Source organism: Podarcis raffonei, chromosome 2, assembly GCF_027172205.1.
Source record: "Podarcis raffonei isolate rPodRaf1 chromosome 2, rPodRaf1.pri, whole genome shotgun sequence".
Classification (NCBI taxonomy): Eukaryota; Metazoa; Chordata; class Lepidosauria; order Squamata; family Lacertidae; genus Podarcis; species Podarcis raffonei.
This window is the reverse complement of record NC_070603.1, coordinates 105,722,798-105,782,905: the sequence shown is the minus strand read 5'-3', so window position 1 is coordinate 105,782,905 and position 60,108 is coordinate 105,722,798. Positions and strand designations below refer to the sequence as shown.

General features: G+C 46.9%; 1 protein-coding gene across 2 annotated transcripts; it reads left to right on the top strand.

Moving 5' to 3' along the window:
* The first annotated feature begins 31,665 nt into the window (after positions 1–31,665).
* Positions 31,666–59,904, top strand: LOC128408544 (serine/threonine-protein kinase pim-3-like). Of its 2 annotated transcripts, none has more exons than XM_053378431.1 (6): positions 31,666–31,870; positions 36,888–36,988; positions 53,383–53,433; positions 53,556–53,922; positions 56,223–56,399; positions 59,530–59,904. In XM_053378431.1, exons 1-6 carry the CDS (start codon positions 31,780–31,782, stop codon positions 59,685–59,687), a joined length of 945 nt encoding a protein of 314 aa, XP_053234406.1. In that variant the 5' UTR covers positions 31,666–31,779; the 3' UTR covers positions 59,688–59,904. The 2 variants fall into 2 exon arrangements, with proteins under 2 accessions (XP_053234406.1, XP_053234408.1); XM_053378433.1 differs by lacking the exon at positions 31,666–31,870 and adding an exon at positions 36,438–36,715.
* The last annotated feature ends 204 nt before the right edge of the window (positions 59,905–60,108 follow it).

Below are 60,108 nucleotides of genomic sequence, written 5' to 3'. Positions count from 1 at the left end.
TTAAATAAATAGATACACCTGCATACATGCAGCTGTGATGATCAGGCACACACCTCACCTGTCTCTTTGCCAGGGGTAGGCAACCTAAGGCCCATGGGCTGGATGCGGCCCAATCGCCTTCCCAATCCGGCCTGCAGACGGTCCAGGAATCAGCGTGTTTTTACATGAGTAGAATGTGCCCTTTTATTTAAAACGCATCTCTGGTTTATTTGTGGGGCCCGCCTGGTGTTTTTACATGAGCAGAACGTGTGCTTTTATTGAAAATGCATCTCTGGGTTATTTGTGGGGCATAGGAATTGGTTCATATTTTTTTTTCAAAATATAGTCCGGCCCACCACATGGTCTGAGGTACGGTGGACCGGCCCACGGCTGGAAAAGGTTGCTGACCCCTGCTCTTTGCCAAAGAACCAGCTTGGAGGTGTGTCCTGTTCATTATTACCTGCCAACAAACCCGATTATTCCCTCTGCTGGGCCTACTGCAGAGCTATACAAATTCCAAAGAGGGGTGAGTCATGTCTGCTAGCCACTACCAGTCCAGGGCCTGGTTTGTTATTCCTTAAAAGAATTATAACACATCACAGTGCAGTGAGGTGCTAGCGGGTGGGTCAGTATATGTGTTACACAGCACACCAAGCGCTCCCAACAGCTTCACTTAAAGGATGTTACGACTGAAGGGCATAGAGAAATGAGACGCAGCTTTTAAAAGAAACATGCAGTTGGCTGTCTGCTAGTGCTTACATAACAGAAATCCTGGGTTTCTGTTGGTGGAAGAGGACAGGCAGAGTTTATGTGGACCATCAATTAAAAAACTATTTCCAAAACCATGTTAGTTTCAGAGCAGGCAAGAGTACTTCATAAAAGATTTTGTGGAACCCATGAAGGGTGATGATGGCTTTACAAAGGAACTGGACAATTAGCTATATAGGAATGTCTCTGACCTTCTCCTTGAGGGCAAAACAGAAGGGTGCAGGGATGTCAAGCCTTTCAGTAGCACTCTGGTCAGTGACCAAAATAAATCGATTTTTTAAGCCTTTCACTGTCCAGTGTTGTGGTCAGGAAAACAACTTCTTGGCCAACTTGTGTGTACCAAAGCATCTACTTGTTTGCAGTTAGGAATTTGTCGCTGGACTCCTGGCACCTTTGATCTAGCTGTTGCTTCAAAGGAAAAATGGGTATAAAAAGGAGTGCTGGATGCCCAGATCCAAGTTTGGGGCAAGTACTCTTTGGTGAGAGAACCCCAGGAGAGACTTAAAATCACAAAAGATGCAGCAACGTAAAGAGTGGAAATAGAGGCTGCTAGACCTTGTGAGCTGCAAAGTTTCCTTCTTCCCCCAGCATAGGAAAAAGCCCACATGTTTGGTAAGTTAAAAAAATGATTTACTTACAAACTCTCCAAAGGTCAGGTTCATGTGCTTCAGAAAAGGTTGCTTGGCTTAGTTACAAAATGGTGAAATATTGGTATAGAAACTCAAGAGTGGCTTGTGAGAGCCATGTGGTCTGAGCTGGAGCAACCACCTCAAACCTCTTTACACACTAAGCTTTCAGGCGGACTGGAGGTTGACCAATAGGCTTGATTACTCATTTCCTTTGAGGTAAAGGGAAGTACAGTGGTACCTCGGGTTGCATACGCTTCAGGGTACATATGCTTCAGGTTACAGACTCCACTAACCCAGAAACAGTACCTTGGGTTAAGAACTTTGCTTCAGGATGAGAACAGAAATCATGCTCTGGCGGCGCGGCAGCAGCAGGAGGCCCCATTAGCTAAAGTGGTGCTTCAGGTTAAAAACAGTTTCAGGTTAAGAACAGACCTCCGGAACGAATTAAGTACCCCAAGTAACCCATGGTACTATTTCTGGGTTAGCGGAGTCTGTAACCTGAAGCGTCTGTAACCCGAGGTACCACTGTACTTAAATTAAAGCAATTATTTTTACATTTGCATATGCATGTGTAAATTAGCATGTGCACATTTATTCAAATCTATCTCCTCTTTTGTCCTTTCTCCTGGGGCTGCATAAATGGTCATCTAACCGCCCGCCCCTCCTGCAAATTGCACACACAGGGAGCCCAATCCAGATTAGGCAAAAGCCCCCCAACCTGCGTTCCCCTCTAGGGTCCCAAGCTTAAACTAGAGGTCCCAGGCCCTGCCCTGGCAACGTGTGTAAAATAACCCCAGCCCTGCCCTTAACGTGTAGCTTGACCCTCAGTTCCTTGCATTTCATGCTCTGGCAGAGGCTTGGCTGCTCCAGGGCCCCACCCGCCCTGGAAGCAGGTGCCTTGGTCAGCTGTCAGCTGTATAAGCAAAAGCCCAGGCACACCGCAGGCAGCACAAGATAGGCTGCAGAGAGCTGCCCCCTCCCGCTGCCCCGCACCGGCAATGCTTGGCCCAAGCTGCAGCTGTCAGTTCCTATCTTTAGTAGGCCGGGTGTCCCCTTACAACCCCACACATATGTGCTTCTCCTGCATGCTGGCCACCTGCCTGCTGGCAAGCTCTGCCCCATCCTCTCTCCCTCCTCCTTCCCCAAGCCTCAAGGGAAACAACAACATCAGCACTGGGCGCCCTGGCCTCAAAGCACCTACCATGCACCTGCCTCTGTCAGGGGTGGCGTACTGAACCCTGCATGGAGTGGCTGGACTCAGTCCCTGCCCTTCCCGTGCCTTCCTTTTTGGCCCACGTTGATTGGGTGTCCCTGGTTAAAGAGATTTCTATGGCCCTTGAAAAGCAATGACAAACCTAGACAGCATCTTAAAAAGCAGAGAAACCTTGCCGACAAAAGTCTGTATAGTAAAAGCTATGGTTTTCCCCGTAGTGATGTATGGAAGTGAGAGCTGGACCATAAAGAAAGCTGATCGCCGAAGAATTGATGCTTTTGAATTATGGTGCTGGAGGAGACTCTTGAGAGTCCCATGGGCTGCAAGAAGATCAAACAGATCCATTCTTAAGGAAATCAGCCCTGAGTGCTCACTGGAAGGACAGATCCTGAAGCTGAGGCTCCAATACTTTGGCCATCTCATGAGAAGAGAAGACTCCCTGGAAAAGACCCTGATGCTGGGAAAGATGGAAGGCACAAGGCGAAGAGGACGACAGAGGACGACATGGTTGGACAGTGTTCTCGAAGCTACCAGCATGAGTTTGACCAAACTGGAGGAGGCAGTGGAAGACAGGAGTGCCTGGCGTGCTCTGGTCCATGGGGTCACGAAGAGTCGGACACGACTAAACAACTAAACAAATGGCCCTTGAAGGACTGGCAGGTTCACAATCCAGCCCTCCAGGGTTGCACTGGCACCATAGGTAGTACAACTGCACACCGCCAGGAGAAAAGCTAGGCTGGGTTTAAAATCCAGGCAACACCAACATACATTCTGCTCCAAAGTAGAAAGTGCCCCGTCGTCACCAGGCCTCTATTTGTCAGTATGTGGCTGACAAAAAAAAAACCCACCATTTACACCAGCACATGCCATGGTGCAAGTTAAATGAGCTATGGAATGCTGATGACCATTTTTAGGCCTTTTGCAGGAGGATCAGTTGGTTTATTTTTAATCAGTGACAGATAATGGTTAGGAGATGAGATTCCTGAAAGCTGGGAAACCTCCCTGTGTTTCCAAATGAGATATCCACCAGGGCTTGGAAAAGTTGATACACCTCTAGCTGAGGGAGCAGCTGTATGTATGGGTGAGAAATAACTGGCTGTTTTGGAAGAGGCAAATGTTGATTGATTGGTTGGTTGGTTGGTTGGTTGGTTGGTTGGTTGGTTGATTGACTACTTGGAGTCTGCTGAAATTGGGCATGCACTCTGCAAGGAGTTGACCAGGCTGCTCTCTGGAGAACCCTGGAGTGCCACTCACTGGCCTCCCCTTAAGTTCTGCTTGTATACCGTATTTTTCGCTCTATAGGACGCACCAGACCATAAGACGCACCTAGTTTTTGGAGGAGGAAAACAAGAAAATATATATTCTGAATCTCAGAAGCCAGAACAACAAGAGGGATCGCTACGCAGCGAAAGCAGCGATCCCTCTTGCTGTTCTGGCTTCTGGGATAGCTGGGCAGCCTGCATTCGCTCCATAAGACGCACACACATTTCCCCTTACTTTTTAGGAGGGAAAGAGTCTTATAGAGCAAAAAATACGGTATTTGTAAATAAGGGGAAATATAACTAAGACAATTTAGCAGTGCAGTCCTATGCCTCCCTGCTCAAAGATTGGCTGCATTGAGTCCAGCCATGTAAACTTGAAAAACAGAAACACAAAACACAACATAACGGAAGCAACCTTGAAGATCTCCCTGGAGAAACAGCTGGACCACATCCAGCCTTGTGCAGACCCTAACAGAAGACCACCACCTCCATGCCCGCCTGCCCTTTTCAGATTAAATCCACTTTCTGTTCCCCCCAGTCTAAGGACTAGGCTTTACCCCAGTAACTTCTGCTTGGCATTTCAATGGCATCAGGTGCCTCTCTTGCTTCTCGCTATTTGATCCAGTAATGGATGGGAGGAGGAGGGGGGAGCCTGTTAGAAAAAGAGAGGTCAGAGCTGGCAAGGCTGGGAGGTGCTGCATTGCCTGTGAATGTATGTGCTGAGTGAACAGGGCTGGGGGGGGAATGGAGGGGGGCAGTGCCTCCTGCTGCCGCCTCCCTCCACCCCACCACCAGTGCTGTTCTATTCTTAGCTTCCGAGCTGTGTGAGCCTCACCTAGTGCTTGTTCTCTCCATTTTCAGATATGATCCTGCACGATTCCCTGCTATGCATCCTTCCTGAGAAGCTGATGACATCACAGAAGCCGGGGCTGGAATGCTGGGCCTGTCCCATCCATCTAGCCTCCAATTCTAGGGAGCTCTACTGGGGAATTGGGGGTGGGAAAGGGAGATGGGTTTTCTCCCTGCTGGGCTTTTTAATCCAGTCCCTGCGAAGAGGAATAGAGCTCCGGAATCATTTAGAAAAACGAGTAGCCTTCAGGCAGAAGTACGGAAAGCTCTGTTGCAGGTTTGGGGGCTCTGTCGTAAAGGGAATGGGAAAAGTCAACTGGGGGGGGGCTTATCCCAGAGTGAGTCCCAAATGTAAATATGAATTACAGCTTGAGAATTATTATTTTTTGGGGGGGGGAGAGACATTAGCAGTACAACCCCAGCCATGTCTACTCAGAAGCAATGCCTATTACCGTATTTTTTTGCTCTATAAGACTCACTTTTTCCCTCCTAAAAAGTAAGGGGAAATGTGTGTGTGCGTCTTATGGAGCGAATGCAGGCCTCGCAGCTATCCCAGAAGCCAGAACAACAAAAGGGATTGCTGATTTCGCTGCGCAGCGATCCCTCTTGCTGTTCTGGCTTCTGAGATTCAGAATATTTTTTTTCTTGTTTTCCTCCGCCAAAAACTAGGTGCGTCTTGTGGTCTGGTGCGTCCTATAGAGCGAAAAATACGGTAATTTCATGGGTCTTGCTCCCAGGTAAATGGGATTAGCATTACAATCTATATTGTCATATATTAGTCCATGTAATTTCCAAGGAAAAGGCAGAACAAAACACAGGGATCCTGCAATACAGTGGTACCTCAGGTTACATACGCTTCAGATTACATACGCTTCAGGTTACAGACTCCGTTAACCCAGAAATAGTACCTCAGGTTAAGAACTTTCCTTCAGGATGAGAACAGAAATCGTGCTCCAGCGGCACGGCAGCAGCATAACTAAAGTGGTGCTTCAGGTTAAGAACAGTTTCAAGTTAAGAATGGACCTCCGGAACGAAATAAGTACTTAACCCAAGGTACTACTGTACTTCAATGTCAACAGTTCTTCATTATTAAAAAAAATAAAAAAAATAAGGCACATCGTAAGCACAATATTTTCTCTGAAATCGTGAGGAATAAATGTGTAAACTATTGTTTTTGTGGTTGTACATTGCAGCAACACCCTTTTGCCCTAGGTTGGAATAATTGCCATCTTCTACAAGTTTCCTACTCACAACTGCTCTGTTTTCAAATCTCAGCTCTTTTCACCAACGTGAATTGAACCGTTTACCACTTTTTAATTGAGCTGTTTGTGAGCCTGAACAGTTTCCATAGTTAAAAGGATCTTAAAGGTTTCCACACCTCCTTGCTTTCTCCACAAACAAGGTAAGGGAGGGGGATAGGAACATAACATTGCTCAAAGTTCACATCCTGCTTATGTCAATGGTGAAATTCCTATTGATTTTATCGGCTTTCAGTTGCATCTTTGACTTGTTTTGCTAGATCACGGAAGATCCTTTCAGATACCCTTTTGACCTTGCCCAGCACTGATGCAAAACATTACATCCCACTTTACTGGTACTATGACTAAGCAAAGTGCTTGAAAACAAATTTCTAGTGTTCAGGCAACTTTGTACCGTTTCCTAGACATGTCAGCGACTGTATGGGAGAGGCGAGTTCACGTCAGTAAGCTCCGTCTCTACATGCCCCCTTGACTAAAAACCCCTCAAATGACGTAGCCTTTCCTCGTAGGAGAGTTGTTCCAGCCCCATGAATAAAGGAACAAAGGGACATAAAAGAATACAGTGGTACCTCGGGTTACAGACGCTTCAGGTTACAGACTCCGCTAACCCAGAGATAGTACCTCGGGTTAAGAACTTTGCTTCAGGATGAGAACAGAAATCGTGCTCCAGCGGCACGGCAGCAGCATAACTAAAGTGGTGCTTCAGGTTAAGAACAGTTTCAAGTTAAGAATGGACCTCCGGAACGAAATAAGTACTTAACCCAAGGTACTACTGTACTTCAATGTCAACAGTTCTTCATTATTAAAAAAAATAAAAAAAATAAGGCACATCGTAAGCACAATATTTTCTCTGAAATCGTGAGGAATAAATGTGTAAACTATTGTTTTTGTGGTTGTACATTGCAGCAACACCCTTTTGCCCTAGGTTGGAATAATTGCCATCTTCTACAAGTTTCCTACTCACAACTGCTCTGTTTTCAAATCTCAGCTCTTTTCACCAACGTGAATTGAACCGTTTACCACTTTTTAATTGAGCTGTTTGTGAGCCTGAACAGTTTCCATAGTTAAAAGGATCTTAAAGGTTTCCACACCTCCTTGCTTTCTCCACAAACAAGGTAAGGGAGGGGGATAGGAACATAACATTGCTCAAAGTTCACATCCTGCTTATGTCAATGGTGAAATTCCTATTGATTTTATCGGCTTTCAGTTGCATCTTTGACTTGTTTTGCTAGATCACGGAAGATCCTTTCAGATACCCTTTTGACCTTGCCCAGCACTGATGCAAAACATTACATCCCACTTTACTGGTACTATGACTAAGCAAAGTGCTTGAAAACAAATTTCTAGTGTTCAGGCAACTTTGTACCGTTTCCTAGACATGTCAGCGACTGTATGGGAGAGGCGAGTTCACGTCAGTAAGCTCCGTCTCTACATGCCCCCTTGACTAAAAACCCCTCAAATGACGTAGCCTTTCCTCGTAGGAGAGTTGTTCCAGCCCCATGAATAAAGGAACAAAGGGACATAAAAGAATACAGTGGTACCTCGGGTTACAGACGCTTCAGGTTACAGACTCCGCTAACCCAGAGATAGTACCTCGGGTTAAGAACTTTGCTTCAGGATGAGAACAGAAATCGGGCAGCGGCAGCGGGAGGCCCCATTAGCTAAAGTGGTACCTCAGGTTAAGAACAGTTTCAGGTTAAGAACGGACCTCCGGAACGAATTAAGTTCTTAACCCGAGGTACCACTGTACAAGATGAAACAGCTGGATTACAATTCATGAAGGAGTTCAATACCATTGCTTGTGGGTTCAAGAGAGATTTTTTTTTAAAAAAAATATCGCGCTACATGTGTTAATTAGTTTATCAATACCAGGATATCTGCGCTATCTATGACTGGTTTTTTTAATGGTTCTCTAGAGGTGTTGCTATAATAATAATAATAATAATAATAATAATAATAATAATAATAATATCATTTTAATGTATTTTTAATCTTTGTTGGAAGCTGCCCAGAGTGGCTGGGGAAACCCAGCCAGATGGGCGGGATACAAATAAATAATAATAATAATAATTATCATCATCATCATCAATGCTGAGTAAATTATCAGCAAACTGCTGCTGTAAAAAATGTGTCTGTTTAATATATATTTGAGCTCTATCACTGACTGTAATTTTTGCATCTCATCTCATTGCCATTCGGCTCCCACCTTACAATTTTCTCTTTTGTATACCTGCCGGCTAAGACAAACTGGGCTTGGGTCCATTAAAAGCTTAGGCCGCGATTAATTTGTTGGTCTTCAGGATGCCATAAGACTGAGGTTTCTGCCGCTGCAAAAGACTAACATAGCTTCCCCTTAATATTATCCGTTTGCACTTTTCTGAACTTTTCCTAGCAATATCCTATTTGAACCTTTCTCCTAGCTCTAGGATATGCTTTTCTGAGGTGCAACAACCAGAACTGTAAACAGTATTCCAAGTGCAGCTGCATCATAGCGGAGACTGCAGAAGATGTTGTTGGTTTTGGTTTGTTACTATGGTACATATTGTTGAGTTTTTATACTGCAAACTGCCCTGTGATGCCCGGGTGCAGGGCGGTATAGAAAACAAACAAACAAACAAATAAGGGCAGGCAGTGCCGGATTTACGTATAAGCTAAACAAGCTATGGCTTAGGGCCCCACTCTCTTGGGGGGGGGCAAAAAATTAAAGGAAAACAGAACTGGATGTACATTTCCAAAATATAATATAAAAAACAAATAAAATAAAGCCAACATACAGCAACAGTGTTTGGTGTTGTGTAGGCTCCTATGATATAAGTAATGGGCCTAGCCTGCTCCCTAAAATATCACTGGTTTGCTCATTTCTATATATAGGGTGCCTACATTCTGCATGGACTGGTTGCATGGCAACATGTGCAAATGGCTTTAGACACCTATTAAGTCCATAAGTTACCGTATAGCATATATTCAACACAAAAAACAGTGACAATTTGTTGTTGACAAAGGACAGCTGGAAATATAAATGGCCCTGTTACCTTCAGTAGCTTAGGGCCTCATCAAACCTAAATCTGGCCCTGAGGGCAGGACCCAGAGACAGCCTACTCACTGCAAGTGGTGGCACTCTGCACACCCATTTACACCACTAAGAGGGGGGCATTTTGGGGTCCAGCGTTGCTACTCATTCACCTCCCCTGGGCAGAGAAGCTGAGCGGCAACGCTTTGAGGAGCACCCTGGCTCCAGCCGAGTTCAGCGAGAACTGGGGCGCCGTGGTGGACAGGAGGCGGCAATTCCCGTTTCACCTCAGGTGGCGAAATGGGATGGGCCGCCTCAGGCAGACCCACCCGGTACCTGAACTAACTGTCTCAGGCAAGGGAGTCGGAGGAACTAAGACAAACAGTTGTGACAAGAGACAAAGTTCTAGGCCTTATTGACAAATGATAACAAAACAAATTGCCGGGTTCAGATGCTATCCACCTGAGAGTTCTTAAAACAGCTCAAATGTGAAAATTGCCTCTTTAAGATTAGACTCCACAGCTGAGGATTGGAAAGTGGCCATTGTAATAATTTTTTGTAAAAAGGGAATATTTATCTTTTTCGAATCTGGATACACAGGCTTGGAAAGATGCGTGCTGGAGACCTGGGCAGGGATGCGGGTGTTGGCCTCTGGGGTCTGAACTGATTTTGTCTTAGGATAAGTCTAGTCTTGCTTGCCCTGTTGTTTTCCACGCCTTACCTGCACACATCTGCAAATGTTTACAGTGAAGGCTGGTCCGTTAGAGCAGGAGAGGGCAGAAGCCAGATTGAGATCCCTGATCGCAGTAGATCACCAAGGGTTTCCAACTCCCCATTGTTCAACAACAACAACAATTCTTCCTAAATTAGGCTGCTAAGATGAGTTTTTTGAGTGGTGGTGGTGGTGGAGATGGGGATTTTTGCATAACAGGATTGTGGGCTGAGTTCTGTTTGTGAAAGTGTGTTCCTTAATTCTAGGCGCCTCTCTGCCCTAAGCCATCTCAGAAGTCTCATTAAAAAATAACAAAGTAGCCCTGCAGATAATGTAGTGCCCTACCCTGCCAAGCTCAAGCTGGTAGGCTTTGGCCCTGGAATGTGTGGCATAGTAGAAAGTGTCTCTGAACATGTGCAGAGTTCCTTTACTATGGAGTACTGGCAAGCATGACCCCGCCTGCCCACATCCAGGAATAAGGGGCAGGTTTCCAGGTTAGCGTGTGGTTGGTTTTCAGACAGGCTTGTCCCCTATGCTTACCTATTCACAGGTAAAGAACCCCTGAATGGTTAAGTCCAGTCAAAGGCGACTATGGGGTTATGGCGCTCATCTCGCTTACCGGCGTGTGTCCACAGGCAGCTTTCCAGGTCATGTGGCCAGCATGACTAAACTGCTTCTGGTGCAATGAAACACCGTGACGGAAACCAGAGCGCACGGGAACACCGTTTACTTTCCCGCCACAGTGATACCTATTTATCTACCCGCACTGGTGTGCTTTTGAACTGCTAGGTTGGCAGGAGCAGGGGCAGAGCAACGGAAGCTCACCCTGTCACATGGATTTGAACTGCTGACCTTCCGATCAGCAAGCCCCAGAGGCTCAGTGGTTTAGACCACAGCGCCACCCATGTTTCCATGCGCTCTTCCGTCCTGGTGTCCCATTGTGGCAGAAGCAGCTTAATCCTGCTGGCCACACGACCCAGAAAGCTGTCTGCAGACAAACGCCAGCCCCCTCGGCTTGAAAGCGAGATGAGCACCGCAACCCCATAGTCAAGTTTGACTGGACTTAACCATCCAGGAGTCCTTTACCGTTACCTTTTTTACCTACTCACAAACGCACATCCCTTTTTTATTAAAGATACGAAGAGGAGAACAAGCTCTGCTCTAAGCAGATGGGATGCTCCTGGCAAGGTTAGGAGGACAAGCGACAGTACAGTTCCTTGGGAGCGAGCCAAAGGGACACGTTGGAATCGGGTGGGGACTCATAAGCTCCTGACCCAAGGGACTTATTACGTGCTGTACCTCGCTGGGGCCTAGCCGGGGAAACACTGCCCGTAATTTAAGAGATGAAGGAAGCTGCCTGTTGCAACCCCTTCTCAGCATGAGCGTGACTTGTGTCCACCCCGGGTGTCCTTCCCGCTCGAGAGGCACGGGACTTTTGCCGGCCAGCCAGCTCTGTCCTCGGGTACCTCAGGAAGGTTTCAAGAGATGGCTTCGTTTTCTCCCCAGCCTGGCAGAAAACACGAGGCTGGCCGAGGAGAACCTAAAAGCGGCGACTTCCTCTTGCGAGGGGAATGAGGCCCTGAATTCCCCCAGCAAATGCCATTGTTTATCTTAGACTCAGATAAGGTCCCTTCAGTGTTGTTGTTCTGGGTGAGTGAGTCACACACTGCGTTAAGTAAGCCTCGTGCCAGGCTGGAGCCCCCTCTCTATAAATAGTTGACCTTTCCTCCTCTCAAACCCTTCACTGGGCCAAAATCCAGGAAGGAGCGTGCTTCGCGGCAAAGACGCCACTCGGTTGCCGATCCTCTCATTAGTGAGGAGCTTAATTTGAACCAGAGTTCGCCAGGCCCGGCCCCCAACCTTTGTTTTCAGTGCCAGGCAGGGCACAGCTCTTGCCAAATAATATAAAGCAGCGGCGATGCATACCCTCCCAACTTTTCTCCGATAAAAATAGGGACATCCAATTCCATCATCATCACAATAATTTTATTATTTATACCCCACACATCTAACTGGGTTGCCCCAGCCACTCTGGGCAGCTTCCAACATATAGAAAAACGTAATAAAACATTGAACTTTTTTTTAAAAAAAAACCTTCCCTATGCAGGACTGCCTTTTAAAGGTTGTACAGTGGTACCTCTGGATACAAACGGGATCTGTTTCGGAGCCCCGTTCACATCCTGAAGTAAACACAACCCGCGTTTTCACATCTGTGTGTGCGCGGGTCGCATTTCGCCACTTCCGCACATGCGTGGGACGTCATTTTGACCGTCTGCCCATGCATGAGCAGTGAAACCCAGAAGTAACGCATTCCGTTACTTCCAGGTCGCTGCAGAGTGCAATCTGAAAGCGCTCAACCTAAAGCAACTTCAACCCAAGGTATGACTGTATAGTTACTTATCTCCTTGGCTTGGCGGCGTCACATAACTCTATACCCTTCAACGTTTCTCCGATGAAAACGGGGATATCCTTAGGAAAAGTGGGACATTCTGGGATCAAATCAGAAACCGGGACAGCTTCTGTAAATCAGGGACTGTTCCTGGAAAATAAGGTCTGGTGATGGTGGCAAATATTTCTGACAACTGTGCCACACACCATATCCTTGATATTAAAAAAAAACACGTCTTGCTCCGTGCTGGAGTTCAGGGCTGTCCTGGAAACTGAATGGAGAAGCAAGATCTGTTGAGGTGTTAATGCTGTGAGCCCCGCCATTCTGCCCAGGTTGTATGCATGTGTAAATAAAACCATTTATCCTAAAGATACAATGGTCTCTGCTTACCTTTATTCCAAGGAAACTGAACCTGGGCAAGTGCTCAGAACTGCTGGAGACTCTCATCACTCTAAGGTTAGGATGATGTGTAACAGCAGAGGAACAGTTTGGGGAAATGGTGTACAGGTCTAGGGTAGAAACAAGCTGACAGTAAGAGCTGTGGAACCGTCTCCCTTGGGAGGTTGTGGACTCTCCTTCCTTGGAGGTTTTCAAGCAGAGGTTGGATGGCCATCTGTCATGGATCCTTTAGCTGAGATTTCAGCATTGCAGAGGGTTGAACTAGATGACCCTTGGTTTTATGATTCATGATTTTAGGATTCTAACTCATTTGTGGCACACAAAAATCAAATTTTCTCAGTCTTGAATTGTTCGTGCTCATCCTCAACATGCTGCTTGCAACCTAAACTGATTCCAGATCCTGCCATCCACAAGGGAGGGTGTGGTTATTTTATACACATTTGAAAACCCACCCCTTGGTTATATTATCCACACTTTTTCTTCCCTACATTCTTCCTCACCTGTCATTGGGCAGGTGTGTATACATTGCTGGGACTGCCTATATCTCGACACACTGTGGGATGATGTGGAATTAATATGCAGTGAGCTTTTCGTTTTGGAATGAAACCAGTCTTTTGAGAAGCGCTTTTTCAAAAGAAAAAGAAACATTGCAGGTGGTCTAGATTGTGTGTGCACTATGTAGGGGAAAAAACAAAGTACTCAAGTCTCCATTGAGTCTAGAATAAAATGTCATGTGTACACAGCCATACTCTGTGTTCTTCTCTGACTTTATTGCACACCTGCCTCTTCTGCTGTGCTGCTTCTGCTGGTCACGGCCCTTGCCAAAATGTTCGCTGAGCAAAAAACCACCAGCATATGTTTCAGTGGTGCAAACTAGATAAATGTGCACATAATAAGCATGATGCATTTTTTTGTGGTTTTGGCACAGCATTCTCAATCTGGAGAGGGCATTTTGTGAGCAGAATGTGGAGTCCTTTCTGCGGCCCTGTCCATGTCCCCACCCGAATCCAGCAGCCCAAGCCAGCCCCCTCAGAGAAAGAGCAGCAAAATCATTGTCAGTTTTTGGCGAAGGCCGGGCAGCCCCTAAGCATAAGTTTGGCCCGCTAGCCACGCAGCCATGCAGAGGCTGGAATGTCTCCAGGCAGATTCTTTCCAATCTGGAGTGCAGAAAAGCAGCTGTCAGCACAGCAGTGTCTGCTCAAGCTGTCGTGTAAACACTGGCAGACTCATCTTTTCCATCAAGTGGCCGACTACCTGTGCACAGCTGCACAGAGGCTAATTTTAGCCTGCTCTTTCCAGCAGCGAGGAATGAGATGAAAGCATCACCAGGACAATCCACACCACCGCCGGCCCTCCCTATTAAACAACGGCCTCCACTCCAGCAAATCCCGGGGCTTGTAAGAGGATAGCCTTCGCCAAGCTAGTGCCCTCCAGCTTATTTTGGACTACAACTTCCATAAACCCTAGCCCTCAACGGTTGAGGTGGGGCTGATGGGTGTTGTAGTTCAAAACCTCTGCAGGACACCAGGTTTTGGCAAAGGCTGCTCAAGGGGGCTTGAAACTCAGTGGCACTGGCCTACCCTCCAACACTTTGAAGCCCAAATCCAGGATGCTATCTTCCTGGATGCCGAGATCTTCATGTTTTTTATGGTGGCCATTTTTTAAAAAAATTATTTATTTTTATTAAAGATTTTCTTGATTTACAAAAGTGTTTACAATGTCTCTCTCTCATATTTTTCCCCCCATGTAACATTTTTACAAATCGGTTTCATTTGTTGAGACATTAGGAAGAAAAGGGGGAAAGAGGTGGAGGGGGGGAAAGATGGGTGGGGGTGGGGTCGGGTGGCGATGTTTCTATTTTACTTACTATATGTAGGGTTTGGTGTCAGCGTTGCTTGTGCAGGTTCTTTGCAGGTTCTTCGCTTGTGTTCCTTTGGTGGTGAGAGAGGTTGGGGTTGGCCTAGGGTGTGGGTGTTCATTTGTGGTTGGCTGTGGTGAACTTTGATTTCATGTGTGAGTGGGGTGGGTGGGTGTTTTGGATCAGGTTAGCCATATTGATTTGTATGCTGTTGGTGGATTCTTGTTGTCTTGTTGGGCTGTGTATGTGATAAAGGGGAGCCATACCGGGGTGAAGGTGTCTTCTTCTATTTGTCCCCGTGTCAGTTTCAGTTTATTGGTTAATTTTTCTAGTAGGGCTGTTTCCCATACTATTTGGTACCATTGGTCCATGCTTACTCCTGATATTGCGGCCATTTTTGTTGCCGTGATCTTGCGCAATTTCGTGCCGTTTCCCCAGCAAAAAACGACCTGTCGCGTGGAAGGGGGAATAAGCTTGTTTTTCTCCTGCACTGGAGGGCAGGACTCAAACAATGGCTTCAAGTTACAAGGAAGGAGATTCTAACTAAAAGTCACAAGGAACTTTCTGACAGGAAGAGCTGTTTGGCAGTGGAACGGTCTCCCTCAGGAGGTTGTGGACTCTCCTTCCTTGGAGGTTTACGAGCAGAGGCTGGGTGGCTATTTGTCTTGGGTGCTTTAGCTGAGCTACCTGCATTGAGGGGTTGGACTAGATGACCCTTGGCTCCCTTCCAACACTACAGTTCTATGTTTCTAAATTGGAAGCTTACTCCCTGCAGCCACGTGAAAAGTTGCAGACAATAATCACCAACCACACACCTATCTTCCAAGAGTGTGCCAAATGCCAAGGCTGAATATTCCCACGCAATACATTTCCTACCAACTGGGGGAATAAGCACATTATTTCCATCAAGTGTTGCTGAATACAGTGGTACCTCGGGTTACAGACGCTTCAGGTTACAGACTCCACTAACCCAGAAATAGTACCTCGGGTTAAGAACTTTACCTCAGGATGAGAACAGAAATCGTGCTGCGGCGGCGTGGCAGCAGCGGGAGGCCCCATTAGCTAAAGTGGTACCTCAGGTTAAGAACAGTTTCAGGTTAAGAACAGACCTCCGGAATGAATTAAGTTCTTAACCCGAGGTACCACTGAATAGCATTTGACCTGAATTTGCAGAAGGAAATGTTTCAGTGCTGCTCAAATGGCCTTTGGACTTGAGCGTCTTATAAGGCATTTTAATGAGCCATGGCCAGGCTCCAGGATGGCAAAAGAGAAGCAAAGCCGGGATAGCAGAGGCATCCCGAAGGCTCCTCATCATCCGAATGGGTGGCAACATGTCAGCTCCAGAGATTAAAGCCAGGACACCTTTCTCTCCCAACAGCCAACTCTGGTAATCTTCCTTTCTTCCTAAGAAACATTCTTTCCGACGCGACTTATTTCTCCACAGAAGCTTGCCTGATGGCACATTTTATGTGGCCGTTATTGAATTTGCCCTATTTGTGCCTGTCCAAGCACACTGTGACATCAGCCTGTTGAGCTGTTAGAAATCTAACCGCTCTCCATATGCAGGACTTGAGTCAGAGATAAAACACAGACGCACAGAATGGGGTGGGTTTGGGTTTTCTTTTGCCTCACTGCCTCATGAGGCAATCGGGGACTAGAACAGGATTTTTGTTGCTTTTGCCGGTCTTCTTGCTCCAAAGCATGACTCTATGTCTACAAGATCTAGAGGTCAGCAAATAATAATAATAATAAACAACTTTTATTTGTATCCCACCCTCTCCGGCCGAAATCAAACTCAGGGCGGCTAACATCAAATATATAACACTAGTATAAAATCAAACAATAATTGAATTACCTCCTAAAAACAAGTCAGGATCAAATTAAAACCTAATTAGATGGCTTTCCGCAGGGTTTTGACACATGCCATGTGGCTTTCTAAGACCAGAACCAGATGGGTTTGCTGGAATCCTCCAAACCTTTGCTTTACAAAGAGAAAGATGCACCATTCTAGTCCTCATGATCTGAGGTTATTTACTTAATTTTTTTCAAAGCAATGCATACAGACAAACATAACTAAAACCTGCCATTCGATGTAAAGAATAACTATGCATGTGTTGTATTCTGGCACAGTGAATTAACTGTGCACTGTCCCCTTAAATATAATCTAACCCAGGAGTGGACTTTGGTAATATGGCACCCTGAGCAAGGACGAGGGTTTTTTTTGGGGGGGGAACCCCAAATATTTCTTATTTTCACAATAATTCCTTTTGGTACAGTTGGTTTTTAAATACAGTGGTACCTTGGTTTGCATATGTCTTGGTTTGCTTACGTTTTGGATTACAAACACATCAAACCCGGAAGTGCGTGTCCCGGTTTGCAACCTTTTTTTGGATTACAGTGGTACCTCGGGTTAAGTACTTAATTCGTTCCGGAGGTCCATTCTTAAGCTGAAACTGTTCTTAACCTGAAGCACCACTTTAGCTAATGGGGCCTCCTGCCGCTGCCGCGCCACCGGAGCACGATTTCTGTTCTCATCCTGAAGCAAAGGTCTTAACCTGAAGCACTATTTCTGGGTTAGCGGAGTCTGTAACCTGAAGCGTATGTAACCTGAAGCGTATGTAACCCAAGGTACCACTGTACAACCCATTTTTTTGGATTACAAACAAATTTTTTTTGGAGGCTGCATTGGCGAAAGGACACCTTGGGTTACAACCTGTTTTGGTTTACAAACAGACCTCCGGAACGGATTATGTTTGTAAACCAAGGTACCACTGTTGATCTTTGCAATATCTTCATTATTTTGTGTCCCTTTTGCTCAGCGTCCTGTGTGGGTTAACCACCCTAAATCCAGTGCTGCCTAACTTGGCCTATAGAAAAATGTTAATAAATCCGAATTCAGCTATAAAGATGTAGGTCAGCCTAAGTGAGCTTGGTCCAAAGTTCTTGCCACACTTCCCCCAAAGGCTAAAGCTTTGACGTGACTCCTCAAGAGAGTTCTGTTGCTGCTGAGCTCTGTTCCTCCTTTATATCCGCAGGTGGGCCAATGCACCTGACCTTGGTAGTGAATAAACTGAAGCTGAATCTAGACAAGACTGAGGCACTGTTAGTGGGTAGTTCCCCTGGCTGGGTGGGGGGTGGCCTGATCAGGATGGGATCACAGTCCCTCTGAAGGAGCAGGTGCATTTCTGGATCCACTTCTGCCTCTAGAGCAGGCATAGGCAAACTCGGCCCTCCAGGTGTTTTTGAACTACAGTTCCCATCATCCCTGACCACTGGTCCTGTTAGCTAGGGATGATGGGAGTTGTAGTCCCAAAACATCTGGAGGGCCGAGTTTGCCTATGCCTGCTCTAGAGGCTCAGGTAATTTCGGTGGTGGGAAGTGCCTTCCATCAACTTCAGCTGGTGGATCAGTCAAGCCTCTTTCTGGATAGAGACGGCCTTACTTCCGTTGCTCTAGTATGCTCTAGTAACCTCTAGGTTAGATTGCCGCAAAGTGTTATACGTGGTGCTGCCTTTAAAGATGGTTCGGAAACTGCAGCCACTGCAGAATTCAGCAGCAAAATTAAGACAGTCTGAACATATAACACCAATTCAAAGTGTGTGTGTGTGTGTGTGTGTGTGTGTGTGTGTGTTATCAAAGCCTTATGTGACTCAGGATCCCAACATTTTCAAGGACCACCTCTCAAAACGGTAACTGGACTATATGTTCCTCATCTGAGGCCTTTCTCTGTGTGTCCCATCTGAGGGAGGTATAGAAGTTGGTGACATAAGAAAGGGCCTTCTCGGTGGTGGCTCCCTGATTGCTGAAAATATTACACATATCTGACACCTTCACTATCTGTTTTTAGGCACCAGGTAAAAACATTATTGAGGGACGCGGGTGGTGCTGTGGGTTAAACCACAGAGCCTAGGACTTGCTGATCAGAAGGTTGGCGGTTCGAATCCCCACGAGGGGGTGAGCTCCCGTTGCTCGGTCCCTGCTCCTGCCAACCTAGCAGTTCGAAAGCACGTCAAAGTGCAAGTAGATAAATAGGTACCGCTCCAGCAGGAAGGTAAACAGTGTTTCCATGCGCTGCTCTGGTTTGCCAGAAGCGGCTTAGTCATGCTGGCCACATGACCCGGAAGCTGTATGCTGGCTCCCTCGGCCAATAAAGCGAGATGAGCGCCACAACCCCAGAGTCGGCCACGACTGGACCTAATGGTCAGGGGTCCCATTACCTTTAGAAACGTTCTTATTCACCCAGATCTTTGCAGTTTCATTCTCTGCAATCAAAGCTTGAGCTTCGGTTTGCTCTTTTATGCATATTATTGTGAGTGTTTCAGGTTGTTTTTATTCTTGCTTTATATCTATTTTAAATAATGTTGGGGATGTTCTTTAAATAAAAGAAGTGACAGATTGATTGATTGATTGATTGATTGATTGATTGATAGAACAATGTGTCCCGTCCCCCCACCCAAAAATGTTTCATTCTGTACCCTTGGTAGCCAAACTGAACTCACAGGCTACATAACCAAGAGGGCATTTCTTAACAGATATGGACAAATCAGGATGGAGGTGATCTCTAGCTATGCAGATAGATAAATTAGTTGCAGGGAAGCAGCCAGAGGTTCTCATTCATCTTCTGTCAATGGAAGGAGGCTGACTAAATATAGGGAGAAAAGACACAAATAAAATTTTCTATAGCAGATAAATTAAACTGCAAAAAAATACTACGTCTTGCATAAAGTAACTGGCAAGTATTTCAGATACAAATGCTCACCCCATAAGTATCACCCTCTCCATCTGCCTTTCTTAACCGGTTATCATTATCTACATCTGGGGTGCTTTTTTCCAGACAGGGGCCTTCGATCTCAGACAGGTTGTTCAGACCCTATGTGAGCGTTTAGTCTGCTAGCGCCGCACATTCCTGCTTGGTACATTAGCGCCACGCATTCCTGTCTTTTCCGTCATAGATATTCATTACTATTTCATCACTTGCTGTCCACACCAGTGGGTGGAGCTTGATGGTATGTATCCAGGGATGTTTAGGGGTGGTTGCTGCTGCTGTGGTCCTTCTGTTCGGTCACTCTTCCCCCAGCCCTCCATGATATCCATTTGTTTGGTTTTTTTGGTTTTTAAAAAATTAATACAGAGGTCTCGTGCAAGAGTAATAAAGAGGCTTTCCAAGAGATGTCTGCAGGATGATTACGATGATGATTACAGTGATTTTAAGTGAGGTGTATGTGCTGTGATTGCAGGCCTCAGGGCAATCTCCCACACACACTTTGCGGAGATCCTAAAAATACAGCTGCTCCTAACAGGTTTTCTGAAATTCAAACATGCCTTCAGTATACAGTGGTACCTCGGGTTACATACACTTCATGTTACATATGCTTCAGGTTACAGACTCCGCTAACCCAGAAATAGTGCTTCAGGTTAAGAACTTTGCTTCAGGATGAGAACAGAAATCAGGCTCCAGCGGTGCGGCAGCAGCAGGAGGCCCCATTAACTAAAGTGGTGCTTCAGGTTAAGAACAGTTTCCGGTTAAGTACAGACTTACGGAACGAATTAAGTACTTAACCTGAGGTACCACTGTACCTCGGGTTAAGAACTTTGCTTCAGGATGAGAACAGAAATCGTGCTCCGGCGGCACGGCGGCAGCAGGAGGCCTCATTAGCTGAAGTGGTGCTTCAGGTTAAGAACAGTTTCAGGTTAAGAACGGACCTCCGGAACAAATTAAGTACTTAACCTGAGTTCGCAAACAGCTTAGCTGTCGAACAAATCGGCTCCCAAACGCCGCAAACCCAGAAGTGAGTGTTCTGGTTTCCGAACGTTTTTCGGAAGCTGAACGTCCGACGCGGCTTCAGCTTGAGTGCAGGAAGCTCCTGCAGCCAATCGGAAGCTGCGCCTTGGTTTTCGAATGGTTTTGGAATTCGAACGGACAGCCGGAACGGATTAAGTTTGAGAACCAAGGGACCACCGTACAGCAATTTGTGTACTGTTTAGGCCACTCAAAACAAAATGGCTCGGTTGTGCTTAGATGAGAAGCAAATGGAAATAGGACTGTGGCGACAGAGACGACCCACAGAAACGTCCCCAAAAGAGATGGAAGGATATTTTTGCTAAAAATATGAATGATGAGAGTAAAAATAAATTACAAGATATGTCTGTATTAAAGATTGAAGGGAAGGTTAAGTATTTAGGTGTATGGTTAACAGCAAATAATATAAATCTGTATAAGGATAATTATTTTAAAACTTGGGAAGCTATTAAAAGAAATTTGCAGATTTGGAACAGAATGAATCTTTCACTGTTCGGCAGGGTGTCAACTATAAAAATGAATGTATTACCAAGAATGTTATTTTTGTTTCAATTGATTTCGGTGATCGGCAAAGCAGATTGTTTAAACGTACGGCAAAAATATATTTCTAAGAGTCCACACAATGTTGTTGGCATCAAAATATAAGCCTGGATTTCCCCCCAATTAAAATCCGGATTTACTCTCTACTGGGAAAAAATCAGGCGAGTTTTATTAAAACTCTTACCGGTGACCCATTTGTGATATGTGAATGGCCTGTTTGCCACATTAAATCCCTGTCTGGAGGAAGTTTACTTGTGTCTTGGCTATTTGCAGGCTATGGTCACTGCAGAGATATGTTTTATGTCCCTGCAGATCTTTTTACATGTAGTGCATACCTGTTGATCACAAACATGGCTTACCTCACCCGTGGGTCAAGAGATCCACCGCTCAGTCTTAAACAAAGTGTGAACACAGCTGCTCAAGGCCGGGTGACATTTAATCCTTTGCTGCTCCTGTGGTGCGAAGATGCAAGAGGGAACTATGAAGGTTTCTTGGCCCTAAGAAAAAGGCCAGTCTTCAAAGTTCAGAGGGTGATACAAATTTAATGGGAGAGCACAAAAAATGGTTATTTGGGGGCAGCCACAAGCGTTTAAAGTGGTATGATACAGCTGTATAGTTCTATTGGGACTGCCAATGTATGTGATGACTCTGCATCATGGGAGCATCAATCTGTTTGGAAAATAATATAAACAGAAGACATTGCCTTGTGGAAACATCATCTAGCCCACCTCTCCTTCTGTTTTCCAGAGTTGCCCAGCAAGTATTTGTCCTCAGAATCTGGTGTTCACAGGTATCTCCTTTTACAACAGTTTCTCAAAGAGAATACACTAAAACAAGTCAGCATTCCTCTGAAGAGCTACTATAACTTTAAATGCACCTGTTAGGGCAAATTGGACAGTTTCGCATTGTACTGAGTTGAATAGGATCCAAAATGCAGCAGTCTGATTGGTCCTAGAACAATAGGATTCAAAATGCAGCAGTCTGATTGGTCCTAGAACAATAGGATTCAGAATGCAGCAGTCTGATTGGTCCTAGAACAATGCAGCAGTCTGATTGGTCTGCAGGAGCCACCCAATCCAGCTCCAGGGGGAAGTGAATCCGCAACCTGATTGGCCTACAGGAGAATCCCGGAATTAGCCAATCATGCGTGGCCCATTGTGTAAATAATGTATATAAAGCAGATATTTGGGGGGAACTTTCATTCCTCCTCACTACTATGAGCTGAATAAAGAGCATGAAATCCACACTCGACTCCGAGTATATTTCAAGCTTCATCAAGCTTCAGTGGGCTTGATGAGGCTTATTCCCGGGTTACCAGACATAGCTGGGCTGAGGAACCTGAAGATCCACCAGATGTTCTTGTCTTCAAGCGCCCATCAACCTCAGCCAACATGGCCAATGGTGCAACATCTGGAGGACCTCAGTTTCCCCAGGCATTGCTGCCACCACGGCAGCAGCACTGGCCGATGTACTCCTTGGAGGACAGATCTGTGGATCTTTCCACCCGAGGCAGTTGCCTCACATTGCCTCATAGGTGGGCCAGCCCTGCTCAGGAAAGGCTTAGCTACAATATCAATCAAGCTTGAAGTCACAGAAAGTGTTGAGAACTGGTTTCTAGTTCTGCATTCCAATTCTCTTTTTAAGGAACCAAGGGTAGAGGTTAAAACAGGGGTAGGGAACCTATAGCCCTAACCCCCCCCCCAATGCTGCTGGAGCGCTGCTCCCATCATCTCTGACCATTGGCCATGCTGGCTGAGGCTGATGGGCATTGGAATCCAGAAACATCTGGTTCCCCACCTTTGAAGAATGCAGTGGTTGTATATAGAGCTGACACCCCACTTGCGTAACTGAAGGGGGCCAGGAGTGAGTGGATTGACACACTCAGTGAGTTAGGTCAGATATAAAGGTTTTACTGTGCTTACGGTTAAGCTGCATATATTGCTGTTCTGCTGTGAGGGGCAGTAGACTGAAATCCATCCTGGATTCCCAAACATGCAAGGTTTCCCAAACGTGGGTCTCTAAGCTTCTTCTCTCTTTTTGGACTGCAGTTCCCATCATCCCTGACCACTGGTCCTTCTAGCTAGGGATGATGGGAGTTGTAGTCCAACAGCAGCAGGAGACCCAAGTTTGGGAAGCCCTTTTCTAAAGGGTTTGAACACATTTCCCTCCTTAGCGTAGGTTTTCCAGATCACTAGATGCCATTCCCTGACCTGAAAGGCAGGAGGCCAGTTCTATTTCTGGCTTTGCTACCGATATGCCGAGGGATCTTGGAAAGGTCACCTTTAAAATGATCAGAGGAAAAATCATGTGTGAGAGAGACTTTTTTGGCATGAGTAAAAAAAAGTGATAAAAGGGCTAATGCGGATGAGGGTTCTAGTATAAAAGGATGGGGGCTTTAGCTTAAAGGGCGTACAGCTTTGTGGGTTTCTTCTTAGGTTGTGGATTCAAGCCCACACTTGCTTTGTTTTAATGTGGGGAAGGGAAGGATTAACAGAAGGATCAACCCAAAAGGCCAGAGATCGTGACAGATCAGCAGCACAGCATGGAAAGTACAAAACTGTAGGACCAGAAATCTGATTGCCAGGATAGAGTTGTGCACGATACTTACCTATTACTAAGCGACAGTTGTGATGAGGGTTGCTTGGTCAGGATCACCTCAGACCCTGACATAGGTAAAATGTAAAGGGATCCCTGACCATTAGGTCCAGTTGTGGCTGACACTGGGGTTGCAGTGCTCATCTCGCTTTATTGGCTGAGGGAGCCGGCATACAGCTTCCGGGTCATGTGGCCAGCATGACTAAGCCGCTTCTGGCAAACCAGAGCAGCGCACGGAAACGCCGTTTACCTTCCTACCAGAACGGTACCTATTTATCTACTTGCACTTTGACGTGTTTTCGAACTGCTAGGTTGGCAGGAGCAGGGACCGAGCAATGGGAGCTCACCCTGTCACGGGGATTCAAACTGCCAACCTTCTGATCGGCAAGTCCTAGGCTCTGTAGTTTAACCCATAGCACCACCCGCGTCCCTTCAGACCCTGACATATCAGGGCCCAAAGCTGAGATATAGGGGTGGTCCCTGGAGATGTCAAGGGAGGGATGGGTGGAGCTGTGCTCTAAACCACTGAGCCTCTTGGGCTTGCCGATCAGAAGGTCAGCAGTTTGAATCCCTGTGACGGGGTGTGCTCCCGTTACTCTGTCACAGCTCCTGCCATCCTAGCGGCTCGAAAGCACGCCAGTGCAAGTAGATAAATAGATACCACTGTGGCGGGAAGGTAAACGGCGTTTCCGTGCGCTCTGGTTTCCGTCACGGTGTCCCGTTGTGCCAGAAGTGGTTTAGTTCTGCTGGCCACATGACACAGAAAGCTGTCTGTGGACAAACGCTGGCTCCCTTGGCCTGAAAGCAAGATGAGCGCTGCAACCCCATAGTCGCCTTTGACTGGAATTTACTGTCCAGGGGTCCTTTACCTTTAGCACCTGGAGACAGAGCTTAATTGGGAGAGGAGAGCGGAGAAGGCAGGCACACCCACCCACCCCCAGAAAGTGTATGCTATAACTTGTAGCCAGCTCCTGCCAGGCTTAAACTTGCACGCTGCATGCACAGTCTTCTTCTCCTCCTATAAAATTAAAGGCTCTCTTGGAAGATGCAGACTGGCATAAACGTTCTGGTGGACATGAAAAGAGCTCAAAAACAGCTTGCATTGTACAAAAGCCTTGTGCCTACAATGACTTGCACAAATGGGAGCTTTTTTGTGTGGATTTGGGATAGCTTTCCGCACACAATGTTTGTCTGCTAAGCTGGAAGCAGCTTTCTATGAGCGAGAGAGGGGTGCGTTTGGATCCAAGCCAGTGTCATTAAAGGCACCTAATTGGTATTAAATTATCTTGAGTATGCACGGGGCTTAATCTGAGCCCCTCCTGTTCCTTGGAAACCAATTAATTGCCTTGCCAATGTTTAGGTCTGGGAGCATATGGAGTAATGAGAAAATAATGTCTCTGAGGTTAACTAATACCCACATACCTGGGATTAGAGGCAAGGTGTTCAGGTAGTAGTGCACAGCACCTGCCTTTTGAGAAAGCAAAAAGTGAGTACTCCGATACGAATCCTGTCTGCATTACGGGAGCCTTTCTAGGGCTCGTCTACAGGATGAAAGTTGGGGTTTTTTGCTTAAATTTTTGCTCATCTATTAACACAGGGAGATGTTTTTCTCCCTCTCCCACCAGAACTAGGGGTAGGGGTGGAGGTTATCGAATGCAGGGTGGGAGATTCACAACAAGCTAAAGGAAGGACGTCTTTGCTCTGCGCCCGGAGAGGCAGTGTTGTGTAGTGGTTAGGGCTTCAAATCCCCACTCAGCCAGGAAGCTCACTGACCTTGGGGGCAGTCACATTCTCTCAGCTTTCACCTACCTCACAGGGTTGTTGCAAGGATATGATGTAGGTGGTGGGTGCAGAGCCATATACGCCCCCTTGAGCTCCTTAAAAGAAACGTAATATAGTACACGTCCCTCCAAAATTTTTGGGGGGGCCAGCATGTGTGTGTGACGTCACATAGTGGGAGGAGGCCAGACAAGGTGTGTCATAGATGTGGGAAGGCCTGGCAGGGCCCAGCATGGCTCCAGGAAGCCATGCGAGCCCCTGTGTGGCTTTGAGTAGGGGTTTGGCGTGGCAACATGTAGGTCCGGTGGGGCCGCAGAAATGCCTGACAGGGCCTGCTGCAGGCTGTGGAATATTGAGAGGTCCTGGCATCCTCCCTGAATTTTTTTTGAGGGGCTCAGCTCCCCCAGATGACGCCCCTGGAGGATAGATAGATAGATAGATGATAGATAGATGATAGATAGATAGATAGATAGATGATAGATGATAGATATAGAGAAAGATGATAGATAGATAGATAGATAGATAGATAGATAGATAGATAGATAGATAGATGATAGATAGATAGATGATAGATAAATAGATGATAGGTAGATAGATGATAGATAGATTAGATAGATAGATAAATAGATGATAGATAGATAGATGATAGATACTGTAGACAGACAGATAGATAGATAGATAGATGATAGATAGATAGATAGATAGATGATAGATAGATAGATAGATAGATAGATAGATGATAGATAGATAGATAGATAGATATAGACAGTGAAATATACTCGGAGTCCTGTAGTGATTTCATGCTCTTTATTGCAGCTTGTAAAACAGTGATTGAATTGCCCCCAAACCTCAGGTACATATACATTATGTACACAATGAGTCCTGTCTGATTGGCTGATTCTGCTTCCCTCCTGGAGCCTAATTGGTCTTTTCCTGCAGGCCAATCAGTTGTTGCATTCTACGATCCTACCAGCCTCATAGGCTGATTAACTTCCTCTTGGAGCCTGATTGGTCTTTTCCTGCAAGCCAATCAGCTATTGCGTTCTAGGATCCTACTTGCCTATTGTTATAGGATCCAAGCTTAGTACATAACGGACAGATAGATAGATAAGGGTCACTTTAAAAAGTGATAATTTGTTTGTTTGTTTGGGGTTTTTTTGCCAAAGTTGTTGAGCTTTTATGACAGAATTGCAAAAGAAATAATGAGCTGTTGTAAAGGAAACTCAGCAAAAAACTGAAACTGCTGACATGGATTGCCATATGTCCGAATTTTCCCGGGCATTTTTCCCAATTTCTGCCCGGATGCTGCTTCCGACTGCTGTATTCCAGGAAATTCCGGATGTATGGCAGCCCTAACAGTTAACCAGTTGACTCCAAGCACTGAATGGCCAGCCCCCCTGAACGGAAACTATCTTAGTTAGCCTCCGTTTCCCCGGGGTCAAAGGGCAAGCATGTCATGAAGGACACATCCCAGTAGAGTCCAGGTTCCCCCTCAGAAATATTTAGGAATTGTTGACTCTGCCGTGTCAGCGAACTCCGTTGACTAAGTTAATGTCACAACAAACTGTCACCGGGCCCTTTGGAAAGGGACAGAGATCAACATGGTTGATAGTGGAACTACAAAACAGAGAGGCTTTGAGAGAGTTCTCTTGTAACCTCCAATTTGGATTACTTGAAGGAGTTATTCGTGGGGCTGCCCTTGGAAGACGAATCGGAAGCTTCAATGAGTTGCCACAATGCCATCTGGACCAGCCAGGGCAGATCATATTGCACCAATCCTTAAAGAATTGCATTGGCTACCTGTCTGCTTCTGAGCCCAATTTAAGGTGCTTCCCTTTCAAACCTAAATGACTTAGGACCTGAATATTTGGAACAATACCTCTTCCAAGTCAGTCTGCTTCTTCTTTAACATCGATTAGGGGATGGGGAGCAGGGGTGCCAACTTGAATAAAATTTTGTGGGGCCCAGGTAAGTTCGGCCCTGCATCATCGATCACATGACGCAGTGCGCACACCCCATTTGAATGGGAATGCACCTCAAATATATTATTGTTGGGGCCGAAGCCTCCACGGTCCCTAGGAGTTGGCTCCCAAGGTGGGGAGCCAACATTTCTTTCCCACCATTAGAAAAGGCTTGTTTGGTGGCGGCGCAGCATTTAGGGATGGGATAGACATTCAATTCAGTTTGCAATTACAGTGGTACCTCGGGTTACAGATGCTTCAGGTTACAGACTCCGCTAACCCAGAAATAGTATCTCGGGTTAAGAACTTTACCTCAGAATGAGAACAGAAATTATGCGGCGGGAGCAGGAAGCCCCATTAGCTAAAGTGGTACCTCAGGTTAAGAACAGTTTCAGGTTAAGAACGGACCTCCAGAACGAATTAAGTTCTTAACCCGAGGTACCACTGTAAAGCCGAACCCTCGCTCATTTGCAAGTCCCAAAACCATACGAGGACTGAAACAGGGCTGCATTTCAAAATTTACAATGGAATTCTGCGGGGGTGTAATGTGTACAGCGCAGCATACCATAGCAAAGTACACATGAAAATGCATTTGCTAGTGAATATAACATACAAAAATGCAGTATATTAGGGGAAACTGTTTTCTAAAAATGTGTATATATTAATCAAAATAGCATACAAATGTGAATATCAGAAGAAAATTGTATTAAAATGCACGGCGGCTTTTTAATAAATATATAAATCACAAAGTGAGGTCGAAATGTGGGGAGAAAAGGTTAGAAAAATGAGGAATTGAGAGAAAACACAATTGACAGATTCACCTCTCCCAAGACAGGATAAATCCTTCTCCATGACAATATCCCTTCTAGGGAAGGTTCCAGCACTGTTGCTGATTGCTTTCAGTAGCTGAGCTTCCAAATGAGTAGAAAAAAACTGAGAGGTGAATGCCACACACACACACACACACACACACACACACACACCCCGCAACCCCATCTAAGGACGCTGGCATCTAGGTGTCTGTATCTGAAAAGAAACTGCCATTTTTGAGACTCAGAAAGATCCAATGAGCTGAATTTGGCCTCTCCTGACTGGCTTGGGTTTTGTTTTGTTTTTCTGGAGATGTATTCTGCAGCAGGTGATTGATGCAATATTATTGATGCAATAACAGTGGTGGAATTATATTGGATGGTCCACATACCGCTATTACTTGTTCCGTGGTGTTTCCCTGTTACTGCCATCTGGAGAGAGACTCTTGCACTAGAGTAGGGTTGCCATACGTCTGGAATTTCCTGGACATAGCCCCTGTAAACAGCATGCAGGGTAAATTGCAAAAATGTACAGGAAAATGTTGATTTTGTAAAAAATAGCTTTAAAAACTCACTTTTTGTGATTTAAAAAAAAAGAGCTCAACAACTATTGTGTCCGGATTTTCACTTTTTGAAATATGGCAAGTCTAACTATTGAGCAAAATAGCAGGAACCACACACACACAAAAATACTCAGAACATTTCACAGAATCATAAAATTATAGAGATGGAAGGGACCTTGAGGATCATGTAGTCCAACCCCCTGCAGTGCAGGAATATGAAGCCATTCTATAAAGGGATCAAACCTGCGACCTCAGTGTTTGTGGTACAAAAGGTTACAGGACTTCAGCAGAAAGGTTTGGAACATGCACAGTGCTTGGAATGAGCTAGTTTGGCTGAATGAAGTTCACTGAACTAGTCAAAAAATCTGTAAATTACACCTGAAAGTGGTAATCATAATTGCCAAGTGAGCAAATTATGAATTAAATTCATACTGGTGTAGAAGTTTGAATGACTTCTAGTTCATTTTCACGCTCATGCTCTCTCTCTCCCCCCCCACCCCCCAGTTGGGGCTAGACTCTTAGCTTTCGAAAGCAAATCAATTGGACAGCTATAAAGAAAGTTAGAAAGCAAACTGCGGAGGCAATGTTTATAAGGCTTATAAGACAGACATGGAGGTCCTGCTTTTGTTAAGGACTCATAGCCAGTTGCTAAGCAATATAAACTGTGCCTCCATCTATGCTCAACCCGTATCTCTGTAAATTAATGCAAATATAGCAAAATGCCAATAAGCCTCCTGCGACCTCCTTCTGTAGGAAACCAAGCCCAGGTAAGTGCTGCGAACCTGGAACTTCTCATCACTTGGAGAAGAGGGGTAGGCGTAATCATACGAATATTACAGCCTTCTCTCTAACTACAGTTAGTGCAGTAGGCAAGATCCCGGAAAAAGCAAATCCTTGTGGAAAATAATGCAATTTGCTTTATCCAAAGTCAATTGCTGGCCCAGGGGCAGCTGAGTTCTAGTTAAAGAACATCACATGCTGCCATAAGGAAAGAGAATGGACAGTTTGCTCCGGCCCAGCAGCTTGGACACACTGATAGCCCTTCGCGGTTGCCATGTGATAGTGAGTAGCTCTGGTTATAGCTCAGTAAACAGGGCCTTAGCTGCTGCTTTGCTCTGCTAGCATGACATCAGGGAGCTGCTTCATAACGCATAATGATTAACCATATTGTATTAACCGTCTATTATGAGGGCTTGTGGGGTACCTGTACAATTTATAATGTGGTCCTGTGTGTGTGTGCGTGTGTGTTTGATTTGTAGTCCAGTCCACTTTGGAAGCTCATGTTGGGAAAGCTAATTATATAAACTATAATTTCCCTCTAATAATATAATATACCGAACTTTATATATGTAATTGTTGTTGTTTTAATTGTTTTAGATGTGCTCATTGTTGCTTTTAAATAAATAATACAAATAATAAAATTATTATTATTAAATAGAAACATAGAACATAGAATAATGTTAGCTACACAATTGTTTTCACTGTTTTTATATAGCCAGCTGTTTTTCATATGTTTCTGTTGTATTGTATATTGCTTTGAGGTGCCTCATGGGAAGCAATTCATAAATATTGTTGTTGTTGTTAAATAATCAATATAAAAAATGCCTAATGCACAATGAACAGTTTATTCCTACTCATCAGGATCCAGTTATGATAGGAAAGATTTACAATGTCTCTAGCTAGTACAGTGAGGGGGGAAAGTATTTGATCCTCTGCTAAATTTGCCTGTTTGCCTGTTGTTATTCTGTCTCTCACAGCTACAATAAACCTACCATTAAAATTATGGACTGGTCATTTCTTCGTCGGAGGGCAAACGGGCAAATTTAGCAGGGGATCAAATACTTTCCCTCCCTCACTGTAGATGATCAGGCTTTAACTGTGGGGCCGCCACCAATAAGTTCTGTCTGCTGGGTAGCCATGGGCAAGCCATCATCATCCCTTTCCTACTTCACAAACCTGCTGTGATGGGAAGGAGCCCAGTAAGGTGAACAAAGTGCTATTAGCATTTTTTGCTCATTCTTTAGCAACCCCCCCACCCAGCAAGGTCAGTGATAACACAAAAGGAAAAGGGATTGGGAGCGAGGAGGAAAAAGAAGGCAGTGCTTCTTGGTTATAGGTTTCTTATAATGACCAGCTGGAACAGAAGCATACTTATAATTTTCCTAAGGATGACACAGCTAATTGGCAATACTTGCAGTATTAGAACTGAGTCCTAGTACTGGTTAAATATTGTCACTCACCACCCCAATTCCAAAGTGGTGTGAAATTCCAGGGGTCCAGGGTTTGTGTTTCCTTTGGAAATGCGGCACAATGGAGACGGTGGTGTCATTATGATATATGGTTTATTTGCACATATATATATACAACCTGAGTCTCTGATGGAGGGGCTTATAGTATTACAAGGTTCTTGCTTCACCCATGGCCAGTCTTGGATGCCAGCAGAAACCAGCCATGGTTTCTTATTTTCACAGTATTTTTAAAAAATATTTTTAATGAGGTGGTTAAGCTGAGAGAGCAAGACTGGCCCAAGTCCACCCAACGATCTTTGCCTCTGAAAAGGGATTCAAACCCTGGTCTCCCAGTTCCTAGCCTGACACTCTAACCCAGGGGTAGGCAACCTAAGGCCTGGGGGCTGGATGTGGCCCAATTGCCTTCTCAATCCAGCCCGCGGACGGTCCAGGAATCAGCGTGTTTTTACATGAGTAGAAGGTGTCCTTTTATTTAAAATGTATCTCTGGGTTATTTGTGGGGCATAGGAATTCGTTCATTTCCCCCCAAAAAAATATAGTCTGGCCCCCCACATGGTCTGAGGGACGGTGGACCAGCCCACGACTGAAAAAGTTTGCTGACCCCTGCTCTAACCACTACACCACGCTGCCTCTCAGGAGTCATTAGTCCGGGATTTTATTTCAGCAACTGATGAAGTCTACTGGGGTCGGCTTAACCCATCATAAAATTAAGTTTCTTAAATGCCACAAGGGTCTTATTTTTAACTCGTGTTTGACGAACTCTGGCAGGCGAGATATTCTTTTGCTCCGTTTCCACGTGCGATTAAGGCTGCTGCTACTTTTTGAAGAATCCGCTTCCACCAGCGCAGAAGCGCCTGACAGTGCATGGAAGGGAAGCGCGCAGCCTGCCCGTCTCGCGTTGCTGACAGCCAGAGCGACCAATAGCCTGGCCGAGCCCGCCCAGAAGGGCGGAGCTCGGGAGCGGGAGGAGAATGGGGCGCGGCTGCATCAGAGGGGAGGGGCGTGGCTTGACCGCGGTGGGCGTGGCTCTCCGCCCGTCTCCAACTCCGAGAGGCTTCCCCGGGGATTCAGGTTGCGGCTCCGGTGTCGTCGGAGCTGCGCTTCTGCTGCAACTTCTTCGCAACTTTCCCCTGGCTTGGCCCGAGTCGCGGCCGCGATGTCCTCGGTGCAGGTGCTTTACCCGCCCAACGTGCACCGCTGCAGCATGCTCAGCTCGGCGGCGTTCCCCAAAGACGAGCCGGTGCAGGGTGAGTTGCTCCGCGACCGCGGCGGAGGCGCAGTTGGGGGGAGACTGGGGCGGACGCGCGGGGGCTGCGAGAGGGCGCCTCCGAGGTCTGCAAGCACCCGCCGTGGCTTGATAAGAGTCGGGGTCAGAGCGGATCCCTCTGCTTGCAATGGGGTCTGGCTCGTCTTTGCCCTCTGGGGATCCTCACGCTGCCCATCGGGGGGCAACGGGCTTCCTGCTGTCAAAACTTCTGAGAGCCCACCAAAATAAAAAAGGGGGGATACTTCTTAGCTGCACCACAAGCTTATATTGACTTTGCATTATCGGTTTAATGCTCGCAGCTTTGTGCAAACTTAATTTGCTGAGAGTTTTCTACGAGAGGTTCCCTAACTCCTTGCGCTCCTCCGAATGAGCAACAGGGAGAATCGAATGAATAGCCGTCCCGCGGAAGGTGACATCCCCTCTCTGATCGGAGGCTGCAGTGGGTGGCCAGGTCGTTGACACGAGTCTGCGATCAGATTGCTTTTAGTCAGTGCTGGGGATCCGTGGAGCGACGACGCGTCCCCGCGCCAAATGCCTTAAAGCCGCTCGCAGGGCTGGGAAACTCCGCTTCTCCTCCGCTCCTTTCCTTTGATCCGCTTGCTAAGAATGCGAATTAACGATGGAAACCCAATCTTGGGCTAAAAGATCCCCGCATTCCAGGGGGTTGGGATGGATGACCCCGGTGGCCCCTTCCAGCTCCACGGTTCTATGATTCCGTCAGTGTGTCGTACATTTGCAGAAGTTGGAGCGGTTATTTCCTTGGCTTGTAGGAGGGGGCGCGCGGCTCTTGAGAAACTCCGGGAGATTTCCATTCGGTTGCCTGTTGCCAAGTGCGACGAGGGGAGCAGCCGAGTTGCCGCTCAGTGCTGACCTCTGCAGGCGGCGGCTGGTTTTCTGCGTTCCTTTGCTGCTGCGTTTAAATCTTCATATTTCCCCCCCCAACCTGTTGCTCACCGTTGGACTCGCAACTCCCACCGTCCACAAAACCCTTAGCTATACTGGTTAGGACTGGCAGTAGTTGAACAGCATCCAAAAGGCAACAGGTTCCCCACCCCTGGCAAACCAGTTTGGCGTGACACTCACTGGGTGACTGTGGACCAGTCACCTTTGCTCCGCCTAACTTACTTTTTACACGACTGATGTTGCTAAGAGGGCAAAATGGGGGCGAGGGAGTAAGCCATGCAAGGTGGCCTTTGAGCTTCTCTGCAGGAAATGTGGAAGAAAAACGTGTACACATATTAAACACCCATTGGTGTCCACTGAGTTGAATGGGGGGGGGGAGAAGAAACTTGCCTTGTTTTCTGCACATGCCCTTGAAACCATCCCAGAGTGGACTCCTTTCTGTCACAACAGCTGTTAAAAAAAAGAATAAGCAGTCTCCTGGCTGGGTCGGCAGACTTTGCTGACCAGAAAGAGTGTCACCCTTGAAAATAATTGACCTCTTCTCCTTTCAACGTATTTCACATAATGGCCTCCTCTATTGTTACAACGACCCTGTAAGATAGGCCAGTAATGTTATCTGCATCGGTGAGTTCGTAGCAGAGGCAAGGTTTAAAGGAGGCCTTTCTCAGCTCTCTGCCTTTTCCATCACTCAGCTGCACATGCAATAACAGGGCCGGCCCAAGACACTTTGCTGCCTGAGGCAAGCGACACAGCACACCTCCACACACACACACACACACAGAGAGAGAGAGAGAGAGAGAGAGAGAGAGAGAGAGAGAGAGAGAGAGAGAGAGAGAAGCTGGTCAAACTGGCAGCTCGGCACCTGTCCCAGGACAAGACCATCCCCTTCCCTGAGGCTTGCTTAGGGGGACACTCCCCCTACAAGACTTTCTGCTGCCTGAGAGAGTTATCTCACTCTGCCTAATGGTAGGGCCAGGCCTGTGTAACACCCCCAGCACCTGTACGTATAGTAAATGGTGTTCTCCTTTGTTTTATTGACACAGGGAGATGACTGAAAATCAGAGCTACCTTTAGCGTAACTGAGAGTGGGGTGGGGTGGGGGGGAAATACGTTGGCATGATCCTTTCCTCCTCTGCTCAATGACTGCTTGCCCATGAGGAAGAAACACACTAGTGTGTCATCGTATTTTGCATCCTTCTGGGCCATTCCCAGTGGTTTATTTTTGGAATGATGCTTTAGGACTTTGGCCTCGCAGCTTTATCCCACGTGGCTGTGCTTGTGTTGTCTCCCACAAAGGTACACAAGCAACAAAGGTGCCTGTTTCTCTGTCCAGCAGGCGGGAAACAGCATGTTTCCTGGGAATCTGGTGCGGCAAACTCCTGTCGCGTCTAGGCGCCCCCTCCCATCACCAAACCCACAGACTAGCCTTCTCTCGGGGCTGAGCAAACATCGCCTCTGCCTTGCTGCGGTGCTCTGTGACGTGGGCACATCCCGTATCAAAGCGTTTGTGGCTATTCCTCCCTGTCTCCAGGGACATTTCTGGGATTCCAAGGGAGCTTAGATAGATATGACAAGGCTTGGCTTATCGTTTGGAAGCTTATCATTTTGAAGCCCGCCTTTGCGGGAAAGTGAAACTTGCTCTGCTGCGATGGAAAAGGTGATGTGGTCATCTGGTGTGTCGCTGGATGATTTACACTGATTTGGGGGTATCTGCTCGGCTGCAATGTACTCCTCCTCGCTTTATTGAGTCAATGGGGTTGTTGTTAGTCACTTCCGTAGCTGGCTCACGCCCTACTTGAAAGAGGAAAGGATTTATGGCTGAGAATATGCAACGTGTGCTCCCAAGTCCGTGCACTGGTGGCAGATATGCACTAAGGCTGATCCTATAATATTATTAAATGCAGCCTTTTGAAAGGAAGATGTGGTGAACCCCTACTATGCAGTGATATATGCTATGCTAAATACAAAGCCGGGGTTTCTTTATTATAGCATTGGATGCTGACTGCTGGTGATATGTTTTGGCTAACTTTTGACCTAGGCAGCCAAGAGTGTGTTGCACGCCAGGGCATTTTCACTTCCATTTCCAGAATGCAAAAAGTGGTGTCATAGAAGGGGGTGCATTGGCTAGTGCTGCGGGTTTGCAAAACAGCAGTTTTTGTCTTTGTTGACATACGTTTTGAATGGCTGAGCGGCTGGTCTGACTTTGTGGCAGGAAATACTTTGGGTCAGCTAAGGTAGTTGGGCCCAGACCTTGAGAGAGCGCTGCTGTGCTCCTTATTAGGGAGAGCTGTGCAGAACAGGAAAGGTCCCACAAACTGCAACAAGACTGCAATGCCTCTGGGGCCACCTTTCCCGGTCCTTGACCCTGTGCTTATCATTTGAGACTCTTCTTCATGCGCCCCCTTCATGAGAGGCCTGGAGGGAGGCAACACGAGACTGAGCCTTTTCTGCGGTGGCTCCCCACTTATGGAATGCTCTCCCCTGGGGAGGCTCACTGGATGCCTTCATTACAGGCAAAAACATTTCTCTATAAGCAGGCCTGGGGCTAGCCATCCATTGTCTTTTAAACTGTGTGTGGGTTATTGATTTTGTTTGCCACTGTGGTATTTATAGGGACGAGGGTGGCGCTGTGGTCTAAACCACTGAGCCTAGGGCTTGCCGATCAGAAGGTTGGCGGTTCGAATCCCTGCGACGGGGTGAGCTCCCGTTGCTCGGTCCCTGCTCCTGCCCACCTAGCAGTTTGAAAGCACGCCAAAAAGTGCAAGTAGATAAATAGGTACCGCTCTGGCGGGTGTTTCCGTGCGCTGCTCTGGTTCACCAGAAGCGGCTTAGTCATGCTGGCCACATGACCCGGAAGCTGTACGCTCCCTCGGCCAGTAAAGCGAGATGAGCGCCGCAACCCTAGAGTGGTTCGCGACTGGACCTAATGGTCAGGGGTCTCTTTACCTTTATGGTATTTATATTTGTGTTTGTATATTGTAAACTGTCTTGTGATCCTCAAATGAACAGCAGTATAACAATATAATAAACAAACTTGTACCACCATGGCAAGGAAGGGGGCGCCGGGAGAAACTTTATGCCTTCTGTTGGACACTCAGGGTCTCTGGTCAAGCAAATCTAGTGGGGGGGGAAGCAAATCTGGATTTTAAGACTGCAGGTATTTTTTTTAAGTGGGTGGGTGGGACGCTGGAAGCAATAGGGGCACTTGCTATTTAATTAAAGAGGCGGAAGGCGAGCCGAGTGTCCCTCTCGCCCGGTGAATCAGTAGAGGCTGGGGCGAAGGTTTCCCGAAGCTACCAAGAGCTGGGCTCAGGCAGCAAAAATGCGGGGTAGGGTCCGGGGAGCGCGTCGATGCAGCGCATTTGCTAGCGGACTTTGCAAGCGCCAACTTTAAAATAGTATATCGCACGTGGTCAACAAGCGGCGGTGGCGAGGAGAAGCGTAAAGGGTCCTCGCGCGCCTCTCCTCGATTGGCTGCCGTTGCCTTTCCAATTCATTTAAAGGACTCCTGCCTGCTGCGCACCCCGCCTCGTTTTGATTGCCGTGCGCGCTTCTCCCTCGACGGTTTCAAAGCCTCGCCCTGTCGGCGGCCGAATAGAACTCCTCCTTTTACCCCCCCACCCCACACACGCCTCTTCTGATTGGCTCTGCTTTTTCGCGGCTTCCTCCAGCTCGCCTCGCCATTGGCTAAGGTCGGCGTGGAGTTGGAACGTTCGTAAAAGCGAAGGAATTCCGAGGCGCACGCGGTGGGGGAGGGAGGAGCGGCCACACACATACACACAAACAAGCACACGCGAGGCAATCTTGGCCGGAGAGTGACCGACTGACCAGGCCATGCTCTTGGCTCAAGGCCCCATTTGCCACCAGGGTCCCGAAGGGCCGCCGGCCGCCGATGCCGCCGAAGAGGAGCCTCGCTCCGCGGGTAACAACAAGGAGCACGTGGGGCGGTTTTTGTGAATGGAGCGAGCGTGGTGGTTTTCGCTGTTGTTGTTTGCAAGCAAACCGCAGCCGGTGTGGGTGTCTGGCTGGCTGGGCGGGTCCCGGCACAACTCGCCACGCTGATGCGCTGCTTTCCTTTTCTCCATCCCCCGCAGGGAAGGCGACCTTGGAGACGCGCTACCGCTTGGGAGCGTTGATTGGGAGCGGCGGTTTCGGCACCGTCTACGCGGGGACCCGGCTCAGCGATTCTCTCCCGGTGAGTGACCGATCGGCGTCTTTTCTCTATATATATCAGTCGCGCGTGCATGTGTAGATAGGAAAAACGTAAAAGGCGGATCTACACGGATCCTCGTGAATTCATATGATTTTTTCATTCAAATTAAATAAAACCACCATGATACTGTAGACCATGTCTTACTCTGTAGAAAGCATCAAAAAAATCACGCATCCACTGTTTCGGGGGCGCGCAGGGGCGCAAAAACATGGTTAAAAAACACGGATCCTCATGGATCCTCATGATTTTTCCACTAGATCAGCCCAAACTCACCATCAGATCAAAGATCATGGCCATGGGCACAGCATCCACCACAAAAATCACGGATCCACGGCTTCCTGGCGAAACCGTGGCCCAAAAACGTGGTTTTCAAGCACGGATCCTCATGGATCCTCACGCTTTTTGCATTGGGCCAACCCAAACTCACCGTCAAATCACACATCATTCCCAGGGGCACAGCCTGCACCACAAAAAACACGGATCCACGGCTTCCTGACCACTCCATGGCCCAAAAACGTGGTTTTCAAGCACGGATCCTCATGGATCCTCACGCTTTTTGCATTGGGACAACCCAAACTCACTGTCAAATCACACATCATGGCCAGGGGCACAGCTTACACCACAAAAACTCAGATCCACGGCTTCCTGGCCACTCCATGGCCCAAAAACGTGGTTTTCAAGCACGGATCCTCATGGATCCTCAAGCTTTTTGCATTGGGCTACCCCAAACTCACCGTCAAATCACACATGATTTCCAGGGGCACAGCCTGCACCACAAAAATCACGGATCCATGGCTTCCTGGCCACTCCATGGCCCAAAAACGTGGTTTTCAAGCACGGATCCTCATGGATCCTCACGCTTTTTGCACTATATCAGCCCAAAGTCACCGTCAAATCACACATGATTTGCAGGGGCACAGCTTGCACCACAAAAAACTGAGATCCACGGTTATCTGGCAGTGGCATGGCCCAAAAACGTGGTTTTCAAGCACGGATCCTCATGGATCCTCACACTTTTTGCACTATATCAGCCCAAAGTCACCGTCAAATCACACATGATTTGCAGGGGCACAACTTGCAGCACAAAAATCACGGATCCACGGCTTCCTGGCCACTCCATGGCTCAAAAACGTGGTTTTGAAGCACGGATCCTCATGGATCCTCACGCTTTTTGCATTGGGCCAACCCAAACTCACCGTCAAATCACACATCATATCCAGGGGCACAGCATCCACCACAAAAAACTGAGATCCACGGTTATCTGGCAGTGGCATGGCCCAAAAACGTGGTTTTCAAGCACGGATCCTCATGGATCCTCACACTTTTTGCACAAGACCAGCCCAAAGTCACCATCAGATCAAACATCATGGCCATGGGCACAGCATCCACCAGAAAAATAACGGATCCACGGCTTCCTGGCCATACCGTGGCCCAAAAACGTGGTTTTGAAGCATGGATCCTCATGGATCCTCATGATTTTTGCACAAGACCAGCTCAAAGTCACCATCAGATCAAATATCATGGCCAGGGGCACAGCATCCACCACAAAAATCACAGATCCACGGCTTCCTGGCCATACCGTGGCCCAAAAACGTGGTTCCGGACCACGGATCCTCATGGATCTTCATGCTTTTTGCATTGGGCCACCCCAAACACACTGTCAAATCACACATCATAGCCAGGAGCACAGCCTGCACCACAAAAATCATGGACCCACGACTTCCTGTTAAATCCATGGCCCGAAAACGTGGTTTTGAAGCACGGATCCTCATGGATCCTCACGCTTTTTGCATAGAGCTACCCTAAACTCACTGTCATGTCACACATCATGTCCAGGGGCACAGCCTGCACCACAGAAAACTCAGATCCACGGTCATCTGGCAACGGCATGGCCCAAAAACGTGGTTTTGAAGCATGGATCCTCATGGATCCTCATTATTTTTGCAATAGATCAGCCCAAAGTCAGCATCAGATCAAACATCATGGCCAGGGGCACAACATCCACCACAAAAATCACGGATCCACGGCTTCCTGGTCATACCACGGCCCAAAAACGTGGTTTTGAAGCATGGATCCTCATGGATCCTCACACTTTTCGTATTGGGCCAACCGAAACTCGCTGTCAAATCACACAACATGTCCAGGGGCACAGCCTGCACCACAGAAAACTCAGATCCATCGCTTCCTGGCAACACCATGGACCAAAAACGTGGTTTTGAAGCACAGATCCTCATGGATCCTCACGCTTTTTGCACTAGATCAGCCCAAATTCACCGTCAAATCACACATCATGGCCAGGGGCACAGCCTGCACTGCAAAAAACTGAGATCCACGGCTTCCTGGCCACACCATGGCCCAAAAACGTGGTTTCGAAGCACGGATCCTCACGGATCCTCACACTTTTTGCATTGGGCCAACCCAAACTCACTGTCAAATCACACATCATGGTCATGGGCACAGCCTGCACCATGAAAAACTCGGATCCACGGCTTCCTGGCCATATTGTGGCCCAAAAATGTGGTTTCGAAGCACGGATCCTCATGGATCCTCACGCTTTTTGCATTGGGGAACCCCAAATTCACCCTTTATTCACATATCTTGTACATAACCACAGATCTGACCACAAACATCATGGATCTACTGCTTCATGGCCCTGGCCAGATGCTACCCTGGATATATTGGCCAATTTTTAGGTGGGTGTGCTGGGATGGAGGAAACGGAGTCGGCTGAATCTCTATCCTTTAAAGATGGGCGTCCAATGGCTGGGCCAGAATAATTTCAGTTTGGTTTGCCAGCTCCCAGCTCTTCATGGGGCGCAATAGTCACCTGTAGCTGCCATCAGGAGTCCCTGTGTGATCCTGGATGCTTCTGTCTCTATGGAGGCATTGGTCACAAATGTAGCCAAACTGGAATTTTCGAATCTATGTCAGGTTAGGCAATCGGTACCGTACCTGTCCCTTTCCAACCTAGCCATGGTGATCCATGCAGTAGTCACCTGCATACAGTGGTACCTCGCAAGACGAATGCCTCGCAAGACGGAAAACTCGGAAGACGAAAGGGTTTTTGGTTTTTTGAGCTGCTTCGCAAGACAATTTTCCCTATGGGCTTGCTTCGCAAGACGGAAACGTCTTGCAAGTTTGTTTCCTTTTTCTTAACACCGTTAATACAGTTGCGACTTGACTTCGAGGAGCAACTCGTAGCACGCGGTGTGGTAGCCTTTTTTGAGGTTTTTGAAGACTTTGGTGATTTTTGAAGCTTTTCCAAAACTTTTCCGACACCGTGCTTCGCAAGACGAAAAAAATCGCAAGACGACAAAACTCGCGGAACAAATTAATTTCATCTTGTGAGGCACCACTCTACTAGACTACTTTAACTTGCTGTACACCTGAGCCGGGGAGTGCAGGGTATAAATGTGTGTGTGTGTGTGTGTGTGTGTGAGAGAGAGAGAGAGAGAGAGAGATATGCAGGGCTACCCTTGAGACTGCTCCAGAAACTCCAAATGGTCTAAAATGCAGATGCATGAGTTCTTACTTGGACTTTGTGGAGAGCCCACATTCAGTTGGTTGTTCATCAGCTGGATTGGCTCCAGGTGGAGTATCAAATCAGGTTCAATGTTTTGGTGCTAATCTTTAAAGCCCTAAACAGTCTGTGACCTTTCTTATCTGTGGGAATTATCTTCCAATACACCCCCATGAGTGTGACGCTCATCTAACAACAACCTACTGGTGGTCCCTGGCCCAAAACATATCCAGCTGTCCTCAACCAGAGCCAGAGCCTTTTTGGTGGAACACTTTGTCTAATGAGACCAGGGCTCAGTGCAATCTATCTCAGTTCTCTCACTTGTCATGGTGAGTGGGCTTGCACATTCCTATGACCCTTGTGAGCGAAGCCGTTGGGAATCTCGTACTCCCAGCAGGGTCACCCAAGGTGGTAAGGTCAAAGAAAATTAAATATGCTCAGAGTCCTGTAGTGATTTCATGCTCTTTATTGCAGCTTGTAAAACAGTGACTGAATTTTCCCCAAAACCTCAGGCTTTTATATACATTATTTACACAATGAGTCCCGTCTGACTGGCTGATTCTGCTTCCCTCCTGGAGCCTGATTGGTCTTTTCCTGCAAGCCAGTCAGTTCTTGCATTCTAGGATCCTACTTGCCTATTGTTCTAGGATCCAAGCTTAGTACATAACAGGGAAGGAGCTAGACAAAGAATGATCCAAGAAGTCCTCAACGGCAGAACAGACGGGTGATAACAAGCAGTGTGTTACAACGGCTGTGAAGGCAGATGAAGGCTGCAGCAGATAGGATCCACCAGTTCGTCGTGACTACTCATGCCATCAGAACAGAGCCCTACTGCGAAGACTGTGCGTTGGTCAGTGTGCACTGATCTACACACATAAAACAAATTCACGCACAGGCATCTTCCAAAAACCCAACCCAACCCACCCCCCCCAGACCCTCCCCCCATGGCGATCACTAAATGGCTACGGGGGCAGGAATGTGAAGCCCCTAGTCATGAACCGACACATGGGCGTTCAGTCGTTCTGACTCAAGGAATGAGGCAGTTGAGCAGCTCAGCAGCTGTATCCATGACTGAGCAGCCCCTTTTAGGATCCACTATGCTCACCCCGAAAAGGGGAAGGGGCTGGAAACAGTGCCCTAAACATAGTATGCCTCCCTTTTTCCCTGACTGGATTACCGCGCCCAGGTGGAATCTCTTTTCCCATAGTTTGAATCCATTATTCTGCATCCTAGTCTCTAGAACAGCAGAAAACAATCTTGCTCCCTCTTCAACATGACATCCCTTCAAATATTTAAACATGGCTATCATGTCACTCCTTAATCTTCTCTTCTCTAGATTAAACAAATCCAGCTCCCTAATTCTCTCCTCATAGGGCTTGGATTCCAGACCTTTTACATTTTGGTCACCCTCCTCTGGACATGTTCCAGCTTGACAATATCCTTCTTCAACTGGACACAGTATTTCAGGTGTGGTCTGACCAACCAGAATAGTGTGGTAGCATTCCTTCACTTGATCTAGACACTATACTCCTATTGATGCAGCCCAGAATTGCATTGGCGTTCTTAGCTGCCACATCACACTGTTGACTCATATTCAGCTTGTGGTGGACTAAGACTCCCAGATCCCTTTCACTGGTACTGTTGTCAAGCCAAGTGTCCCCCACCTGTGCATTTCATTTTTTCTATCCAGGTGTAGTACCTTACATTTCTCCCTATTGAACTCCATATTGTTGGTTTTGGCCCAGCTCTCTAGGCTATTCAGGTCATTTTGAATTCTGACCCTGTCCTCTGGTGTATTAGCAACTCCTCCCAGTTTGCAGTCATTTGCAAATTTGATTAGCACGCCCTCTATTCCATCATCCAAATCATTTATAAAAATATTGAATAGCACCAGGCCCAGGACAGAACCTTGTGGAACCCCAATAGTCATTTTTTTCTAGGATGAAGGTGAGCCACTGATGAGCAATCTTTGGGTTCAGCCCGTCAACCAATTACAAATCCACCTAACAGTAGCTTTGTCTGGCCCACTTTTTACTGGTTGTTTTGCAATAATATCATGGGGGACCTTTTCAAAGGCCTTACCAAAGTCAAGGTAAGCTGGTACAAGGGAAAGCAGGATTGTAATTACCGTAAAAATTACTGATCACTTTGGATCAGCAGTCTCAACCTAACCCGCTATGTGGGGAGAGCCACATGTTCCTTTGGAAGGCAAGTGGAATACAGTGTGATATACTGACAGCTGTTTTAAAAGATGTATCTGTAACTTAAAATCCAGTATCAGAAAAAAACAAAAATAGATGGTCCCTGTGTGGATAGTCATGTTTGCATGATGGGGCCACCTCCAGTGACCATGTGGCCTGATATAAGAGGGTTCTAAAATCAGTCCTGAAAGTAGACTGATTGAGAATGACACACTCATAGCTTTTGCTCTGCCATTAACAAGGTGAGCTGAAGCAAATTATTGCCTCCCTTTGGGCTTAGCAATATTTCCTACAGCATTCTTGTTGAAGGGCATTGGAGAGTTAGGTGAGGGTCACTTTTCTGTTTTTCCATCAAGCCCCCAGACAAGAATGCTACAGCATCAGCCCCAAACACTCAGTCTCATAACAAAAAATACTCAACGGAGTTAGGGCTGAGGGTAGGGGAAGTACAATCATGATCTTTACAGTCCTCTAGAAGCTGACCCTTTTGGTCATTGTGGTCATGGAGCCAAATATCTGTTCCCAAGTTTAAAGATCTAAACAAGTAAAGAACAAGCTTGCCCTTTACATGCAAAAGCCCTGAAATTCAGCCCATTGGGCAACGGATCATGGGGCTGGGAGGAGGGAGGTAAGGACTAGCACCTTCTCTGCCCTCCACCTCCAACAGCTACACCTGAAAGATTCATGATGGGGTTCGATTTGAGAAGCTGAATGTTTATAAAGGCACTTAGCCAATTTCTGCCACAGAAATTCTGAACAGAAACACTCTGCAGGATCAGCCCCCAAAAGAAACTGCTGTATGGTCTCTGTGTTGGGAAATGGGAACAGATCTTGCTCATCACCAACCTTCCCTTATGATCTTAGGGCCAGTTGCAAGAAATAGCAAGCAGGAAGTAGGAAGGAATGAGATAGGTTTTAGGTTATGTTATGCCTTTAAATAGGTTATGTTATATTCTGGATTATGTTATGTTTTATAGATTATGTCTGAATAGGATGAGAATGTTGGAGATACGTGCAAATGTGTATGTGAACCCGGTCTTTGGGTGGGTGTTTGATTTTCGTTGTTGTGTATACTGTGTATATATGGACAATGACAATAAATTTATCTTATCTTCCCTCCACAAATCAGTATCACTACGAGGCTGAACTGAACAGCTTGCTCCAGAGTTTTAAGAGATACGTTTCTGTGGTGTAGTGGTTAAGAGGGGTGGACTCTAATCTGGTGAGCTGGGTTCGCTTCCCTGCTCCTCCACATACAGCTGCTGGGTGACCTTGGGCCAGTCACACTTCTCTCTGAACTCTCTCAGCCCCACCTACCTCACAAGGTGTCTGTTGTGCGGGTGGAAGGGAAAGGAGATTTTTAGCCACTTTGAGACTTCTTCAAGTAGAGAAAAGCAGGATATAAAAACTAACTCCATAAATAAGAATTCTATGGAAAAGGACCATCCCTGCCATGATGATGAAAACTATATGCTTGGATTTTGCTGTATTATACCAACCTGTGGAATATGACAGTTCGCAGTTTCAAAATCTATTTGGCCACAGTGGATTGACAGTCTGGACACACGAAAACCTCTGGAAGATCTTTTGAATCAATGGCTATGCGAAAGCAGTGGTACCAGTCCTTGCAGTTTCCTTCACAGTAAACCATAGTTAGGTCACCACTGGGCCTCCTGCACCCTTCCTTCAAGAAACATAGTGACCAGCAGCCTTCGAACAAGGAAGGTAAAATATCTGAGCAATAGGTTAGTGTATCCTTCCATCCCTCTGGGCATGATCGAGACACAGTAATGTAACTCTCGTTCAAGATTTGTCTCTTTGGGAGGAACAGCATCAATTTCCACTTGAAAATATTTGTCTTGTCTTTCGAAATAGGTTTTCCCACAGGAACGGGGTGTCAGAGACAGAAATAATGGGAGAGGTTCATAGACTGTGAATGGAATATTTTGACAGATAACTAAAGAAGAGAAATAAACTGATTCCAATGTTGCCTTTTGCATTCTAATGAAACAAAATATCTGAAAAATGAAAGTAATTTTCCTTTGCTGGACTTGCCTTAAAGAAATGGATACAAATAGAAATTGCTTCCTCTAGAGCAGGGGTGTCAAACTCAAATTCATCGGGGGCCGCATCAGCAGTTTGGTCACCCTCAAAGGGCCGGTTGTATCTGTAGGACTATGTGTCCACTCTTTATTATCATAAATTATTGTCACTGCATTCAATTATTACTGTTTTTTGTAATAATGTAAGTAATAACTAGCTCTGAAAGCAGAAACATAGGTTTCCTGAATGCATGTAAAGTGGAGGTTTCCTGTGTAGAACGGCTGGTGCCGCTAGAGGGCAGACGTTCTCTGGCTTGTAGGCTGCCGCACATGCGCTGAAGAGGCGGCTTTATTGTGTCAAAAAAAAAAAAGCGAGAATAAAAGGTGAAGGCCGGCGGCGGCTACACGGGCCACATGATGAGGTCTGGCGGGCCGGATTCGGCCCGCGGGCCTTGTGTTTGACACCCGTGCTCTAGAGGGAGCCTGTTAAATTGTTGCTACAGTCTACTTGAGGACTCAACAACTGTCAGATTAAGATCGTGGGACCAGACTTGTTTGACCTTGATAAAGTATGAGCAGGAAGGAAGTTTGGGTGCTTGCTTTATGCAAGACAAATGCCTTGCTGGAACAGATGCATGAAAAGATGGATTTGATGAATGAGAAAATGGACTTGGTGACTGTTGTGGTTAATAACTGTGGACAAGCAGGGAATATTGAGACAGAAACCATTCAAGGACCAACCTATGAACCTGTATTGACTGGGCAAGTGCAGAAGATAATGGAGGAGGATGTGGCCGCATCTCAAACATTACAAATGGAGAGACCCGAGGCCCTACAGGAGCATAAACCGCTGTCATTGAAGATTGAAGTTGGAGTGGGCCAGGGGGAGTCTGGAGCTGAGGAGGTTCTTAACTTTGGAGAGACTTTGAAATATGCTTTTAAATATCTTTTGGAGTACACTGATGACTGTGGAGAGTGGAACTGTGGGGAATGGGCGGCTTTGATGAAGGGAGATGGAGACAATTTTGGATTTGAATCCCCCAGAGATCTGCTCCCCAATGAGAAAGGGAAGAAATTAAGAAAGAGACCAACAATCGACAAGGAAAAGGGCAAGTATAAACAAAAAGAAGAAGATTTGCAGAAGGGGCATGGAAGAGACTTAAGAGCCTCGGACATAAGACTTCCAGGTTGATGGACTAGATGGAATGGACAGTAAGGACTGACACGACCCGGGACCAGGAAGAAGAGACGCTGGATGAAGATTGGAAGAAAATTTATAAAGAAAACTTTTTATTGGGGGAATTAGCCTAAAATGAATGAATATTAGGGAAAATGTTAGAAGGAAACTATATGACTCTAGCAGAATATATCAGGAGTTATGGATAACTGAGCATTAAGTTTTAAGCCTTAAGGCGTTTTATGGTAAGACAAGGTTAAATAAATTAAGGTAATTTGAATAACAGAATATGGGGAAAGATGGAAAGGATCTGTTGAGTTAAATAATAGGTTAAATTGATAAGATAAATTATTTAACAAAAATTGAGAAAGATGGAAAGAATTTGCTGAAATAATTAACTAAACTAGAATACAAAAAGGGAGGTGTGAGGAGGTCAATGAAACAAGCAAATGGAAGTTGGAGATATGTAACCCGGGATTTGTGTTTTTTGTTTTATTTCCTTTTTTGCCGTATTGTTGTATTGGTTTTTATGTTTTTGCGTTTTTCTCTCTTTTTTTTCTCTTTTCATGTACTGTAGTTGTTCTCTATTTTCTTTTTTTTTGTAATTTTGAAATTATTAATAAATATTACTTTTTTTAAAAAAAGGTTTTCCCACAGTACTGTATTATTTCTTTTGCAATCCAGGGTCTAATGGCAGCCATATCCTTTTGTATGAACTGTAATTGGATGTTATTGCATCAATCACAGAGTGGTTCAATCCATGTTTGGAATCTAGGTAGAACATGGTCTTCCTTTTAAAAATGATTACTATCAGTATCCAGTGGACTTCTCTGTCATTTACTGGAATAATCAAAACATCTTTCTTTAGCACTCCAAATCTCAAACAGCTCTTCAGAGCTTACACTGGCAATCTTTGACATATCTGCATGAAGTGGCAAGTATGGTAAGTGGGAAAATTGTTCCATCATGACCTAGCTCTTTGGCCATGATCACCCTGGAGGAAAGAAAGGCATCTATTATGCGATCATTTATCCAGTTTGATCCTTTCAGTGTGGTTATGTCATAGTCATACACACGGATGTTGCCAACTGAACCCACAAGTCCCATGGTTTGTAGACTGAGTGTGGGGAAGGTACAGTTGTGCCATGGGGAAACTGATGTACAAATCATTGATTTGTCCAAACACTTCTCACTTTGTGTTGAGAATATGGGGCTGCTATCAAAAGAATCAATATTGGTCACTGTTAAATCCTCTTTCCCACTTTTTGGAGTGGAGGTCATCTGAGGCTGAGTGCTTTCCAGGTGTCTCATAGTCAGTTGGTGATCTTAAGGAGTCAAACCCCTCAGCAGCCTGCACTGAGTCAGCTGCTGGAGCTACTGTTATCTTTTCCTGCAGCCTGAGCCTGGGGAACTTTCTTCCCGATCTACTCTTCTGTCTTTTATTTCACTTCAACTGTGTGAGCTGCAACTGGCAAGGCTTCCCTGGTTCTGGTGGCATGCTGATAGATTTTGTGGCAGCTATAATATGGTAACAAGTCCTGGCTGATGGGTGCGCACACAATGTCCTGTACGGACTGTGCATGCATGGCAGCCCGTATGGCCGCTGTGCGTGTGGCAGCCCGTATGGTCGCCAGGAGAGCGGCTGCCCATACAGCCTGTACGACCGCCGTGAGAGGGGCTGCCTGTATGGACGCTACGCGAGCAGCAGCCTGTACAGTCACCGCGAGAGCAGCTGCCCATATGGCCCATACGGTCGCTGCGAGAGGGGCTGCCTGTACAGTTGCCGCAAGAGCGGCAGCCCACATGGACGCCGCACAAGTGGCAGCCGGTACAGCGACCGTACTGTCACCCTCCCCCCAGCATGGCACCCCGGGGCATGGATCCGTGCTTCAAAACCACATCTTTGGGCCATGCCGTTGCCAGATAACCGTGGATCTGAGTTTTCTGTGGTGCAGGCTGTGCCCCTGGACATGATGTGTGATTTGACAGTGAGTTTGGGGTGGCCCAATGCAAAAAGCGTTAGGATCCGTGAGGATCCGACGTTCAAAACCACGTTTTTGGGCCACAGTATGGCCAGGAAGCCATGGATCCATGACTTTTGGGGTGGATGCTGTGCCCCTGGCCATGATGTTTGATCTGATGGTGACTTTGGGCTGGTCTTGTGCAAAAATCATGAGGATCCATGAGGATCCGTTCTTCAAAACCACGTTTTTGGGCCACGGAGTGGCCAGGAAGCCATGGATTCGTGATTTTCATGGTGCAGGCTGTGCCCCTGGACATGATGTGTGATTTAACGGTGCGTTTGGGTTGGCCCAATGCGAAAAGTGTGAGGATCCATGAGGATCCGTGCTTGAAAACCACGTTTTTGGGTCACGGTATGGCCAAGAAGCCGTGGATCCGAGTTTTTTGTGGTGCAGACTGTGCCCATGGACATGATGTGTGATTTGACAGTGAGTTTGGGGTGGCCCAATGCAAGAACTGTGAGGATCCCTGAGGATCCATGCTTCGAAAACCACGTTTTTGGGCCATGGTGTGGCCAGGAAACCGTGGATCTGAGTTTTTTGTGGTGGATGCTGTGCCCCTGGGAATGATGTGTGATTTGACAGTGATTTTGGGTTGGCCCAATGCAAAAAGCGTTAGGATCCATGAGGATCCGTGGTTCGGAACCACATTTTTGGGCCACGGTATGGCCAGGAAGCCGTGGATCCATGATTTTTGTGGTGCAGGCTGTGCCCCTGGCCATGTTGTTTGATCTGATGATGACTTTGGGCTGATCTTGTGCAAAAATCATGAGGATCCATGCTTCAAAACCACGTTTTTGGGCCACGGTATGGCCAGGCAGGCGTGGATCTGAGTTTTTTGTGGTGCAGGCTGTGCCCCTGGCTATGATATGTGATTTGACATTGAGTTTGTGTTGGCCCAATGCAAAAGCGTGAGGATCCATGAGGATCCGTGCTTCAAAACCACATTTTTGGGCCACGGTATGGCCAGGAAGCCGTGGATCTGTGATTTTTGTGGTGGATGCTGTGCCCCTGGGAATGATGTGTGATTTGACGGTGAGTTTGGGTTGGCCCAATGCAAAAAGCATGAGGATCCATGAGGATCCGTGCTTGAAAACCACGTTTTTGGGCCGCGGAGTGGCCAGGAAGCCGTGGATCCGTGATTTTTGTGGTGCAGGCTGTGCCCCTGGACAAGATGTGTGATTTGACAGTGAGTTTGGGTTGTCCCAATGCAAAAAGCGTGAGGATCCATGAGGATCCGTGCTTGAAAACCACGTTTTTGGGCCATGGAGTGGCCAGGAAGCCGTGGATCCGTGATTTTTGTGGTGCAGGCTGTGCCCGTGGCTATGATATGTGATTTGACATTGAGTTTGTGTTGGCCCAATGCAAAAGCATGAGGATCCATGAGGATCCGTGCTTCAAAACCACGTTTTGGGGCCACGGTATGGCCAGGAAGCCGTGGATCCGTGATTTTTGTGGTGGATGCTGTGCCCCTGGGAATGATGTGTGATTTGACGGTGAGTTTGGGTTGGCCCAATGCAAAAAGCGTGAGGATCCATGAGGATCCGTGCTTGAAAACCACGTTTTTGGGCCACGGAGTGGCCAGGAAGCCGTGGATCCGTGATTTTTGTGGTGCAGGCTGTGCCCCTGGACATGATGTGTGATTTGACAGTGAGTTTGGGTTGGCCCAATGCAAAAAGCGTGAGGATCCATGAGGATCCGTGCTTCAAAACCACGTTTTTGGGCCATGGAGTGGCCAGGAAGCCATGGATCCGTGATTTTTGTGGTGCAGGCTGTGCCCCTGGAAATCACGTGTGATTTGACGGTGAGTTTGGGTTGGCCCAATGCAAAAAGCGTGAGGATCCATGAGGATCCGTGCTTGAAAACCACGTTTTTGGGCCACGGAGTTGCCAGGAAGCCGTGGATCCGTGATTTTTGTGGTGCAGGCTGTGCCCCTGGAAATCACGTGTGATTTGACGGTGAGTTTGGGTTGGCCCAATGCAAAAAACATGAGGATCCATGAGGATCCATGCTTCGAAACCACGTTTTTGGGCCATGCCGTTGCCAGATAACCGTGGATCTCAGTTTTTTGTGGTGGATGCTGTGCCCCTGGACATGATGTGTGATTTGACAGTGAGTTTGGGTTGTCCCAATGCAAAAAGTGTGAGGATCCATGAGGATCCGTGCTTGAAAACCACGTTTTTGGGGCATGGAGTGGCCAGGAAGCCGTGGATCCGAGTTTTTTGTGGTGTAAGCTGTGCCCCTGGAAATCATGTGTGATTTGACAGTGACTTTGCGCTGATCTAGTGCAAAAAGCGTGAGGATCCATGAGGATCCATGCTTGAAAACCACGTTTTTTGGGCCATGGAGTGGCCAGGAAGCCGTGGATCCGAGTTTTTTTGTGTTGCATGCTGTGCTCCTGGCCATGATGTTTGATCTGATGGTGACTTTGGGCTGATATAGTGCAAAAATCATGAGGATCCATTAGGATCTGTGCTTCGGAACCACGTTTTTGGGCCACAGTGTGGCCAGGCAGGAGTGGATCCGAGTTTTCTGTGGTGTAGGCTGTGCCCCTGGCTATGATGTGTGATTTGACAGTGACTTTGGGTTGTCCCAATGCAAAAAGTGTGAGGATCCATGAGGATCTGTTCTTGAAAACCACGTTTTTGGGCCACGGTATGGCCAGGAAGCCATGGACCTGTGATTTCTGTGGTGGATGCTGTGCCCCTGGCCATGATGTGTAATTTGACAGTGAGTTTGGGCTGATCTAGTACAAAAATCATTAGGATTCATGAGGATCCGTGTTTTTTAACCATGTTTTTGCGCCATTGCGGCACCACGAAACAGTGGATGCGTGATTTCTTTGGTTCCTCCTACAGATTAAGATGTGGTCTACAGTAGCATGGTGTTTTCATTTTGTTTCAATATAAAAATCATATGAATTCATGAGGATCCGTGCCTCGGATCCATGTTTTTGTGGTGCTGCAGCGCGGCAAAGTGTTGGATCCACGTTTTTTATAGTCCAGTTTGTAGGCGTGCCTTCTAGGTGTGATTTGACACTGCATTTGTTGGAATTATTTTTTTAAAAGTGGAGGATCCATGAGGATCCGTGTAGATCCGCCTTTTATGGAGACCCTGTAGATACAGTATTATGTACATTATAGAGACACACACACACACACACACACACGTAAATATACATAATACGTATATCTACACATGCACTGAAATGACCAAATGCAGCACCAGGAGTCGACCGGCAGCTTTTAAGAGAGAGAAATAAAAGTTATACAGTGGTACCTCGGGTTAAGTACTTAATTCGTTCCGGAGGTTCTTAACCTGAAACTGTTCTTAACCTGAAGCACCACTTTAGCTAATGGGGCTTCCCGCTGCTGCCGCACGATTTCTGTTCTCATCCTGAAGCAAAGTTTTTAACCTGAGGCACTATTTCTGGGTTAGCGGAGTCTGTAACCTGAAGCGTCTGTAACCCGAGGTACCATTGTATTAGGGTTGTGCAATTCTGGGGGCTGGAGTGGAATTAATGATTGCGGGGGGAGAAGAAAGGGAAGCCAGCAGCGAACAAAAGGGGAGGGGGAGGCGTGACTTTTGCTCCAATTCGGGGCTGCACCAATCCCAGGTTATCGGCTGGGTTTCCCTTTCTCCAACCTGTTCTGTCTCTCAGAGGGTGTGTTACTGTCCTGGATGAGTGATGCGCCTGGACTCCTTGCTATGCTCTGTGCTGCTCGCTAAGCCTTTGGCTCCACTTCAGGCGCTTGGAGCACACAGTGGCTCATCAGTCCGGTTTCCTGGTAATAATTATTAAGGAGGGAGAGAGAGAGAGAGCGCAAGCCACACTCATCCCGTGATGAGGAAGGCATCACTGCCACGCAGGCCTATGCTGAGTTCCGAACTTGGAAATTAATGCAGGGGTAGTAGTTTAATAATACACAGCTGCAGCAAATAATGATGCACACCTGTTTATCTGCTCTTGGCTGTGCTTGAGTTACAAAATATATGCATGTTGCATTGGTTGTGTGTGACTTGCAGGTGTGTTAAGTCACTTCTATCAGTGGGCAAAATCCTGGGTGTACTGAAGGGAGTGGTTGGGAAGGTGTGGAAATTCCCTGGTTCTGTATTTTTTCATGAACTTCTGGGGGGTGCAGAGTCAAAAGCATTAGGACTGGATACTGAGGCAAGAGGCAGTATGCTATTTTGAAGCCTGAATAAAATAAGCCCTGAGAAGAGAAATTGTGGTGGTTTTCTCTTTAGAAGGGAGTGTAGCTCCATTGTGGGGTTTTAAAGGTATTCTTATTCCCAAAGGGACAGAATGGCTACTACACCGGTGTTTCCCAAATTTGGGTCTCCAGCTGTTTTTGGACTACAATTCCCATCAACCCTGACTATGGGTCCTGTTAGCTAGGGATGATGGAAGTTGTAGTCTGAAAGCAGCTGGACACCCAAGTCTGGGAAACATGGATCTACACTTTTAAGAGCTCTCGATCAAGTAAATTCAGGTGTTGTTAAGAAAAAATAATTACAAAAACACCAACCCCCCCGCTGTACATTTGCAGCCATAAATAGAAAACCCACTATTTCCAACAAATAGTTCTCTCTATTCCTAAGGGGTGGTTTAATGGGGTCCTGAGTGAAGCGCCCCCTGGTGGCAGCATGGCCAGCAGCTGTGTCTGGCTGCCATATAAATCATTCCTCTCTGGGGTATCGTGGGGAAATGGCAGCTGGGCTTGGCTGCCTAGTGCTGCTTGGAGCAAGGAGTTGGAAATAAAGAAATACAGTGGTACCTCGGGTTACATACACTTCAGGTTACAGACTCTGCTAACCCAGAAATAGTGCTTCAGGTTAACTTTGCTTCAGGATGAGAACAGAAATCGTTCTCTGGTGGCGCGGCGGCAGCAGGAGGCCCCATTAGCTAAAGTGGTGCTTCAGGTTAAGAACAGTTTCAGGTTAAGAACGGACCTCTGGAACAAATTAAGTACTTAACCCGAGGTACCACTGTAAACAAATCAGAAGGGAGCCCAAGGCAGGTGTTGGTGGGGAACCCCTGGCAGTTGCCCAAGAATGCCTAATAATAATAATAATAATAATAATAATAATAAATTATTTATACCCTGCCCTTCCCGGTTCAGAAAACCGGGCTCAGGGTAGCTAGTAACAAATTTAAAACACTTAATTGATGCAACAAAAGCAGCATAAAATACAGTATAAAACGTGAATAACAATAAATTCAGAATTCAAAAATCAATTTAGGGGGGAAATCTTGGCACTTCCTTGCAGCCTGACCCGAGACAGGTCACAACAGCCATGCTTATCTCCCTGCATGGTGAAATGGGGTTTGTGCTAAAGGTGGATCCCAAATAGTGCTGTGAATTCTGCAGTAGGCTTTGCCTCCTAACAGCCTTCTTCTTCCCTCCTTTTGCAGGTGGCCATCAAGTATGTTGCCAAAGACAGAGTCTTGCAATTCCAACACATGGTGAGTTGCTGCCCTTTTGCGCCGTTTCTCTTCCCGTTGTGGCCGCCTGACTCGTTGAGCGACGGTGCCAGAGGTTTCTCTCACGCCTGTCTCCCTTTCTCTCTCTTTACTTCCTTCTCCAGAATGGCACCCTGGTCCCGCTGGAAGTCGTGCTGCTGAAGAAGGTGTCTTCCTCGGGCTGCCGAGGCGTCATCCGCCTCCTGGATTGGTTTGAGCAGCCTGACGCGTACTTCATCGTGATGGAGCGCCCCCTCGTCTCCCAGGACCTGTTTGACGTCATCACTGACAGGGGCCCACTCCCTGAAAGCCTGGCCGCCGGCTACTTCCGGCAAGTGGTGGAGGCCGTGCGCCACTGCCACCTCTGCGGTGTTTTGCACCGAGACATCAAGGACGAGAACATTCTGGTCGACCTCCTGCAAGGAGACCTAAAGCTCATAGACTTTGGCTCGGGGGCGCTGCTTCGGGATGCTCCCTATACAGATTTTGATGGTGAGTGTGTGTACGAGAGAGAGAGAGAATGCCAGAGACCACCATTCGGCTACAGGGCACACACGCTTTGCTTGCAAAAGGGTCCTGGGTTCAAGTTCTGACACCTCCAGGCAGGGCAGAAAGATTTGACAGCAGCTACACTGTTGTCGGTGTAAACAAGCTGTTGCCAACCTTGGGGCTTGTGGTTCTTTTATTTTTATTCCCCCCCCCCAAAAAAAATGCTTTTTATTGAGATTTAAGAATACCAACACCAACCAACAAAAACATCAAATCTTATTACATATATCCTACTTTATGCTCCATAGAGCCGTTGACTTCCGTCCTTCCCTTCCGCAAGTTTTCTTATTCCAATCTATAATTCACAGTTTCATTGGTTAAAAATTACACCGTGACATAAGATTTAATTCAATCCTGTCAACGTTTTCATATTTCTACAGTTCTCACTTATATAAACCATAAATTTACTCCATTCTTTTTGGTACTTCGTCTCCTCCTGATTGCGAATTCTCTGTGTCAATTTTGCCATTTCAGTGTATTCGACCAGCTTTATCTGTCATTCCCTTACAGTCGGAATCTCCTGTAACTTCCGCTTTGGGGCTTGTGATTCAAAACATCTGGTGGGCACCAGGTTGACGGCTGCATGGGACTCAGTAGTCCCGATGCCAAAGGTGGCAGGTTTTTGGTTTTGCAGAGAAGCACCCAGGAAGGGAACAAGCTAGGAACACAAATCAATGTTGGCGGGCAGGGAGGTCAACCTCAGCCAATTTTTTTGCAGACTTTGGCCTAAATCTAAACCATAGTTCAGACCTCTGGCAACAGCTGTTTGTCTTTTCCTCCTAGCAGCCTTCTAGGAAGGAGAATGAGGTGAGGGGATGTCAGAAAGAGAGAAGGGAGAGAGAAAAGGGGTGGCAGGAAGCGAAGGAAGAGCAGAAAGGGATAGTCCTGCACACTGCTGGCTTCGTCTGTGTCACAGACAAGATTGCGGCCCTGAGGAATATGGCCGTTGGTGGGATCAAATATTTCCTCCCCACCCCAGTGTCAGAGGAACTGTCTGAAAATGGGCTGCAGTCTACCTATGAGAAGTACAGGAAGTTGTTATGTGGAGGGTTGAGCAATTCAGTGTCTCCCCGCGTCCGGTTTCCACATAGCAAAGCACATTATGTAAAATCAGAGGCTTTGGGTTGTGCCTTTTGTATTTGACCAGACTGGGTATAGATCTGGGAGTTGTCTTTTGAGCATTTGTAAAGTATGCTAAAGGCCTAAACAGTCTGCTCTGTTCATAGGTTGACCAGCCTTTTTCTTGCTCTCTGATGCCATTGTTGCATCTTTTGGATAAACACAGGTTGCAAAATAAAGTCTTGCGGCAGCTTAATTTTTGGCCTGAAGGTGTACACTCTTATTGCTGTCACATTGGATGAGTTAGTCCTTAATTCAGTGTAGCCATCCTGGTTTACACTCTCCCCCCCCCCCCCCGCCCCCAGTGTTTACACGGAGAAGAAATTCCAGTTGGTCAGTGGTAATTGTTAGCTGGTCTGTTTGTATGCGCAGTTGCTCCAGATTGCCTCATTTGTATTGGTGTTCTCTTGTATGTGCGCACCCTAAGGTCATTGGCCTAGATGCCACTGGCCTGTAAACCTGATTTCACGTTGCAATACCTCAAACTGCAGGTAAAGGTTCGTACCATGGAATGTTGTTCCACACAAATCAATTCTCTCTCGGGGCATTTGTTTATTTATAGAGGATCATTTATAATCTGGAGGGTGTTTCCAACTCAGAGTGGATCTGCTGAAATAAATGAGTCCCTGTCTGTTAATTTCAGTGGGCTTTTATTCTGAGACACAACCCGCAATTTCACTTATCCCCTCGAAAAGTCCTCTCTTCCCATATCAAATTCTGCTTGTGTCTTGCATTTTACATTGCAAACATTTCTTATTATTGGTGCTTTGTAAGCATAAAAATACTTTTAAGTAAAAAAGACTGTCGAGAAAGCACCCCATTTTACAGATGGGAGGACGGGAGACTGAGGCTGGAGCAGCAGTACGCCAGTGCCAATTCATCGTGGAAGTCTCATATATGGGGGAACCTGCTGCCCTAGGCTTCTTTGGGAAGAAATTGTGGGATATATATTTAATAAATAACACAAACATTTCATATCTGGTTCTTTGAATTTAGGCAATGGTGGTGGTCCTGCTCAACATGGGTGAGGAAGGGGCAACCTGGGGGGGATTTCGTAACTCTGTTTCTGGTTCCTTTAGCGCCTCTCCGGGTCTGTTTTCACCGGCTCCTTTCCATTCTTACAGGCACCCGGGTATACAGCCCTCCTGAGTGGATAAAATACCACCGGTACCATGGCGTGTCTGCCACTGTGTGGTCCTTGGGCGTGCTGCTCTATGACATGGTGTGCGGGGACATCCCTTTCGAGCGCGACGAAGATATCCTCCTTGGGAAACTCCACTACCACTGCAGGGTATCCTCAGGTACAGACACTACCCTAGACCCAGGCCAGTGGATATTTGCAAGGGTGCAAGAAGAGGCTGTATCTCAGTTTACCTTGAGATAGATGTTAGTCAACAGAATGCCAAAGTTAATTAGCCGATCTTTAGCAGGGGTCAGCAAACTGCGGCCCACCGGGTTCGTAAATACGGCCCGTAGACCCTGCTGCCCACTCGGTCAGTCCCCGTGCTGCAGCTGACTTCCGTGACACTGGCACGGCTTTGGATTGGCTGTAGGAAGCTCCTGCAGCCAATCCAAAGCCGTGGATGCCTCTGGGCGACGCCCCTTCCTTCCCACTGAGACGGCCGTGTGTGGCCAAGAGCTGAGCGGGAGGAAGCGGTGACACCGGGGAGGCTGCCTCCAGCACCCAGGCCAGCGGCCTGGGCTCTGCACCCCTGGACCCCTGGCTGAGGCAGAGGATGATGACGCTGCCAAACATGTGGGGGAGGTCCTTTCAGGAGAGGGTGGGTCCGGCCCCCCACAAGGTCTGAGGGACAGTGGACCAGCCCCCTCCTGCAAAAGTTTGCTGACCCCTGATCTTTAGGACAAGTTTTCTTTTTCTTTATTTCTTTTTTTCAGTCAAGATGCTTATTTTTGTTACACCAGCAATTTCACCCCTGGGTTGCTTACGAATTCTTAATGTATGCTTCTTGAATTTGGCAACTCCTTTGTACTTAATTTGTCACTGAGCCCTGGAGTGACACAGTGGTTTGGACTATGGAGCGTTGGTAGGCTCATGTGACAGGATACTGCCCTTGGGGGTAGATTGGCCTACCTCGTAAAAGCTGGTTGAAGTCTGCTCCATCTGCATAGCACTTCCTGCTCCGTTCAGTTGAAATGAGCGTTGTTGAATTGAATAGACCGTGCTCTACTGTAAATAATATCCTGAATACCCTTGGGGAAAGTAATAATCTTCCGACTCCTATTCTTATCTCTTAAAATAGGACCAATTGTCAGGCATTTTGGGATAAGTTCTTAATGAGGTGCAAGGCACGAAGTGCTTTGCAAGGCAGGCATAACATAACTCAAGTCGGCAGATCATGAGGCTGTTAATCTCAGAGTCATGGGTTTGAGCCCCACTACAACTCCCATCATCCCTAGCTAGCACAACCCAATGGTCAGGGATGATAGGAATTGTAGTCCAAAACTGCTGGAGACCCAAGTATGGGGAACACTGGACTTAGATGATCCTTGTGGGCCATTCCAACCCTGCAATTCTTTTAGTTTTTAGGGGTTTTTGAATGTTTTATGTAGTTTTGTTGTAGTTTTATGTAGTTTTGTTGTAGTTTTATGTAGTTTTCAATTTCATTGTTCTGCATGGGACAATAACAATAAAGATATTGGATATCGGATATTCAATGATATGAGGAAGGGCTATAGCTCACTGACAGAAGGCCCCAGGTTAAATCTCCAGCTAGGGTTTTGTGGGAAAGGATCCTTCCTGAAGTTCTGGAAAGATGCTTGCAGCCAGAGTTAGGCCACGGGCAGTGTTAGAAACTCAGGTATCTAAGCTTAGGCACCAAATGGCTCCTTAAACCAAGGATAACAGTCACCAAAGCAGAATGTCTGGCTGCCATTTTTGGGCATGATGGCTCTAAAGTCTTATATTTCCAAGGATGGGAGTGACTGTGATTGATTATCACTTAAACATCTAGCTAGTTCAGATGACAACCTTGAGCTATAGGTTAATAACTTTGAGAACTTTAAACAAGTAACTTGATCCAGGAACAGTGCACATACATATTGGCCTCTTCCTACCTCTCTTTCTTAATGGTGACACAGACCATTCATAACATAAGAACATTCTTCACAGCTGCGTGAGGAGGGCAGTGGGATGGGTTAAGTGAAGACGAGCTACAACAATTAGCTATAACGTCGTTCACTGCCCCTGCTTGGGCTGCACAGGGAAAGCATTTTGGTTCCTGAAATTCATTCTAATTGTGCCGATAAAATATAACGGACAGAATTCTACAGGATGTGTTATTAGTGTGTGGAAATAGTTGAGATCCAATGACCCCCAGGCGCGCACCTCCAGATGGTGGAGATGTCAAGCGCTGTCCTGGGGCCAGGGCACCTTCACTTGGTCGCAAGTGGCCAATAGCCAGGCGCAAAATGTGCCTGGCTAATTGCGAACACTGGCCCCATGGTTTCAAAAACTGGTCCATGAGCTTCATTCAGGTGATTTGCAGTGCGACCACATTCAATGTTCATATTTTTTCAAAGTATGTATTGCATAGCTGTCAACTTACAGATTTGAAAATAAGGGACCAGCAGCCAAAATAAGGGACCTGCAGCCTCACCTGTTCCAGGCACTCCAGTCTTCGTATTCTCCTGCAGTCTGGTCAAACTCATGCTTGTAGCTTCGAGAACACTGTCCAACCAACTTTGTAACCAGAGGTTCAACTGAATAGAATCTGAATCACATGCACCACAAGGCCTATGCAGCCTCAACTTAAGATGGCTCCCCGGCCTGGCTTTGCACTGCAAAGTTTGCAGCAGCACGTGCAACAAAATGGCGTCCAGCATTCAAAAACCCCCTCAGCTTGCATTAACTAGCCACACACAAGGCATGCAAGCTCCACCCCCCAGTCGTTCTTAGACTTCTTATTGGGTGAGCAACACAGCCAAGCAACACAGTTGGAGCCTCCCTCCTCCCTGGCAGGGAGGGAGGGAGGGAGAGGAGCTGTTTCCTTTGAAATTTAAGGGACATCATTTAAGGGACATCCATCAATAAGGGACAGCAGCAGGACATGGCACTGGAATAAGGGACTGTCCCTTTGAATAAGGGACACTTGACAGCTCTGGTGTATTGCTGCTTTTGTTTCTTACGTTGTGTTTGATGCTGTTCCGATACGGTACTACAATATCTAAGAAATGAAAAAGCCATAAATACGCAAAGCACATCACAACTGCTACAGCAGGCAGAAAAACCATCAAACGGTGTGCCAAGACCCTCAGCAGTTTCCAAGTGGTCCCTGGTGGTGGTGGAAACAGGTTAGGAACCCCTGATGTAGGGAGAGTTGAGCTTTCCAGAGCAACGCCTTGACTCCGTGCAACTTCCTGTGTGTTCCTATTGGGCGGTGTAATAACCATGGTTCTTTCCTGCTTTGACAGACTGCCGTCACCTGATTGAGTGGTGCCTCTCGCTGGCCCCAGAGAACCGGCCTTCCCTGGAGCAGATCTTGGCCCATCCATGGCTCCTTGCCTTCTTGGAGCAAGGCGGACGCAAAGCCCAGCAGCCCACAGTCCCCAAAGCCGGCACGAGCCTGTGACTCTGGTGGCCTCTGGACAGCAGTACTGGGACGGGCCATCGCAGAAAGGATGGACGTATCTCGGTTTCTCCTGCGACGACAGGCTGACATACTCGTTATTCCTGCTGATAGCTGAGTTCCTGCCCCTGGGTGGACGACCTATGAAATCCCAGGCCTGTGGCAGGGACGCTGCCCACCCTGACTAGACAGGGGGTCTGGCGTGCAGCCCCTTGACCCCCAAGACAAAAGAGACCAATGAGCTCTGCTCTGTTTACACAAGGACTGTCCCCTGTCTTCACCAGTGAGGGATGCAGAAGACTGGCAGCGAGTGAACAGTGTTTGAAGCCATCCCTGCTGGCTTCCTCTTGTTACGCCTTTCAGTATTGGGAATTTGGTGGACCTCTGGACCGACCTTCATGCGCCAGGACTGGATTGGCGTTTT

What these genes read in the sequence shown, in the direction of transcription:
- LOC128408544 (XM_053378431.1), top strand. Translation starts at nt 31,780, where the DNA reads ATGTCCTCGGTGCAGGTGCTTTACCCGCCCAACGTGCACCGCTGCAGC. An exon ending in GGCTCAGCGATTCTCTCCCG is followed by an intron (nt 36,989 to 53,382) that starts GTGAGTGACCGA and finishes CTCCTTTTGCAG; the next exon opens with GTGGCCATCAAGTATGTTGC. An exon ending in TCCCTATACAGATTTTGATG is followed by an intron (nt 53,923 to 56,222) that starts GTGAGTGTGTGT and finishes CCATTCTTACAG; the next exon opens with GCACCCGGGTATACAGCCCT.